Source organism: Microtus oregoni, unplaced genomic scaffold, assembly GCF_018167655.1.
Source record: "Microtus oregoni isolate MIOR12 unplaced genomic scaffold, Mior012 000038F_ref0000394, whole genome shotgun sequence".
Taxonomy (NCBI): domain Eukaryota; kingdom Metazoa; phylum Chordata; class Mammalia; order Rodentia; family Cricetidae; genus Microtus; species Microtus oregoni.
In genome coordinates this window covers 9087228-9148175 of record NW_024543097.1, presented here as the reverse complement: position 1 = coordinate 9148175, position 60948 = coordinate 9087228, and the positions used below count along the sequence as shown (strand labels likewise).

General features: G+C 41.0%; 1 pseudogene; it reads left to right on the top strand.

Annotated features, from left to right (window-relative positions):
- The first annotated feature begins 307 nt into the window (after positions 1 to 307).
- Positions 308 to 30270, top strand: LOC121433481 (annotated as a pseudogene).
- The last annotated feature ends 30678 nt before the right edge of the window (positions 30271 to 60948 follow it).

Sequence of the window (60948 nt, the reverse complement as noted above, 5' to 3'; positions counted from 1 at the left end):
GAGACTGGGTTTCTCTGTAGCTTTGGAGCTTTCCTGTAACTAGTTCTTGTAGACCAGGCTGGACTAGAAATCAAAGAGATTCACCTACCTCTGCCCCCCACGTGCTGGAATTAGAGGCCTGCACCTCCACTGTCACCACCCTGCTGAGCTGTGTCTTTAAGCAGAGTAGGACTCTATGGGAGGTGCTCTTGTCACTCAGGCCTCACTAGCCAATCAGGCCCTCCAGGTGACCTGCAAGTCAGAAGTTTTGCAAGATTCTTCCAGAGGCGGCCGTGGCAGCGGCAGCAGTGGCCTCAGCGGCGGCGGCGGCCTCAGCAGCCTTTTTCAAGCTTGACTTTGAGGACAAGTCCGCACCGGTGGTTTTGTGTGCTCTGCTGTGAGTGCAGGAAGCTGAGCAAGGAGCATGGGCAAGTTGGAAAACCATGATGTGGTGAGCTTGGGGCTATTCTCAGACCGGGAGAGGCGGCTAGTTGAGCCTTGGAGACAGTGTGCTGTGTCCTCCTCTAGCCATGTGGGAGCCATTGACCAGATGCAGAGTTCATCCTGTTTCTGCCTGGTCCTGCTGGTCCTGCATGCCCCAGCAGGGTCTGCGCGATTCCGCGTGATTCTGCATGTTCTTTGAAATTTCCGAGTGGCTGTCAGCCTCTGAGTAACTTCACTATCTTTACTGCGCCTGTTAGAGATTTGGGAATGGGACTGTGCTTTGAAATACCATTGCTGTGACTTCCCTGTGAAATGCGGGCTCCCTTGGTGCTTATCTTGTCGCAATGAAACATAGATTTGCCAAAGTCACAAAGAACTTCTGTTCCAGAAGTTCTGCACCTTGAACATTTACTATTTAGGTTTAGGATCCCTCTGGAGTTAATTCTGTGGAGCTTATAAACAGTATTTCCTGTATAAAGTAACAGTCCAATGCTAAACTGTTTTAAAAGATCACAACATTAGGAAGACTGAGAACAGCTGGTTTATATTAATATCTCCTGTAGCTCAGGCTTCCCTCACACTATGTAACTGAGAATTGCTTTGAACACCTAATCCTGCTTCTGCTACCCAGTGCTGGAAAGACAGTCCTACAACTCCTTCCAAGCTGGAGCTTGACTGGTCTGTGGGAAGGAGAAATAGATTAGTGAAAGAGTATCCTCCAACTTCTCCATATTTTATTGTGAATTTATAAGTGAAGTAGGACCTGTGTAAGAATTTATTTCACTGACCAACTGTAAAGCAAGCATAGTCACAAAAGAAAAGGATGGACAGTAAAGAGGGTGAAAGCTTTTCTGCTGTGACAGTAGTGGACATTAGCAAGAGTAGTGACACCCCACAGACCATGCCTTCAAGAATCGGTATAAAATTCAAACTTATTAAACGAAATTACTGTAGTTACAGTGAAAGGCCTGGATAACTCCAGGTATCCCCAAAGAAAGCCCTGGATAAATCCAGGTCCCCCCCCCCCCCCCCCCAGCAGGAAGAAAATAGCCAAAAATCTAACCAGGAAGAGAAGAATCAGGAATCTAGCATTAGCCAGTTTGGTGACTGTGTTTCAGGAACTAGCTGAAGTTAAAGTTAGGCTGTAATCTTGAGAATAATCTTGAGAAACAGGGAGTTTTCCCCCATTGTACTGTGTTTTAAGAACTTGCTGATTATGACCTTGGGAGTGGTCCTGGGAGGCAGGGAGTTGTCCCTTTGTGTTCTTCACTGGTATTTTCGGAATTTTCTGTGACACACACCCTGCCAATTCCAGTTAACTGGGCTGTGGTTTCTTCCCTTAAAAATCACTTCTCGCGGTCACTCGGGGTCGAACTCTTCCCCTGCTTGGGTTATGAGTCTTGGCACCAGTGCACTGGTTCTCGTTTCGATTAAAGCCTTGTGTGATTGCAGCAAGGATGTCTCTCTTGAGTTTTGGTGGGGGTCCTGTTATCCCGAGACTTGAGTGAGAGTCTCCCCTCACCGGGGGTCTTTCAACATTAGTTCAAGCAAACTAGAAGAACTGGATAAAATGGTGTGGTCCTGCCTTACATGACTATACCCCGAGAGCAATGACGTGAGATGTACTTGGTGTGCTCTTATACAGATCCCTAGTCTCTGGAGCACATGACCATGAAGCTTGTTTCAACTTTTTTTTTTTTATTGAGAAAAGGAGAGAAAAAAAAAAAAAACAAGTTTCCACCTCCTCCCAGCCTCCCATTTCCCTCCCCCTCCTCCCACCCTATGCCCCCTCCTCCCACCCTTCTCCCCCTCCCCCCACTCCTTTCCCCCTCCCTCTCCAGTCCAAAGAGCAGTCAGGGATTTCTGCCCTGTGGTAAGTAAGACCTAGGACCTCCCACCTCCGTCCATATCAAGGAAGGTGAACATCCAAACTGGCTGGGCTCCCACAAAGCCATCACATTACGTAGGATCAAACCCCCGTTCCATTGTCCTTTGCGTCTCATCAGCCCTCATTGTTCGCCATGTTCAGAGAGTCCAGTTTTATCCCATGCTTTTTTCAGTCACAGTCCAGCTGGTCTTGGTGAGCTCTCAATAGATCAGCTCCACTGTCTCAGTGCGTGGGTGCATCCCTCGTGGTCCCGACTTCTTTGCTCATGTTCTCCCTCCTTCTGCTCCTCATTGGGACTTTGGGAGTTCAGTCCAGTGCTCCAGTGTGGGTCTCTGTCTCTATCTCCATCCATCACCAGATGAAGGTTCTATGGTGATATGCAAGATATTCGTCAGTATTGCTCAAGGATAGGGTCATTTCAGGTTCCCTATTCTCAACTGCCCAAGGAACTAACTGGGGACCTCAGCTTGGGCACCTGGGAGCCCCTCTAGGGTCAGGTCTCTTGCCAACCCTAAAGTGGTTCCCTTAACTAAGAATTGTGGTTCCGTGCTCCCCTGTCCAACCTTCCTTTATCCCAATCCTCCTGCTTTCCCAAGGCCCGACCTCCTTCCCTTCTAACTTTTCTCTCCCCATCTCCCCTTACCCCCAACCCACCCCACCCCAAGATCCCAATTTTCTCCCCGGCAATTTTGTCTACTTCCCTTAGCCAAGAGGATAACTATATGTTTTTCCTTGGGTTCCCCTTCTTACTTAGCTTCTTTAGATTCACCTATTGTAGACTCCGTGACCCTTATTTATGGCTAGAAACCAATTATGAGTGAGTATATCCCATGTTCATCTTTTTGGGTCTGGGATACCTCACTCAGGATAGTGTTTTCTATTTCCATCCATTTGCATGCAAAATTCGAGAAGTCATTGTTTTTTACCGCTGAGTAGTACTCTAATGTGTAGATATTCCATACTTTCTTCATCCATTCTTCCATTGAAGGGCATCTAGGTTGTTTCCAGGTTCTGGCTATTACAAATAATACTGCTATGAACATAGTTGAACAAATGCTTTTGTCATATGATAGGGCATCTCTTGGGTATATTCCCAAGAGTGGTATTGCTGGGTCCAGGGGTAGGTTGATCCCGAATTTCCTAAGAAACCGAAACACTGACTTCCATAGTGGTTGCACAAGATTGCATTCCCACCAGCAATGGATGAGGGTACCCCTTCCTCCACAGCCTCTCCAGCAAAGGTTATCGTTGGTGTTTTTGACTTTAGCCATTCTCACAGGTGTAAGATGATATCTCAAAGTTGTTTTGATTTGCATTTCCCTGATCGCTAAGGAAGTTGAGCATGACCTTAAGTGTCTTTTGGCCATTTGAACTTCTTCTGTTGAGAATTCTCTGTTCAGATCAGTGCCCCATTTTTTAATTGGGTTAATTAGCATTTTAAAGTCTAGTTTCTTGAGTTCTCTATATATTTTGGAGATCAGACCTTTGTCTGTTGAGGGGTTGGTGAAGATCTTCTCCCAGTCAGTAGGTTGCCTTTGTGTCTTAGTGACAGTGTCCTTTGCTTTGCAGAAGCTTCTCAGTTTTAGTAGGTCCCATTTATTCAATGTTGCTCTTAATGTCTGTGCTTCTGGGGTTATACATAGGAAGCGATCTCCTGTGCCCATCTGTTGTAGGGTATTTCCCACTTTCTCTTCTATCCTTTTCAGTGTGTTCGGGCTGATATTGAGGTCTTTTTTTTTTTTTTTGGTTTTTCGAGACAGGGTTTCTCTGTAGCTTTGGAGCCTGTCCTGGAACTCCCTTGGTAGACCAGGCTGGCCTCGAACTCACAGAGATCCGCCTGTCTCTGCCTCCCAAATGCTGGGATTACAGGCGTGCGCCACCACCGCCCGGCCGATATTGAGGTCTTTAATCCATTTGGACTTGAGTTTTGTGCACGGTGAAAGATGTGGGTCTATTTTCATTCTTCTACAGGTTGACATCCAGTTGTGCCAGCACCATTTGTTGAAGATGCTTTCTTTCTTCCATTGTATACTTTTAGCACCTTTATCAAAAATGAGGTGTTCATAGGTTTGTGGGTTAAAATCCGGGTCTTCTGTACGATTCCATTGGTCGACTTCTCTGTTTTTATGCCAGTACCACACTGTTTTCATTACTGTAGCTCTGTAATAGAGTTTGAAGTCAGGGATGGTAATGCCTCCAGAAGATCCTTTATTGTATAGGATTGTTTTGGCTATCCTGGGTTTTTTGTTTTTCCATATAAAGTTGATTATTGTCCTCTCCAGATCTGTGAAGAATTTTGATGGGATCTTGATGGGGATTGCATTGAATCTATAAATTGCCTTAGGTAGAGTTGCCATTTTTACTATGTTGATCCTCCCAATCCAAGAGCAAGGTAGATCCATCCATTTTTTGGTATCCTCTTCAATTTCTTTCTTCAATGCCTTAAAGTTCTTGTCAAATAGATCTTTCACTTCCTTGGTTAGATTTACCCCAAGATATTTAATGCTGTTTGTGGCTATCGTGAATGGTGAAGCTTCTCTGATTTCCCTCTCTGCTTCCCTATCCTTTGTGTATAAGAGGGCGACTGATTTTTTGGAGTTGATCTTGTATCCTGCCACATTACTAAAGCTGTTTATCAGCTGTAAAAGTTCTTTGGTGGAGTTTTGGGGGTCACTTAAGTACACTATCATATCATCTGCGAATAACGAAAGTTTAACTTCTTCCTTTCCAATTCGAATCCCCTTGATCCCATTATGTTGTCTTATTGCTATTGCTAGAACTTCAAGTACTATATTGAAGAGGTATGGAGAGAGTGGACATCCTTGTCGTGTTCCTGAGTTAAGCGGGATGGCTTTGAGTTTCTCTCCATTTAATTTGATGTTAGCTGTCGGCTTGCTGTATATAGCTTTTATTATATTTAGGTATGACCCTTGTATCCCTAATCTCTCCAAGACTTTTAACATAAATGGATGTTGAATTTTGTCGAATGCTTTTTCAGCATCTAATGAGATGATCATATGGTTATTTTCTTTCAGTTTATTTATATGCTTGATTACATTGATAGATTTTCGTATGTTGAACCAGCCCTGCATCTCAGGAATGAAGCCTACTTGATCATAATGGATAATTTTCCTAATGTGTTCTTGGATTCGGTTTGCCAGTATTTTGTTGAGGATTTTTGCGTCAATGTTCATGAGTGAGATTGGCCTGTAATTCTCTTTCCTGGTTGAGTCTTTGTGTGGTTTTGGTATCAGAGTAACTGTAGCTTCATAAAAGGAATTAGGTAATGACCCTTCTGTTTCTATATTGTGGAATACATTAAGGAGTATGGGTATTAGCTCTTCTTGGAAGTTCTGGTAGAATTCCGCATTGAAACCATCTGGTCCTGGGCTTTTTTTGGTAGGGAGGTTTTTGATAACAGCTTCTAATTCTTTGCGACCAACAGGTCTGTTTAGATTGTTCACCTGGTCATGGTGTAACTTTGGTATATGGTATTTATCTAAAAAAGTGTCCATTTCTTTTACATTTTCCAGTTTTGTGTTATACAGGCTTTTGTAATAAGATCTGATGATTCTCTGAATTTCCTCTGTGTCTGTGGTTATGTCCCCCTTTTCATTTCTGATCTTATTAATTTGCGTATTCTCTCTCTGCCGTTTGATTAGTTTGGATAGGGGTTTATCAATCTTGTTGATTTTCTCCAGGAACCAGCTTTTTGTTTCATTGATTCTTTGGATTGTTTTCTGTGTTTCTATTTTGTTGATTTCAGCCCTCAGTTTGATTATTTCCAATCTTCTACTCCTCCTAGGTGAGTCTGCTTCTTTTTTTTTCTAGAGCTTTCAGGTGGGTTGTTTCAACTTTTTAACCATATTTTTTGATATCATAATTACATTATTTTCATTATTTCTCTCTTGCTTCCAACTGTTTCCATGGGCCCTTTATCATGTTCTAATCCATGGCCTCTTTTTGTTTAACAGTTACTGTTTGAATGTGTCCTTTGTTTGGTTGCAGGACCTCCCAGCTACGAAGTAAAAGGTTGGCTACTGTTGACATTGATTGTGTAATGGAATGTGTACAAGTAGGACCCTGTGCCTTGGAGGAGGAACAGACAGTGCTCTGGGGGAATGGGGGATTGTACTAAACTGCAAATTTCCAAGATTAGGGTCTTGTTTCGCCCTAGTGTGGAAGGACAAACCTGGAGGGTTTTTGCTCTCTTAGACATTTGATTTCTGTTCACACAGTATGGTAACTTCTAGTGTCTTGAAGCCCAGCTGGGTGGTTCTAGCTAATGAAGGACTCTACTTGGCAATCAGGAGCATCAGTAGTAGGTAGCTTACAGGTTCTTCCCAGGATTCTCTTGTTTTGCTGATGGGAGCTGTAAGGAGGACCACAAAGCCATGCCATGGTGAATGTAGGGGTTCACTGTCCCCAGACTAAGAAGAACAGGTTGGCTAGCTGTCAGAGCTGCTTGGAAAGGAGTGGACTATGAGCGAGACACGGTCTGTTAATTAGTATGGTGACCTGGGTAGTGGCCCTTGGCCTCTGAGCTTTGTTGAGTGTGGATTCCCTGGGGGAGGGAGAGGCTCTGCCATACTGGTGTGGGAGACTATGAGCTTATAATCCTGTTGCCTCATGCTATGTAACTGAAAATCGCTTCAAACACCTAATGCTGCCTCTGCTGCCCAGTGCTGGACAGACAGTCCTGCAACTTTTTCAGGACCAGGCCTTGACTGGTCTGTGAGAAGGAAGAATAGACCAGCTAATGAGTGACCTCCAGTATCTCTGTCTTTAAGTACTTCCTTATAAATAAAGAGGGATCTGTGCAAGAATTAAGTATATAGGTCAAGCTTGAAGCTGGTAGATTCACAGTGCAGAAAGGGAGAGACAGGACAGGGGTTGAGAACTTACCTACTTTAACAGTAGTAATTGTTATTACTACTATGTACTAATTACCTTATTAGGAAATAGGTAATCAATTTTAGATGCTCCATAAATGTCCCGGTGGCCAGGGCTTTCAAGACTCTGGATAAAGAACTGACCTTCTCATTAAACCAAATTGCTATAGTTGCAGTAGTTCAACCAAAATAGATTGAGTAAAACATGGCCCTGCCTAACAGGACTGTTATTTTACTGGTTTTAAATATAAAAAACCTGAGATCAAAGGTTTAAAAAAATCTTTGATGTGCTCTTATATAAATCCCTAGTTTCTGAAGCACATGGCCATAAAGCCTGTTTCAACTTTTTAAAATAATTTTTTGAGATTATATCATATCCACAGTCTCTTTCCTGTCCCCAAGCCTTACCATGACCCCTTATTACTTCAAATTCATGGCTCATTTTTCTTTAACAACAGTTGTGAATGTGACCTGTGTTTGGCTGCAGCATTTCCCAGGTGAGAGGCGATGGGTTGGCTGCACTGCACACTGAGTGTGTGATGGAATGTGCTTTGGATGAGGGTCAGGGTATGCTCTAGGAAAGTGGATGAATGTCTACTAAAATACAAACTTTGTGGTCTAGGGCCCTGCCTACTGGGCTGGAAAGGCAGAACGGGAAGTGTTGTGCTGTCTGAGTCATTTCATCTCTGCTCACCCATTAAGGGAGCTGATTATAGTCTGAGACCCAGCAGGGAGGCCTTAGCCAATGAGGGACTCTGGGAAGTCTTAGCAATCAGGAAGAATAGTGGCAGGTAGCTTGCAGGTTCTCTCCAGGATTCTTCTCTACTTTTGTTGTGATGAGTTGTAAGGAAGACCACACACAAGCTATGACATAGTGAGTGTAGTGTGTTCAGCGGAGGTCTGTTGAGCTGTCATTTCTGCTGAGGTTTGGATGGACCATGAGCCAGGCTGTGGTTCTGTTGCTCTATGTAATGACCTGGTCAGGGCTCTTTGTCTTCTGAGCCTCCCTGTGTATGGATTTCTTGGGAGAAGAAGACTCTGTAGCACTGGCCTGGTAGTCTATAGTGCTTGTAATATCATTATCCAACGTACACACAGGTACATGCTTTTGGTGTGCAGTGGGAAGACAGATTTGAAAACTGATAATCTGGCTTCTAGAACTTCTGAATATTGCAGTCTACTTTCAAGTTTGTCTTATAAATGTTTGAAATAGTTTAAAAGCTGGTAGAACTATGATGATGTTGATTGTCTTTTAGCAATACGTGATTAAAATGCTTCTAACTTTCTGCTACCACCAGCTGCAGTGGTGTGATTCAGTGATGTTTAGTTCCAGGGGACAAAGGGAGTTTCTGAGCTGCAGAGGTTTCTTAGGTGTGTATGGTATTGGGCAGGAAGACATAGCAGAATCTATACCTTGTGCTATAATCCATTTGACAGGAAGCAGAATTTATTCTATATTGTTTTGAGATTGGGCATCAATGGGGCTGGGTTTTCCTGAAACCACAAGGAGGTCTAAAGGCCTGCAGAACCATAGCAGGAGATTATCACTTTTGCAGAGAGAGCTCTAGAGCATGGGGCCTCTCTGGAAGAAATACCAGTAGCTAGAGTGTCAGAAACAACAGTTTAAGGGTCACTTTGAAATATTTTGTGAAAATTGTGAAGTCTTTATTTAATTTCTATACACAGAATCATAGGTAGCTGGGTATCATTGGTCAAGATCACACGTTTCCTGACGAGTTTCCTTTGGTCTTTTGGTTAATAGCTGATTGTATTTTCCTGCCTTTGTTCTTGGCTTTTCCTCCATCCTCTTTATTCTTTCCCAAAAACCATACACATTCTTGATCGATCAGCTTTGTTGTGGTGATTTTTTTTCCCCTGAGACATGGTTTCTCTGTAGCTATGGAGCCTGTCCTGGAACTTGCTCTGTAGACCAAGCTGGCTTCTAACTCACAGAGATCCTCCTGTCTATGACTCCTGAGTGCTGGGATTAAAGGTATGTACCACCACCACCCAGAAAGAAGTCATATTATGTCAATCTGTGCACTAATTTTTCATAATCCCATTGATTAGTATGAGTGCGTGAACATGAATGTAGTTTTGTAATCAGCTTTCTTGTTAAAAATTATTGGGAATTGCCATTGTACTGTATTTATGGTGCAAATTTACCATACATATCATCTTAATTTTGATGCATCATGTTTCTAAGGATCATTTATTTACATGTATTTATTTATTTATTTATTTATTTATTTATTTATGTTTTGTTTCTTTTGTTGTTAATCTGTGAGAGACTTTTGGTTTATTGGATAAAAGTTATTATGAATGTTGGCAGGTGGCTCAGCACATATTCATTTTGGAGGTGACCTGAATTCAGATACTTATATTCAAGTTGCGAGGCTCATATACCAGTTCAGATCCAGGGCATCTGAACCCATCTTTTTTCTTACTTGTGTACATATGGAAGACATTCTCACTCATGCACATATGCAAAAAATAGCTATAAACTTGTTTTCAAAAGTGCTTGTGATCTATAAAGCAATTAGAGTAAAACAAGTTGCTTTAGGTGTCCACTGATTCTTTTTTTTTCTTTTTTTTTTTGCGAAAAGAAGAAAAAAAAAACATAAACAAAAAACAAGTTTCCACCTCCTCCCAGCCTCCCATTTCCCTTCCCCTCCTCCCACCCTTCTCCCCCTCCTCCCACCCTTCTCCCCCTTCCCCCACTTCTCTCCCCCTCCCTCTCCAGTCCACAGAGCAGTCCGGGTTCCCTGCCCTGTGTTAAGTCCTAGGTCCTCCCCCCTCCGTCCATATCTAGGAAGGTGAACATCCAAACTGGCTAGGCTCCCACAAAGCCAGCACATTAAGTAGGATCAAAACCCCCAAGGATAACCTTTGCTGGAGAGGCTGTGGAGGAATGGGTATCCTCATCCATTGCTAGTGGGAATGCAATCTTGTGCAACCACTGTGGAAGTCAGTGTTTCGGCTTCTCAGGAAATTCGGGATCAACTTACCCCTGGACCCAGCAATACCACTCTTGGGAATATACCCAAGAGATGCTCTATCAAATGACAAAAGCAGGGCTGGAGAAATGGCTCAGTGGTTAAGAGCACTGCCTGCTCTTCCAAAGGTCCTGAGTTCAATTCCCGGCAACCACATGGTGGCCCACAACCATCTGTAATGAGATCTGATGCCCTCTTCTGGCCTGCAGGCATACATGCAGACAGAATATTGTATACATAATAAATAAAATAAACAAATATTTAAAAAAAATGACAAAAGCATTTGTTCAACTATGTTCATAGCAGTATTATTTGTAATAGCCAGAACCTGGAAACAACCTAGATGCCCTTCAATGGAAGAATGGATAAAGAAAGTATGGAATATATACACGCTAGAGTACTACGCTGCGGTAAAAAACAATGACTTCTCGAATTTTGCATGCAAATGGATGGAAATAGAAAACACTATCCTGAGTGAGGTATCCCAGACCCAAAAAGATGAATATGGGATGTACTCACTCATAATTGGTTTCTAGCCATAAATAAGGACCACGCAGTCTACAATCGGTGAACCTAAAGAAGCTAAGTAAGAAGGTGAATCCAAGGAAAAACATATTGTCCACTGATTCTTTAAAAATCTGCTATCTTACTTTTTGTTTTTAAATGTTTCCATTTCCTCACTCTGATTGCAGACTTACATGTAGTCATCAATCAGGGGGAGCAAATGGTGTCTAAGTGATCCTAATAGACTTTTATTACTATAAGATCAGGAAATTTTTTTAGTAGTCAAAACTATTTTCTACAAAGTTAAGATATGAGAAGGTTTTAAGTGAATCTTTCCAATTTTGGTGGAACAGCCCTCCTCACCCAAGCAATTTTCTATTATTGGTAAAGGATAAAGAACTGAAGTGTAGCCGGGCGGTGGTACAAAAAACAAAAAAACAAAACAAAAAAAAAAAGAACTGAAGTTTATCAGATGAATGCTGGTCAGTGATTTCTTAAGTTTGATTTAGTTTAGAATCTTTTAGTTTATATTTAAAGGAGCATAATATGTCTTTGTGTCTTTGCCAGTGCCACCCATCTATGTTGTTAATTTTACTCATTGTTGTTTAAGTATATTGTCTATTTTCTGGAAATAAGGTCTCACCAATTTTGTATTCAGATTTCTCATGTTTTGCACTTCTTGAGTTTTTGTTGGTTTGGGACATTTCTGTGGAGAGACAGTTTTAGTTTTCTCTTCTTTATCTTAGATGTTTGCCTCTTTCCATTTCCTGGCATATCTATCTTCCTGTGTTGTGTTTTGGCTACTGAAGTGATTGATATGATTAGTACATTGCCTTTGGGTCTTTAAAATCTTCTTGTATATTATTATCTCTTCTAATTAGCCTCAGCTGTCAGCATAACATAGCTTAGAGTGATCTGAGAAAATACCAATTGAGAGTATGCATAGATCAGAATATCTGACTAAGGTATCTGAGAGATTGTGTTGATTTTGATTGATGTAGGAAGGCTCTTCCACTGAGTTGGTGATATCTCTGACCAAGCAGCCCTGGGATAGATAGGAGAGCTAGCTCTAGAGCACAAGACCTTGACAAAGCAAGAGGAAACGCCAGAAAACAATGGTTCTACGTGCTTTGCCTTTAGTTATTAGCTTGAGTATCTATCCTAAGCTCTCATAAGGAGGAATTGTAAAATAGGGCTAACAACCAAGTAAACATGTTCATTACCTGAGTTGCTTTTGATTGCATAATTTAATAACAGCAACAGAGAAGAAAGGTGGAACAAAAATGGGGCTCAAAGGGGATTTTGTTGCTGCAAAGGACCTGGGAATGTTGACTCTTATAAGAATGCTGAAGATATCAGAAAACTGGACAAAGAGCTTAATCAGCTGTTCCTGTATGACCTAGAAGATGGGAATGTTGAGAGTAATGGCAGACAGTAGAAGTCAAGGTCATAGGATTTTAGTGGGCAGTAGGCTATTTAGGGAACCATGAAGTTGGCCTAACTTAACTGTCTTGAGAGACCTATGTCGTAGGTTTTTCAGATTAAAGTTCATGGTTCCTGGGTCACTATATACGTCTGAGTTCCTGACAGACTTTTAAATTTCCTCAGGCAGTGAAGCATTCAGGCTGATTTGTGCTTCTTTGTATAATCCCTTAGTAGTCAAGGAATCATGAATGCTTAATAGGACAATTAAATTTAGGCATTAATCTTGTGTATGTTATATAGTTTGCAAACTTCATTATATCCTGGTATAAACAGAGGTTGCTGAGGTGGTGGGGAGGAGGCAGAAATCTTTAATAAATAAATAAATAAATAAAAATAAATAAAAATACCCCAAAAAACAGAGAGGTTGCTTGGTCATTTCCTCACTGCCCAGACCTGTAGTTATTATACAGAAATTGTATTAATTTTAAGACTGCACATCCAATAGCTTAGGCTTCTTATCAAGTAACTTTTACATCTCAAATTAACCCATTTTTATTAATCTGTGTATCGCCACATGACTGTGGCCTACCAGTAAGGTTCCATCCAGCATTTGTTTCCTGCAGTGGCTAGGTGGCATCTCCCTGACTCTTCCTTCTTTACTCCTTTATCTCTGCTTGAAATTCACACCTTGTTCTATTCTGTGCTACCATAGGTTCAAGCTGTGTCTTTTTTTTTTTTTTGGCTCCCCGTCGGGGAATCGAACCCCGGTCTCCCGCGTGACAGGCAGGGCAAGCTGTGTCTTTATTAACCAACTGGAATAATACATATTCACTGCATACAGAGGGAAATCGCACATCGCTTCCCCTTTTCTGTAAAAAGTAAAAAAGAAGGTTTTAACTTTGATATAGCAAGATTACATGCAAGAAAACAATTATCAAGCAAGAATTATAGTTACAGTATTTAGTCCATTTACCTTTGGCAAACTGAGGAAAATACTATGTCATCTATTCTATCTTTGTGAGTCTAAAGTTTTATATCTAATCTAGCTTTTATAATTATAAAACTGTCTTTCTTCAACTCCATCAATGACTCCAGAAGGACATCTATTACCTAAGTAATAATAATAAGCACACCCAAAACTCTAGAATTGACAAAGACATCTTGCTGCCTGGACAGTCACCCAAAGTTCTTCCGTAATATTGGGGCATCCATCTTCAGTCTATAGGCCCATAGTATCTGCCATTCCTTTCCATGAAGCAGAAAATTTCAAAGACAGTTACCCCTATATTGCCAGTTTCTCAGTCACCTTTTTTCTGTGTCCTGCAAAATGTCTAGCAGACTCTTTCATGAAGCAGAAACTATCTCACCTTCTTTAGGCAACTTTAGCAGTCATTTTTTTAGGTCCTGCATGTCCAGTCTACACAACATTACCAGTTTCTTGCCCTAATGGCTAGCCTTGTCAGATTGAAGGCAAATTTCATAATGAGTTTTTTCAATACCCATCAACCTCTCTGAAATAATTGGTGCTACCAGAAGAAGATATGTCTTACTGTCATGAAAAGGTGTAAGTTTTTAAAACATTTAAAATGCCATATTATGTATGTCTTTGAAAGATTTGAAGAATACCAATCCATATGAAATATATCTCATTACATCTAGAACATCTAGAACCCTAACTAACATTACTACAATTTTAACTAATATAAATGGCTATCTATTAATTTGTATTTCTTAACTATACATTGCATCTTTAAATGAACTGAACAAATATAATACCTTAAACAAGAGCAGAGGTTCATTTAACAAAATTGACCTTAAATTTGTATCAATAGACCAAGGTCTATACAAATACAAAGGATTATCCCTATATGATATCCCCTTTAAATGTAAACACACATTTATAAACAATATTTGGGAATTTTGGAGGACTTCTCGCCAAACTGCTTTCTGCTTTTTGTTGGACAACGTCTTTTGAGGGTTCATGGAGTCCTATCAGGGGATCTTGGTCCATCAAACCACCTTATTCCAGAAGAAATCCACAGGTTCTCATCCTCTACAAAAACAAAAGCAGAACCTCTTTTCCAAAGCAACATATTCTTAGACCCAAATTTTGAAGTCAAGATACTTTTAAAGTATATATGTTGGTTTGCCGTAGAAGCCCATACAATGAAATGTCTCTCTGTGCTCATTCACAGTCAAAAAACTCAAAGAACACACAATAATGCACTTAATCTAGACTCTCTGTGTATTTCACATCTTTATATGGCTTATTTTTCTATACTCCTTTAATCTATGACTGTCTTTGTTCTCTGAAGCTTACATACATTTATACACTGTGACCCATTTGCAATTCTTTTTATCTGAATCTGGCCTTGTTTGCATATTCGTAATTATTTTCTGACCAGAAGTACTTTTTAAAAAAAAATACTGAACAGGCATGGCTAGGACCAATTCCTCAGCTCTGCCTGCTTGCTCTACTTAGTGCAACATGGCAGAGGTATGTTTACTGCCAGCTCTGTAAGCCATTCTCTCTGCCACAGCTCAAGAGACGTGGCATGTCTATGTCTCCATTAAGCAATTTGTAACATGCTGCACACAGATCCCAGGTGCAGTACCTCCCATGAGAGTCAGAGCTATTTGTGCCAGCACAAACCAGGAAGCCCTTCCCTATAAAAGCTGTGCATTTTTTGTGGCTGAGTCAGGATGACGTCTCTTATAGGAGCTGTGGCACCTTTGTTTGCTGCCAGCTAAGAAAGCCCATCTGGAATAATATGTGGCTACCAAGAAGTCGGCTTTACTCTGTTCTTTGTGTCTAGATTTTTTTTAACTCTCTCAGATATTGTGTTGATGTAGTTGCCTCATTTTGGCGCCATTTGGTTAGCGGAGGCTATTTGTTGGTTTCTGGATGCCCAGAAATAATTACACAGAGTCTATTGATTACAGCACTGCTTGGCCAATAGCTTTGACTTCTTATTAATAACACTTAATCTTAAATTAACTCATTTCTATAAATCTCTGTGTTTCCATATGGCTGTGGACTACTGGTAAGGTTCTATCTGGCATCTGTCTCCTTAGCAGCTACATGGTGTCTTCCTAACTCTCCTTTCTTTTCACCTCTCTCTCTGCTCAGAAATCCCACCTTGCTCTATTATGTGCTACCATAAGTCCAAAGTAGATTTTTATATTAACCAATGGGAATAAAACATAGTCATAGCTTACAAACGGGAATCCCACATCTTCCTGGAAGCTATAACTGTAGTGGTCCTAGAAATTGCCATTATCTTCTGTTTTTGATAAATGAAAAGTCTGATTGTCCTCAATAAACATTCACAACCTTGTCTTGCTGTAGCCTTTCCAGCCCAAGTCTGTATTTATTCCTTGTGGCCCCTTACGTATCAGGTGATCTTAGCTTGATACATAAGCAGAGGTACTTAGAAGACTTCATAAAAAATTTATCTAGAGATCATTTGTGTGATACCTTTGTCCTAATCTTTCCTATTCTCTCCATGTCTTGAGAAAGTGTGTAGGTAGAATTACAAAGGAATAAACTGATTTCCTGTACAAAATATTGCTTCTATTGGATTGTGATTACTGATGACTCATTCAGGTCTATAGTGAAAAAAATGAAGAAGAAAGAGACGACAAATATAGCTGCAAGTTTCTCTACCATCTGCCACCTCCAAAATCACCATTCAGGGGCTTATATTAATTATAAATATTTGGCCAATGACTCAGACTATTAATGGCTCGCTCTTACATTTAAATTAACCCATAACCCATAATTTGTGTATATCTGCTTTGCTACAGGATTCATGACTTATTACTTCACATCTTTTTCCTCCTGCGGCTCCTGGAGTCTTCTTGAATTCTTTCTCTCTGAGTCTGTTTGGATTTCCTAGCTAGCTATATTCTGTCCTGTCATTGGCCAAAACAGGTTCATTCATCAACCAATAAAAGCAGCACATATTCACAGCTTACATCAGAAAAAGTCTGTTTTTTTTTTTTAAGAAAAATAATACTAGGTACTTTCAGATGGCAGTCTAGTGGTGAAAAAAGGTACAGAGATTATCAAAAATTTTAGCACCATTAAAGGAAAGAGCCTGGCTGTGCATTTGAAGCCTAGGATGATGCTCCAAGTGTAAGACTGCATCTAACTAAGCCCTTAATTTTTGGAAGAAGTACACAAAGTAATTCCTTGTCCCAGGAGCATCATCATATAGAACTTGCAGCAAATTTGGTCCAAGCTTGGTAGAGTCTATCAAATCTTGGCAGGATCACCTATGTCATACTGATTCAGGAAACATGAAAGATGCAAAATATAAAGATCATGGATTCTTCTTTTGTGATCAGGTCATCACTATTTTGCCCATCTATGTTTGGCAGAGTCAGAGCTGCAGTGAAGAAGAGATTTTGAGGGTTCATTACATGAAGTGGTGGGTATGAAACTGGGTCACATTTCAGATTTCAGGATGTTGAGATACCCAAGCTATGGGACATGTTCCATGGAGAGCTGCATAGGAGTGTGGAAGTAGCAAGAGTGAGATATATAAGAGGTTGCAGGGTGTTGTGTGATATTTTTTTTCATATTCTGATTAAAAAAAAGCATGTTTGGAGTCAGAGAACAGAGCTAGCTATTTACTGACAATGATACTATAGAAGTGGGAGGACTGTGGATAGAAAGGAGACAAGTAATAAGGTTGGGCTGAGAGAGGATCTTGGCCTATTTTGGATAGAGAAATGGAACAGAGAGAGTCACTGGTGTCTTCTTCACTGCTTCTCTGATCTTTCAGGTTTTTACTCCTGATATCTGACTCCCAATTTTTATTGATAAAGATTAACTAGTTAATGTTTTATCTGGCCCCCTAAAACATATGCTTAATAAACAGAAAAAGGTAATTAATACCCCTAGATATCCATTGCACAGTAGTTTATTAATTTTAATGTTTTAATGCTAATGAGAAGGAAACAGCAGCTGTGGAGAACGTGAAAAGTTATAACCTTTCATTTTTTTATTTAGACAAAAGGGGAAATGTTGTGAAACATTACATCTATTTATGCTGTGGAACATTTATTTAGTAATGCAAGAGTGTGTTACATTCTTTTATGTTGCATTTTTCAACTCTGTGAAGCTGTGTTACTTTGCCTGCCTAAAACACCTGATTGGTCTAATAAAGACCTGAATGTCCAGTAGCTAGGCAGGAGAGGGATAGGTTGGGATGCCAGACAGAGAGAATAAATAAAAGGAGAAAAAGGGAGAAGGATTGAGGACCAAGAAAAGAAAGAGGAGAATGTTTGGGACCAACTTCACAGTTAGCCACAAGTAAGAAGTAAAGAAAGGTATATAGAATAAAGATAAAAGCCCAAAGGCAAAAGGTAGATAGAATAATTTAAATTAAGAAAAGCTGACTAGAACCAAGCTAAGACTGGGCATTCATAGGTAAAAATAATTTTCCATGTGATATAATTGGGAGTTGGATGGTGGGCTCCCAAAATAGCCAAAGAGTAAAAAAAAAAAAGTAACTACAGTAACTACAGGATGGATCATCTGTGGGTATATGCCCAAGACTGGTACAACAGCATCCTGGGGTAGATCTATTCCCAATTTTCTGAGGAGCTACCATCTTAATTTTCATTGTACTCTAATTTTGTAGAAGTTTTTCCCCAATAGATCACCAGAGTGATATAGCTAAAGTGTTGCTCAGCTCATGCCAGTCTATATTTTAAGAATTTTTCATTGACTTGAAATTATTAGGCCTGTTCCTATCCCAATATACAAGTGGGGAGGCTCAGAACCACCTGCTACTCCAGATTCAGGTGATCTGACATGACACCCTCTGTTCTTATACACATGGAAGACATTCTTTCTTACACATAAACATACACAAAATGTGGGGATAAACTTCTTTTCAAAAGTACTCTGCCTCTTAAAACAATTAGAGCAAAACAAATTGCTTTAGGTGTATAATACAAATTATACACTGGTTTTTCTATATTTTTACATTGCATGTGGTTTGAGAAAGGTTTTATTTCCTCACTCTGATGCAGACTTACAGGCAATCTTCAGTCATAAGAAACAAAATGGTTCCTAAGTGATCTTAATCAATATAATTTTCTTTTTATAACAGAATGAAATTGTTTTAGTAATCAAAACTATTGTATAAAATTAAAACATTTGAAAGTTTTATGCAGGGGAGGGGGAGGGAAATGGGAAGCGGTTGTGGGGATGAGGCAGAAATCCTTAATAAATAAATAAATTAAAAAAAAAAAGAAAGTTTTATGCAAATTTTCCAGTTTTGGGGGAACAGCACTCCTCACCCAATCCATTTTCTATTATCAGTCAAGGAGAGAACTAGAGTGCACAGGATGACTACTGGCCAGTGATTTCTTGTTATTTACTTTTTGTTAGTATCTTGTCTTTCTTGTTTAAGGAACCCTGATATGTATTTGTAGGCCTGTCTTTGTGTCTTGTTTTGCCTATGATACCGTATATACTTTTATTTTATGAATTATGATCTAAATTTATTGTTGTTTTTCTAGGAAAATGATAGATCTTCATGATTCTTTTTCAGAAAATATACTATATTATGAGGTCCCTGAGCATTTCTTAGTTTAGGAAGTTTCTTTGCAGAGACAGTTTTAGTTTTCTCTTCTTGATCTTAGAGGTTCTCTTTTCCCCATTTCTTGACCAATCTGTGTTTTTGGAAACACATGTTTGTTATGAAAACTTGATGTTTGTTATGGTTAATATACTGATTTTGTGTTTAAAAGAATCTTCTTATATATTTTCATCTCTTCCTTCATTAGCTTCAGCTGTCAACATGATTTAGATTACAGTCATGTGAGAGAACATCAGTTGAGGCTTTGCTCAGTTCAAAATTGCTACTTACTATTTGGGGAAAATTGTGGTGATTGATGATTAATTTGGGAATGCTCTTCTCTTTCCCTGATGGTGGAGGTCATCACACACTAAGCAAGTGTGACTGAGTGGGATAAGAAAGATAGCTGGATCTGAGAGAATGACTAAGCAAGAAAGAAAGCCAGTAAACATTTTTTCCTTGTGTCTCTGGCATTTAGTTCCTAACTTGGCTTTCTATCCTAACCTTCCACAGTTGTGGCTTGTGATCTGGAAATATCAGTCAAACAAGCCTGTTTATTACCTCATATGCTTTTATTTAGAGAATTTAATCACAGCAAGAAACAAACATAATTAGGTCATAATGTGGTACACCCAAAGTGATTTTGTTGCTGGGTAGAATGTGGGAACATTGTATTTTGATTTATTTATTTAGGTCTACAGCAGAAAAAAATATGAGTGGTGTAGAAAGAAATGAAAAGTCAGTTTTGTGGAGAAAAACAACACTCCCATTTATTCTCTCTGCCTTCCAGCCCTTCTTAATCTTTCCTACCAAGCCATTGACTGTTCATTAGGCCAAACATGCATTTTAGACAAGCCCAGTATCATATCTTTACAGAATTAAACAAATGCAACATAAAAGAATGCATTACATATTTGCATCATTGAAACAATTGTTTCACAACATAAACAAATATAACACATCTTAATAATAATATTCCACAACAGCCAGAGTTTTATTTTGGTACAGCCTAGGTTGCAGTTTGGTACCACAATATATAGAGATGCCTAAACTATTAGACATCTTCTATGGAGAGCTAGCTGAATATAGGGAGTAGAAGTAACCAAAGAGAGAGATGTATGAGAAGATGCAGGGATAGGGCCATCTAAGCCCTTTGAAACTGAAGCCCTGTGCATCTGAGACAGAGCTATGAGATTTGATGTTTGTCCTGCTATGCTTCAGTCCTGCCTTGGTTCAATCTTCCCTCACTATGTCTCCATTTCTCTACTTTGGAGTGTGAATGGTATTCTGTACCATTGTATGTTGGAAAGATGTACTTTGTTTTCTGATTTCTACAAGATGTTACTTACTGTGGGACAATGGTCTTGTACCTTGTAAAGATTTGTCACATATTGGTTGAATAAAATGCTGACTGGTCAGTAACCAGGCAGGAAGGATAGGTGGGGGGATCAGAACAGGAGAATTCTGGTAAGAGGAAAGGCTCAGTCTGCAGTCATCACCCACATGAAGAGGATACAAGATGAGAATGCCTCACTGATAAAAGGTACCAAACCATGTGGTTAACACAGATAAGAATTATGTACTAATGTAAGATGTAAGAATTAGTTAATAAGAAGCCTGTCCTAATAGGCTAACCAGTTTATAATTAATGTAGACCTTTGTGTGTTTCTTTGGGACTGAATGACTGTGGGACAAGTCACTGTCACATGATCGTCATGAGCATCAGAAGAGACTTTGAACATTTGAACAGTGTAAGGGCTATTGTGGGCTATGAGTGACTAAATTAATTTTCCTCATAAATAACCAGGAGCCTATAGTGACCCAGGTCAGAATGTAATTTATTGAATGAAAAACCTCCCAGATAGGAAGATGTATTTTAATATATGCCTCTTTTTGGTAACTTTCATTTGATTGCTTGTGAAACCATTAGTAGGAGGAGCCTTTCTGGATGAAATTTCTCATTGGGGATGTGATATGATATAGTAAGGATAGCTGCTTGTTTTTTCCCAGCTGCTTGCCCCAAAATAATCACACAGAAACTGTATTAATTAAATCTTGCTTGGTCCATTATCTCTAGCTTCTTATTGGCTAACTATTACATTTTAATTTAACCCATTGTTATTAATCTGTGTATTGCTAGATGGCTGTTTCTTACCAGATAATCACAGCATGCATAAGGGAATCGTTTATCACCTCCCCTTTTCAGTTTAAATGAAAAGGAAGTTTGTAATTTTAACATAGTAAAATTACACATAACAAAACAGGTATCATGCAAGAATTACAGTTACAATACTTATTATCTATTTTATCTTTTATCGTAACTAAGGAAAACTAACTACAACTATAAATTCTTCAACTCCATCAAAGACCCCAGAAGGACATAATATTACCTAAATAAACAGGAAGTATATTGTAAGCAACTTCCAAATCTCTATAAATGACAGATATCTTGTTGCCCGGACAATTACCAGAAATTCTTCTGTGTTGTTGGGGCATCCAGTCCTCTGCCCACAGGCCCATAGAATCCAGCAGACATTTCCAGGAAGCAGAAAACTTGAAAACCTGTTCTGCCTTGCAATGGAAAAGTGCATCAGTTTCTTCTGTGTCCTGCAGAATGTCTGGCAGAGTCTTTCATGAATCAGGAACCCAGAAGAATCATCTCACCTTTAGGCAAGTTCAGCAGTCATTTCTCTGTGGGTCCTACATATCCAGTTCATCAAGCAGTCCAGTTTCTTGCTCAAATGGCTAACAAACTTCATAAGGAGCTTCTTCAGTGCCCATCATCCTCTTGCAGTAGATTGGTGCTGCCAGGAGCAGATATGTCTCATTGTCATGAAACTCTTAAACTCTTAAAACATTTTAAATGTCATATTCTGCCAGTTTCTGAAAGATTTGAAGAATCCCTGTCTTTCTAAAATACATCTCTGTACATCTAGAAAATCTAACTAACATGACTACAAACTTGACTATTACTATTATAGATGACTTTCTATTTACCTATATTATAATTATACATTACATTTTAAAATGAGCTGCACAAATACAATACCTTAATCAAGAGCAGAAATGCATATAATAAAATTGACCTTAAATTTGTATCAATAAGCCTGGCGGTGGTGGCACATGCCTTTAATCTCAGCACTCGGGAGGCAGAGGCAGGCAGATCTCTGTGAGTTCGAGGCCAGCCTGGTCTACAAGAGCTAGTTCCAGGACAGGAACCAAAAAAGCTACGGAGAAACCCTGTCTCAAAATCAAAAAAAAAAAAAATTGTATCAATAAACCAAGATCCATACCAATGCAAATTTCTATAGCATATACCCCTTTAATTGTAAAAAAAATTATGAATAGTATTTGGGAATATGGACAAAGTTCTCTCTAAATGGCTTCCTGCTTTTTATTTGGTGAAGTGATTTTTTTAGGGGTGTTCACAGCGACCTTTTGGGCAGTCTTGATTCATCAAACCACATTAGTCTGGAAGTATTCCACAGGTTCTCATCCTCTGTGGACACAAAAGAACAACTTCTTTTCCAAAGCAATAAATCCTTAGACCCAAATTGTGAAGACATCATATCTTTAAAGCATATATGTTGGTTACTTAACTCCTTTACTGTCAAAAAATTCAAAGAAAATTCAATAATATACATAATCTAGACACTCTGCATATAATCCATCTTTATGTGCCTTATTTGTCTTTATTCTAGTACTTTGTGATATTTATTTTATTCTATTTACTCCTTTAATTTATGACTGCCTGTACTGTCTCTTTAAAGACTTCATTTCACTTTTTATAAACCATTTACTTGTATTTATAGCTATATTTTTTCATTCTCTCTACTAAGCCTATGTACATTTTTTAAACACACTATGTCTCATTTAGAGGTCTTTTATGTATGAATCTGTCCTATTGTGCATCTGTAATTCTTCACTGTTCAGGAGTGCTTCTTAAAATGCTAAGGACTTCTTATGAACTTAGGCTGTGCCATATGGCCCGCCAGCTTGCTCCACCCAGTCCAACATAGTAGCAGCATGTTTGCTGCCTCTGAGAGCCATTTACCTTGTCCCATTTTCAGGAACACAAGGAATCTAAGTTGCAATTAGCCATCTGCTCACAGACCCCATAGCTGGTCTTCCAGAAAGAGTAAGAGTTTGTGCTGGCAATATGGCCCAGAATGCTGGCATTTCAAAATGGCGCAGCTTTTTTATTATTGATTTTGTTTTGATTTCTACCTCTAAATCAGGAAAACCTCTCTTAAAGAGCCACAGCATGTCATCAGTAAGCAAAGCCCATCTGGGGAAATAAATGCAGCTAAGCTTCATTTTTTGTGTCTAGAATTCCTTTCCAAGCTCTCTGAGATCTCTAAGATCCTATAGCTCTGCTACAGGCCAAAAGTATTTCCTTTATTAACCAGTGATAATCACAGCATACAGAGGGGAATTCCACAATATGAGTTTCTATAGCCTCAACCTATTTCCTGTTCTTTGTGCCTATTGTGTTGTGGTTGAAACTAAACAGTCAGCTTTTTTTCTTTTGCTGTCATAACTTCCCCACCATTATGAACTCTATCACTAAATCACATAAGATTCAGTAGAATTAACTGCTGTCTAGGGCTAAGGTGGTTTGGTAGCATACTCTTTTCAGTTTTGTTTGTTTATTTTTGAAGACAAGGTTTCTCTGTGTATCCCTAGCTATCTTGAAAATAGCGCTCTCTCTCTCTCTCTCTCTCTCTCTCTCTCTCTCTCTCTCTCTCTATATATATATATATATATATATATATATATATATATATATATATATATACATACACCATGATGGCTCCAAACTCAGAGATCCTCTAATTCTGAATTCCAAGTGCTACGATTAACCGTGGGCCAGCATTCCTGGCTTTTTTGTTTTTATATTGTTGTATGATGGTTTTGTTCCTATCAAGCATATGCTGTTGTACTGAGCTTCACCCATGTCTTGAATTTTAAAATTTTACAGAGTGTGTATCATTATGTTTCTCAGGATGGCATGTATTCATGACATTAATACTGCCTTCTAAGTCATTGGATTGCAGGTGCATACCCTTTTTCCTGCCTGTTTTTGTTTGTCTTGAATTTTTATTTTAAAAAGAGTGTTTTACCTATATGCATGGATATGCACCATGTGAATACCTGGTTCTTATATTGATCAAAACATGGTACTAGAAACCCTGAACTTGGAATAATGGATAGTTATGATCCCCCATGAGCCCACCTATATGCAAGACCAGGAGGACTCTGTACTGTTGAACCATCTTTACTGCTCTGTGTTGATTATTTGTCATCAGCATATTAATTGCTATTGTTTTCATTTGTCCATTTGTAACTTTTTAAACATACCGGGCCTTTTAGTAAAACCTTATTTATGTTGCAGTTTAAATTGGGGCACTTCATGTTTCTGGTTGATGAATAAAGAGTTGAAGTAAATGCATAACTCTTTGTTGAAACTTCAGCAAAAATCTATGAGTTATTTCTATCTTTAATGTTTGTTTTATCAGTTTTTATGTGAAACAGGTATTTAATATGTATTTCTGGATTTCCTAGAAGTGGTTGCATGGACTAGGCTTGTATTCAACTCAAATGCAGATAGAGAAATACATGCCTCTGCCTTCTGAGTATAAGGATTAGAGGCATGATTCAATGCATCCAGCTTTTTTCATCTTATTTTTTTTTCTAGTTAGGACATAATCATTCATACAATTTCTATTATCTGTACTCTGTACTGTTGATCTGTTTACATATCTTTTATTGTTGGTTAGTAGCCATTTCTCTTGCAAGGTGAACCATTCAAAGGGTTCAGATATGACAGAGGTGAACCTCCTATTCAGTTTGCTTCTAAAGTGACTCATTGATTAAATTATGATGTCTATGTCATGGAATAAGTATGGAGAGCACCAGAATTATATGACTATACTGTCAACGAAGTATATATTAAAAGTGTTGTCAAACTCATGCTTTCTGTTGTACACATGTATGGGATATTTTAGAATGCAGTGACCTATGATGACGTGCATATCAACTTCACTTTGGAAGAATGGGCTTTGCTGGATCCTTCCCAGAAGAATCTCTACAAAGATGTGATGGGGGAGATCTACAGGAACCTCACTAGTATAGGTAAGACTTAATTATCTTTCATGTTTCAAATAAGGAGACAACTATTCATTGGTTAGTGATACTCTTTTGTAATATTATTGAGATAAAAGAATGGGGTAAATAAATCAGGCATGGTTGTAAGGTTTGCTTCAAATGCGAACTAAATTTTTTTACAATTTTTAATATAACATACATTTTTTCTGGCACCATATTTTTAGGATACAGTTGGAAAGATCATAATATTGAAGAACATTGTCAAAGTTCTAGAAGACATGAAAGGTAATTTTCATGTATAACCTGATACAAATGTATCTCTGAAGAATTTGTACTATATCCTATCTGTTATGAAGTAAAGCAACAGTGTAAATAATAAAGTGCATCAATGATTATTAAATACTTACAAAATCATATACCTTGATTTCAGATAGGTGAACTGCACTTGCAATTCATTCTTTTTTTTTTCACTAAAAAATTTCCACCTTCTCCCTGTCTCTTTTTTTCCCTCCCCCTCCCTTCACTCCCCTCCTCCCACTCCCCTCCCCCTTCCTCTCCAATCCGAAGAGCAGTCAGTGTTCCCTTCCCTGTGGGAAGTTCAATGTCCTTCCCCCTCCATTTAGGTCTAGGAAGGTGAGCATCCGAACAGGCTAGGCTCCCACAAAATCAGTACATGCGGTAGGATCAAAACCCAGTGCCATTGTCCTTGGCTTCTCAGCAGCCCTCATTGTCCATCATGTTTGGAGAGTCCGGTTTTGTCTCATGCTTTTTCAGTCCTAATCCAGCTGGCCTTGGAGAGCTCCCGTTATATCAGCCCCACCATCTCAGTGGGTATGTGCACCCTTCGCGGTCCTGACTTCCTTGCTCATGTTCTCCCTCCTTCTGCTCCTCATTTGGACTTTGGGAGCTTAGTCCAGTGCTCTAATGTGGGTCTCTATCTCTATCTCCATCCATTGCCAGATGAAAGTTCTATGGTGATAAAGAAGATATTCATTAGTATGGCTGTAGGATCAGGCCATTTCAGGCTTTCTCTCCTCAGCTGCTCAAGGACCTAGCTAAGGACATCTCTCTGGACTCCTAGGAACCCCTCTAGAGTTAAGACTCTTGCCAACCCTGAAATGGCTCCCGGAATTAAGATATATACTTCCTTGCTCCCATATCCACCCTTCCTTTATCCCAACCATCCCATTCCCCCAAGCTCTCTGCATCCTCCCCTTCTAACTTTTCTATCCCATCTCCCCTCTCCCCCATCCCACACCACCCCCATTTCCCAAAAAGATGAACATCGGATGTCCTCACTCATAATTAATTTCTAGCCATAAATAAAGGACATTGAGCCTATAATTCATAATCCTAGAGAAACTACATAAGTAGGTGAAACCAAATGAAAACATATAGTTATCCTCCTGCATTTTGGAAGTAGACAAGATTACTGGGCAAGTCATTCTTTTAAGAAAGAAGTCGCCGGGCGGTGGTGGCGCACGCCTTTAATCCCAGCACTCGGGAGGCAGAGGCAGGCGGATCTCTGTGAGTTCGAGGCCAGCCTGGTCTACAAGAGCTAGTTCCAGGACAGGCTCCAAAACCACAGAGAAACCCTGTCTCGAAAAAGCAAAAAAAAAAAAAAAAAAAAAGAAGTCAAGGAAACAATGTCTTAACCTATATTACCATTTGATTCATAGTACAGAGAGCTATACTGAAAAATTGCCAATCCATTTATTTCATATTATTCATATCATAAAAGATATACATGTTGAAAATGTGATAAGTATATCTGCAAAACTCTCTATTACACTAATAGTCCATAGAGAGAGTAGTTTAACCCATATACTTGTTAAGTTTAATGAGGGGGCAGTTAGAGTCAGGAATCAAGGGGTAGCTGTTGTGGAGAGGCCTTAATCCAGATACCACAAGTCTATGAGGACATAAAGTCAAACTGTGAACTCAATGTGAAAACCTTATATTTGTTATTTTACCTTTACTAGGTATATCATATGTTACTCTGGACACAAACCATGTGAGCATAGGGATCTGAAAAGGTATAACATACCTCTCTCTCTCTCCGAATAGACAGAAGAAATATAGCCAACACCATGCTGAGTATACTTGTTGAATTTGATGTACAAGTATACAAGTAATTGATTTTCTACTCTTATTGTTAATCTATCAATTAGATTAACACATTTAATCTAAAAGTACCATGAGTACTAGGACTGTGTAAATACTTCTGTTTGTCCTAGTTCATTAGAAAATATAGTATCACACACAGTATTGAAAACTTTATTAATACAATAAGAGTGGGGAAGCTCTGAGTTTTTCAGTTCTCTTCAAATACATGATAATTCTCATACAGAAAAAAAAAAGATTCTGTAAATGTGAACCATGTAATAAAGGCTGTTATCAGTTATCTTTAAAGATGAAAAGCAAGCTTTAATGAAGGGGGAAAACAAGATTGTTAACATGGTGATAAAACCTTAACATAATTCCTCTTTAAAATAGGACTAAATTGTAAAATTAATTTATACAGATAAAAAAATTAAACAATGTATTAAATGTAGTAATGCTTTCACATGTACCATTATCATTGTAGGCATGAAAGAATTCAAAGTAGAGAGAAATCTTCTGCATATACTCAATGTGTTAAAGCCTTCGCAGGTGACAGTCATCTTCACAGGCATGAGAAAACACATACTAGATTGAAACCCTATGAAGAAAATGAGTGTGGTAAAGCCTTTTCACATCACAGTCCTCTTCAAATGCATAAAAGAACATACACTGGAGAGAAACGATATGAATGTAATCAATGTGGTAAAACATTTGCATATCACAGTCATTGTCAAACACATAAAAGAACACATACTGGAGAGAAGCCCTATGAATGTAATCACTGTGGTAAAGCCTTTGCACAACGCGGTCATCTACAAATTCATGAAAGAATCCATACTGGAGAGAAGCCCTATGAATGTAATCAGTGTGGCAAATCCTTTGTTCATCAAACTCATCTAAAAATTCATGAAAGAAGCCATACTGGAGAGAAACCCTATAAATGTAATCAGTGTGGTAGAGCCTTTGCATGCCACAGTTATCTACAAAGTCATGAAAGAAGCCATACTGGAGAGAAACCCTATGAATGTAATCACTGTGGTAAATCCTTTGCACAGCACAGTTCTCTAAAAGGCCATGAAAGAACCCATACTGGAGAAAAACCCTATGAGTGTAATCAGTGTGGTAAAGCCTTTGCTCGTCACAGTAATCTCCTAACTCATAAAAGAAGTCATACTGGAGAGAAACCTTATAAATGTAATCAGTGTGGTAGAGCCTTTGCATGCCACAGTTATTTACAAAGTCATGAAAGAAGCCATACTGGAGAGAAACCCTATGAATGTAATCAGTGTGGTAAAGCCTTTGCTCGTCACAGTAATCTCCTAACTCATAAAAGAAGTCATACTGGAGAGAAACCCTATGAATGTAATCAGTGTGGTAGAGCCTTTGCATGCCACAGTTATCTACAAGTTCATGAAAGAAGCCATACTGGAGAGAAGCCCTATGAATGTAATCACTGTGGTAAAACCTTTGCAAAACACAGTCGTCTACAAGTTCATGAAAGAAGCCATACTGGAGAGAAACCCTATGAATGCAATCACTGTGGTAAAGCCTTTGCACGCCGCAGTTGTCTACAAGTTCATGAAAGGAGCCATACTGGAGAGAAACCCTATGAATGTAATCAGTGTGGTAAAGCCTTTGCACAATACAGTCATCTACAAAGGCATGAAAGAAGCCATACTGGAGAGAAACCCTATGAATGTAATCAGTGTGGTAAAGCCTTTGCACAACACAGAAATCTACAAGTTCATGAAAGAAGCCATACTGGAGAGAAACCCTATGAATGTAATCAGTGTGGTAGAGCCTTTGCACAACACGGTCATCTACAAATTCATGAAAGAATCCATACTGGAGAGAAACCTTATGAATGTAATCACTGTGGTAAAGCCTTTGCTCGTCACAGTAATCTCCTAACTCATAAAGGAAGTCATACTGGAGAGAAACCCTATGAATGTAATCACTGTGGTAAAGCCTTTGCACTTAACAGTCATTTACAAAGACATAAAAGAAGCCATGCTGGAGAGAAACCCTATGAATGTAATCAGTGTGGCAAAGCCTTTGCATGCCACAGTTACCTACAAAGACATGAAAGAAGCCATACTGGAGAGAAACCCTATGAATGTAATCAGTGTGACAAAGCCTTTGCATGCCACAGTTACCTACAAATTCATGAAAAAACCCATACTGGAGAGAAACCCTATGAATGTAATCAGTGTGGTAGAGCCTTTGTACAACAGAGTCATCTACAAGTTCATGAAAGAAGCCATACTGGAGAGAAACCCTATGAATGTAATCAGTGTGGTAGAGCCTTTGCACAACACAGTCTTCTTCAAAGGCATAAAAGAAGCCATGCTAGAGAGAAACCCTACGGATGTAATAAGTGTGGTAGAGCCTTTGTACGACAGAGTAATCTACAATTTCATGAAAGGAGCCATACTGGAGAGAAACTCTATGAATGTAATCACTGTGGTAAAGCCTTTACACGTCACAGTAATCTACGAAGACATAAAAGAATCCATACTGGAGAGAAACCCTATCAATGTAATCACTGTGGTAAAGCCTTTGCACATAACAGTGATCTACAAAGACTTAAAAGCACCCATACTGGAGAGAAACCCTATGAATGTAATCACTGTGGTAAAGCCTTTGCATGCCACAGATCATCAAAGGCATAAAAGAAGCCATACTGGAGTGAAGCCCTATGAATGTAACCAGAGTGGTAGAGCCTTTGCTCATCACAGTAGTCCCCAAAGACATAAAAAAAAACCCATACTGGAGAGAAACCCTTTGCATGTAATCAATGTTGTAAAGCCTTTACATGTCAAGGTAGTCTCCGAAAACATAAAAGAAACCCATACCGTAGAGAAACATTATGACTGTAATCAGTGTGGTAAGGCTTTGTTTATCACAGTCATCTTCAAAGACATGAACTCTAACACATTCTGGAGAGAAACCCTATGAATGTAATGAGTGTGGTAAAGCCTTTTCACTTCACAGTACTCTAAATGCATGAAAGATCACACACTGGACATAAACTCTATGAATGTAATCAGTGTGGTAAAGCATTTGCATGTATGAATAATCTAAATCATGAGAAAATTCACATTGCAGAGTAATCCTATAAATGTTTTCAGTGTGATCAAATTTTGTACTTTATATAAGAGTAAAACTTTTGTATGCAACAATCTGTTAAAATCTTTGTATATTATAATAGATATTGAGTACCTGAAAAAGATACTGAGGACTTCTTATTATAAAGTATTTGTTAAGATCTTTAGCCAAAACACTTATAATCAGCTACACAGTGATTTGGGATTCCCCTCTGTATGCTGTGAATGTATTTTGTTAACATTGTTTAATAAAGAAGCTGCTTTGTGTCTGTTATGGTTTTGGTCCCTTTAAGAGACAAGCCACACCCACTCCCCTCTGCATCCACTGATGCAGGCTGATCTTCAGCTTCAGGCCTGAGCTTGTTCTCTTTTCCATCTTGCTCTCGGAGAGGCAGCTTTGCTTCTGCCTCTCTCCCCACTTCTCTGCTTCCCCCTTCTCTGTCTCTTTCTCCTCTTCTCTCTCTCTCTCTCTCTCTCTCTCTCTCTCTCTCCCTCTCCCTCTCCCTCTCTCCCTCTCTCTCTGTCCCCCCTTCACCCTTCCTCCTCCATAACCCCCTGAATAAACATTCTACCTCACCCTGCATGTCTTGTCTATCCATGTTTCTGTCTTCTGCCTGCCCGCCCGCCATGTATCTCCCTGCCTAGAACCAGCCATTGCTCAGGGACCAGCAGCCTTCTCTGCCTGGGGCCTACTGCCTGCTGCCATATGGCCAGCCACCACTGCTCTGAGACCAGCAGCCGTCTCTGCCTGGGACTGGCTGCTCCAGGGCCCACTGCCTGCTGCCACATGACCCACCACCACCGCTCAGGCTACCACTCTGGGACCGGCAGCCATTTCTGCCTGGGACTGGCTGCTCCCAGAGCCCGCTGCCTGCCACCACATGGCCCGCTACCACCATTTGGGACCTATAGCATTTCTGCTGTCTACTGCCGCGGGGATCTTGCAGCATTTTTTTAAAAAAAAAAACAGTGTCTATGGCAGGGCAGAATAGAGCAAGGCAGAAATTTCACGCAGAGACAGAGGAGAAAAGAAAGTGTAGTCAGACTCCATGTATCTGCTGAAGAAGACAGATGCCCTGGAAACTTACTGAAAAATCACAAGTCTTGTGGTAAAATACAAAATAATAAGAATGGGTTAATTAAAGATGTCAGAGTTAGTTAAGAATCCTGAGCTATCTGGGCCGTGGTGGCGTACACCTTTAATCCTTGCACTTGGGAGGCAGAGGCAGGTGGATATCTGTGAGTTCGAGTCCAGCCTGGTCTACAAGAGGTAGTTCTAGTACAGGCTCCAAAGCCACAGAGAAACCCTGTCTCAAAAAACCAAAAAATTCTGAGCTAATAGGCCAAGCAGTGTTTTAATTAATAGATATTCTATGTGATTATTACAGTCTAGGCAGCCAGGTATGAACAAGAATCCTCTATAACACAAGACTATTTCTTCTATAGAAATAAATTTGCAGTGTTAACAATCGTTTCAAGCATTATGCCATTTTTATACGGTTTTTATTTAGAAACTCATGGTAAAAATGAATATATGAAGCTCTTTGTATAGGGTAAATGGGCCAGTCAAAGAAACACATCCTGACCCTGAAACTAGAGCCAGTGAAGTACATAATTTTGACTCTGAAACTGAATTCAAAGAAATATATCCTGTCTCCAAAATCAAGACAAAGAAACATACTTTGTTCCTGAATCCAGAGCCAATGAAAGAAACACCTGACCCTAAAACCAGTCTCAAAAGGTTTTTAAGGGGTAAGCGAAATAACACACTTTGACTCTGAAACAAAAGCCAAAGATACACACTCTAGTCTTGATCAACTGAGCACAAAACCAGCTAATCCCTAAGCTGGAGATCTACCAACCCCCGAGCATGCAATTCAGCCAATCTCTGCATTGTTCAAGATTAGAGATGAACATCGAACCAATTCCCACCCTGAGAATCTTCTCCCTGGGAAAACTCTGTCCCTACGAGTCCTATATAAGTTCTGTACCCGTTCAGTTGGCATCTGCCCATTTCTGTCCTAGCAGAGGCAGCACCTCTCCTGGATTCTTCCCTTCCAAATAAATTTCTTGAATGAGTTTTGGGTGAAGAACTTTCACTGGAGTGATAAGAAACTGTGGTGGATTAGAACAGAGAGGCTTTGATCACCTCTGCTGGCAAACTCTCTTAAAGAAACAGGGCAGAAGTAGCAATGCTTCACCAGAGACTGGAACATTTCAGCAACAGTTTTTCATTAACTCCAGTGAAGCAGAGAAGTAACAATTTGGGCTGAAGCTGAGAAATTCACCTCTGTATTAGGAAACTCCCTAGTGTGTTGGAACAGAGAAGCATTGGAAACCTCTGCTAGGAAACTCCCTTAGAAAAGTGGATCTGAACAGCAATAGACATCTCTGCTTTGAAGCTCTCTTAGCAGAATGAAACAGCGCCCATATGTGATGCCTTTCTTGGAGAGGAGCAGTATTACTATATCCTGCATGAAGAACCTCTACCACTGGACCACAGCCTCGGGTATAGCTGGACTTTACAATAGTCAGTATGTATCAGGGACCGTCTTTGACAAGTATACCACATACCAGGGTAGGGGCATTGGGAATCGAAAAATAAGTTAAGAGAATGAAGACACAAGTGAAAGGAATAAAACAGAAGCATAGGATAGGGAGGGAGTTGCAGTGAATACTGTAAGTCGGCCTGCATTTAATTTTCCATATACTTTTATACCCCGATACAACAGGGGGAAGAAGACAAAAGTCTGCTTTAACGTGATGCATAGGACAAATAAATCAGTTCCTTGCTTCAATACTTTGAGCCATCAAGTCCATAATTATTGAGAAAAACATTCTGTTATTCAAGCAGTGAATCCACCCTAGACTAAGTATCCTAAAGGCAGTCATTCCCTAGGTCAACCTCTTAATTCAAAAGGAGAAGTATGTTTGAATTCTCTTACTTCCCTCAAGGGGGAATAGATTTACCTGTGTGGGCCCTCTTATAGTCCAAAACACGAGACAGCCACACCTTAGGTCAGGGTGTGTAACCACACCTGTTAACAACTTTAGCAACCTCAAACTCTGACCTTCAGGTGGATTTGGACCTCCACAAGGATACCTTGTCTCCTCTTAGCTGTAGGTATCCATTGCACTTTCCCTTCACAGCTGTAGGCAAGGCCTGACTCTCACAGTCAGGGTACCTTTTTTTCAGAGCTCTAGGTATCAGCAGACCTTGCTTCTACACCTTCAGTTATAGCCAGACTTCTCACCAGTCAGTTAGGGTTAGGAGTTAGGGTTAGGGGGGTTAGGGTTTAGGGTTAGCAGTTAGGCTTAGGCAATTGGATATTTTTCTATGTATGTATAGTGGTATAGACTGGCATCTGGTCTCTTAGAGTGTTAAGCGCATCTGTTCAGGCCGTTCTGACTTTTAGAGTCTCCCTTGAGGACTCACATATGATTCTAGTATGTCTGCCTTCCTATGTTACTCGTTTTTTTCCTTTGCATCTTTTAATATTCATTTTTTTCTTTATTATTATTAGTGTCAAGGATAATTTTTTTTTCTGGCCCAATCTATTTGTTGTTTTGTATGCTTCTTGTTCCTTTATCGGCTTCTCCTTTAAGTTATGGACATTTTCTTCTAGAATTTTGTTAAAAATAATTTCTTAGCCTTTGAGCTGGAATTTTCATCCTTCCTCTATCCCTATTATTCATAGGTTTTATCTTTTCATAGAGTCTGATTTCCTGGATTTTTTTGAGGAAACATTGAGGTTTAATATTTAAAATAAGCATTTCTTCTTTTGTGTCTGAAACACTTGAGATTCTTCTATCTCTTGTGATCTGTTTGTGAAGCTTGACTCTGTACTTCTTATCTGAATTCTTTTTTTTTGTTTTGTTTTGTTTTTCGAGACAGGGTTTCTCTGTGGTTTTGGAGCCTGTCCTCGAACTAGCCCTTGTAGACCAGGCTGGTCTCGAACTCACAGAAATCCGCCTGCCTCTGCCTCCTGAGTGCTGGGTTTAAAGGCGTGCACCACCACCACCTGAATTCTTTAATTTTTCATTTCTAGTATATCCTCAATTTGGGGCATCTCTATTGATCCTATTTCCCTTTTCAGGGCTTTAACAGTTTTTTACATTTGCTTTCCACTATCTCTTTGCATTTTACTGGATTTCTTTAAGGGATATGTTAGTTTTTTCTTTAAGGACCTCTGTCTTCATCTGGATGGTTTTCAGGTCATTGTCTTGTGCTTGAAGTATATTGGAATATTCAGGGCCTGCTGTTTTGGAGGATAGCTGGACTCTTATGGAGTCATATTCCTCTGAGTGTTATTGTGTTTTTATACTGGAATAAAAGAATCCGCGATTAGGATGACAGGAGATATAGATGCTGATTTATGGGTTTGACTTTGTTTGCTGGGTGTTTCTTTCCCTGGTTTTTATTTTCTTTATGGATTTTTGGAACGTATGATACCTGTATGTTGCCTGTTAGGAAATTTCCGTTGAAGCTGATAGCTGTAGTCACTAGGGATTTTAGGTAAAATGTGTTTCTGTATATTTGGAGCTTACACTTAGAAATAGAGATAGACTAGGGTCTGAAGGCATTCACAGGAGGAAGAAGAACAGAGCGAAACATGGTCTGCTTATTTCACCTCCTTTGACTGGGGGGAGGCAGTGAAAAGAGATAAGCCCAGAAGTTCTGTTATAGCAGTGGGTATGGGACTTGAGGGTTAGATCTAAGGAACAAAGTAAAGGGAAAATTTACAGCCTTCCGACTTTCTTAGCCAAAGTGAACTGTGGCTTATTGGGGGGGTGCTTCCTAGTTGTAGGCTCATATGAAGCACCAAATGGAGAGACAGAGTTTAAGAGGGGAAGGTCTATAGGACCTACAGATGTCAGCACGCAGAAAAGGAAGACTGAAGCCCATTATCTGCTGCATAGATAGGGATGAGACTAGGAAAGTGGGTTTGAAGGAGAGGAAGGAGTTTGAAGTTCTTCAGTTAGCTAATCTGGTCTTTTTGTTTCTGCAGCTGGAACTAAACAGGTAGAAATGAATAGCCCTAAGAAACTAGACAGTATGTCAGATTGAGCATGCCAGTCAAACAGTAGTATAAGCAAGAACCCTCAGTGGAATCTCTGCTAGCAGGACACTGGGTAAAATCCGTCCACAAAAGTGGTGGTGCATAGCAGTAGACCAGCAGGATGCGGGTTCTCCAAGCACCGCCACTGCTCCTGGTCACTGCTTCTGTAGTGTTACAGATATAAGGTAATGCTGTCAGAAAGGGAATATGGATTTTGGGGCAAAGATCAGGGTGGGATAAACCCATGGTGACCCCACCATGTCAAGGCCCACATAAATGTTGCTACTTGGTTTTTGAGCTAGGGTATGGCCTATAACAGAGGTTTGCCTAAATCTCACAGTGATTCTTCTGCCTGACTCTACTCTTTGCGGGGGACTGCAACTGTCTGCCATACCTGACTTAAAAATATGCAGAATGAGTAGAAGTCAGGTGTGGTAGTGCTGATCTTTAATACTAGCACCCTGGAGGTAGAGGCAAACTGATTTCTGTGAATTCAAGGCTAGCCTGGTCTACACAGTGAATTCCACTTCAGTCATTGCTTCAAAGATAGATGCTGACAGAGGGGCCAAAAAAATAAAATAAAATAAAATATACTTGTTTTTAATTTAGCTTACTTACTTTCCCTAATCATGAAACATTGAGAGAAAAATAATTCAGTAGCTTTATATGTAAACTCTCATAAATAAGATATTTCCTGTTTGGCTAGTGTAAATATTAATACCTTCCGGTATCCCTAAGGAGGATATAATCAATTAAGAAGTAATATATGCTTTATGGATTCATCAGACTATTAAGAGCCTTGATACTAAATGATTTCTATTTAATGTATTAAGTGATTAAATACAAATCTGCTTTGTTTCCAAAAGACTTAACTGACTAAAATGCTGTATTTACAATGTTTGGCCTTTAATACAGTTTTTTGGTGCATAGTATTATTTATTTATTTTGTTTTTTTTTAAGACAGAGTTTCTCTGTGTAGCTTTGGAGCCTGTCCAGGAACTAGCTCTGTAGACTAGGCTGGTCTTGAGCTCACAGAGATCCACCTGTCTCTGCCTCCAGAGTGCTGGGATTAAAGGCGTGTGCCACCACTGCCCAATTTTTTTTGTTTGTTTGTTTGTGTGTGTGTGTTTTGTTTCGTTGTCATACTACTTTTAAATCAAACTTTCTTTTTGCAAAAATGAAAATCAGAACCTGTTGCCCAGAGCTGGCCTGTGGTATCACTAGCTCAAAACACCCAAACTGGCAGAATTCCGTTTCCCTTTGTTGATTTCAAAGCAAAACCAGGATAGTATCTCAGAAATCAGCTCTCAGCACCCAGAAGTAAGTCAAAGTTGAGGTTTGGTCTGTTTTTAGGTGGGATGGTTTGAGGCCCTCACCTCATCCTGTAGGCTGCCTTAGGAAAACAAAGGGCCTGGAGACAGCATTGGCCTTGACAGACCGGACTTCCCTCCTACGAGATCAGTTCAGGAAAGCCTCTGTCACCACTTCTCCAGCTTCCTGTAGTCAGGGCTTCAGGTGCAAGTTCGATTTACTGAAATTTAAAACTCTGCAGGGGCGGGACAGATGGGTTGCCTTGTGCATGCAGTCATTAGGGAGAGTCTCCTGCCACTCAGGACGCACCACCCAATCAGGGCCTCAGGTGTACCAACCACTCAGAATGGGCGGAGGGCTCTTCCGTCCGCCATGCTTGGCTTGGCTCTGTGGCTGAACGCATGTCAGCTGGCGGGTGTGCAGCGCTGTGAGTGGGCGAATGGAAGCAGCATCATGGTGAGCGGGGTCCACCGTCCACAGGCGGGGATGAGCGGCCGGCTGCCCAGGGGGAGCAGATGTGGTGGGTCCTCTCCCTGCTTGGATGACAATGTGCCCCATGTGGTCCTTGCAACTCCTGGTGCCAGGACTGCACCGTCCGAATCCATTGGCTCTGCATCTGCTCAGAGCACTGGCTGCAGTGGATTGTGTGTTGATAAATTTTTGTGGTTTAGCTGACCTTGCTATTGCGCCTGTGGTGCCTTTGCTCTCTCTGTGTAATGCAAGTTTCTAAACCACGAGAGCCCTAGATTGTCTACTGTCTTCTAGAAAGTTTTCACTTCGGATTTAACACTTACTGTACATTGGGAGTTAATGTTCTGGAGGTTGTAATGTCTGTGTGTAATTAATTTATTTATAGTAATATATTTGCATATAGATACCAGCCACATTTGTTAGTAACTGCATACTGAGTGTTCTTGGCTCATTTGACTGTGTTTTTATTTCTACATTTGCTATTATAGGCAGCTGATCTTTTTATTCTTTCCCAAATTGTACCGTCTTTATTGTAGTTGTATGAGAAGTTTTGAAGTTGGGGTCACTATATTTACTATTTATTCACTAACTAGTTGACCTTATTTTTCTGTCCATATTACCTTTTGATTTTAGTTTTCTGTTATTGATAAAATAAATTGTTAGAATTTTATAGTTCAAATTATTTTTTTCCCTGTTTTTGTTTGTTTTTTGAATGAGGGTTTCTCTGTGTAGCCCTGGCTTTCCTGGAACTCACTCTGTAGTCCAGGCTGGCCTCAAACTTAGATCTGCCTGCCTATGCCCCCTGAGTGCTGAGATTAAAAAATGTGTAGCATCATGCCCAGTTTTATAGTCCAGATTCTTAAATGACATAATATTGAGGCTTCCTATCTACAGCCATAGAATTTCCATCTTTTTATGGTATTTCTTAATTTTTTAAATTATAAATTTATAGTTCTGGTCTATTGATATTTTTATATATTTCTGGCCATTTTATCCATGGTGACATGTAAGAGGCACTCTATTTATGTGTGGGGGTGTTTTGCTTGCATGTATGTATGTTCACACATGTTGGGTACCTCATAAGCCTCATGGCCTGCAGGAAAATGATCTGCCAGGCAAAGAATGAAACTAAGTCAACAACTTTTGCAGGTACTCGGGTAATAACTTCTTTCATCTATCCCCAGGGTTTATTTTCCCTACACATTGAAACAAAGTAGGACTTTAGAAAAAGGCTTCTACATGACAATTATCCCAACAAAGCTTCAGGTATAGCTATGTGGGAACTCTCTAGCAATGTAGCAAAGCACCTGTGGCCTTTAAAGTAAGAATGGGTTCTATTGGGTGGTAAACCAAGCTCAGGGCAAGAATCTAAGGAAGAAGGATTTGTAATAAGCATAAGTATTCTTCTATTGATGAAGAATGCAAAGTACATGGGACCTCTTCCATAAGGATGGGTTCTATTCACTGTAAGATTGAGCTCAGGATAAGCACCTAAAAAATGTTCTGGATGTTGTGGGATTCAGGAAGGCTGGCTCTGTAGAACAGATCACCAAGAGCTAATTCCAGGACAACTAGGATTGTTAAGCAGAAAAACCTTGTCTTGAAAAAAAAAACAATTTTTTCATTGGTTTTATTTTTCTTCTCACTACTGTTGATCTGTTTGGCTGACTCTCTATATTTCTGTTAATAGGCAGTCCTTTTTCAATGGCATAGTCAGTAGCCTAGACATGAGAAGGTGATCCTCCATTTCAGTTTCCTTCTAAAATGAATTGGTGGTTACATCACAGACTCTCTGTCATGAAATAAATGCGTGAAGCTCACTGTATTATGTAGATGCAATGTCAATGAAATACACATTTGTAATTCTGCCGATCTCACCCATCTGTTACACACGTGTATGGGACATTTTAGGACTCAGTGACCTTTCAGGATGTGCTTGTGAACTTCACTCAGGAAGAGTGGGCTTTGCTGGACAATTCCCAGAAGAGTCTATACAAAGATGTGATGCTGGAGACCTGCAGGAACCTCACTGCTATAGGTAAGAATGTGAGTTTTCATCTGCTTTCTAAATTAGGGGGCAAGTGTTTCTTGGTTACCAGTGCTCTACTGTAAATTATGCTGTGTAAAAGGAAGTACATGGGGAGGAATTCAGGAATGGTTACAAGGTTCACTGAAGTTTGAAACTTAAATTTTTCAAAATTACCAACAATATGTCATAAATTTTCTGGTATATATTTTAGGCTACCAATGGGAAGACTACAATAGTGAAGAACCTTGTCAAAGTTCTAGAAGAAATGGAAGGTAATTCTCATGTGAAAGCTGGTACCAAGGTCCCTTTGAAGAAATTTTAACATCCCCTGGTAATTTCAGGACAATCAACAGAAAAAAATAAGCACAGCTTTAAATGTATTGGTGATTATTATATTTTCACAAAGCTTTATTGTTCAGTGTAAAGTAGCTGTTTGGTGTTTCTAATACATTTCACTAAGATACAACACTAGGACCCTGGTATTAAAATATCACTTTTTTAGCTATGAAGGATTTATCATCCTTCAATAGGCATATCATATATCTCTCTAGATACAAGCCACGTGAGCATACAGAATATGGAAATATGCAATGTACCTCTTTTTCTCTAAGAACAGTTCAAAGACTTATAAGGGCCCCAACTATGAATAGACCTGGTGAATGTGATGCATGTTTACAGTTAATTGGTTTTCAACCTTCATTGTAAATATATCAGGAAAGTAACACTGGAAAAAAGCCCTATGAATACAAGCAGTGTGGAAAGCCTCCAGTTTGTCCTGGTTCATTTGGTACAGGCAGAGTGGCTCACACTATAGGATAATGTTATACATGTGATCAGTGTGGTAAATCTCTGTGTTCTTCCAGTTCTCTTCAAAGGCATGAAAAAAGTCATATTAGAAAGAAACTCCATGAATCTAATCGATGTGGTAAAGCCTTTGCATCTCAGAGTCAACTTCAAAGGCATAAAAGCATTCATCCTGGCAAGAAACCCTATGAATGTAATCAATGTGGTAAAGCCTTTGTGAGTAACAGTCACCTTCAAAGGCATGGAAGAGTTCATACTGGTGAGAAACCTTATGAGTGTACTCAATGTGGTAAAGCCTTTACATGTCCCAGCAGTCTTGCAAATCATGAAAGCCGTCATACTGGAGAGAAACCATATAAATGCAATCATTGTGGTAAAGCTTTTGCAAGCCGTGCTGATCTCCGAGGGCATGAAAGATTTCATACTTTAGAAAAGCCCTATAGATGCAATTATTGTGGTAAAGCTTTTGCATATCCTAGTAATCTTCAATATCATGAAAGAATTCATACAGGAGAGAAACCATATGATTGCAATCATTGTAGTAAAGCTTTTGCATGTCGCAGTGATCTCCTAAGGCACAAAAGAATTCATACTGGAGAGAAACCCTATGAATGTGATCAGTGTGGTAAAGCCTTTGCAAATCACAGTCATCTTCAAAGACATAAAAACACTCATACTGGAAAAATACCCTATGAATGTAATCATTGTGGTAAAGCTTTTCTGTATCGTAGTCAACTTCAAATTCATAAAAGAAGTCATACTGGAAAAGAACCTTACAAGTGTAATCACTGTGGTAAATCCTTTCTATCTCCCAATATTCTTCAAAGGCATGCAAGAATTCATACTGGAGAGAAAAAATCCCTATCAGTGTGAGCCTATGTGGTGAACACTCTGTATGTCACAATAATTTTTAAATACCACGAATTATGTCATACTGGAAAGTAACTCTGTAACTGTAATTAGTGTGCTGAAATTTTTTATGTCACAGTGGCCTTGGAGAGCATGGAAGATGCCATACTGGAGCAAAAGTTGAAATGTGAACAATGAAGTAAGGCTTTCACAAGTCACAGTCATTTTCAATGACGGAGTGCAACCATATGAACGTAAATGGTGTGCATAGCAAACTCCATTTCAGATACTCATACAGCAGAAGAACTTAAGGATGTGTATAGTTCCATTTCTGTTGCTGAGATTTAAAAAATGCATTCCTAAGGTAACTTATTGAAGACTTTATTTGGGTTATGGTTCCATAATCCATCATGACAGGGAGGCATGGTAGCTGAAGGAGGAAGCTGAGAACTCACATTCTCAACCTGAAGCATGAAGCAAAGAGTGGGAACTGGAAATGATGCAGGGCATTAAACTCTCAAAACTCACCCCCCAGTGACATATTTCCTCCATCAAAGTGACATTTCCTAAATTATGCCACCAATTAGGGACACAATGTTCAAAATACCCAAAAGTTTGGAGGATGTTTCTCATTCAAATCAACATAGAGTGGTAATGCCTTTTTAAGTTACTGTCATGTCTAAATACACAAATGAAATACTGCACAGAAACTCTGTGTGTAAAAAGTCTTTAGCCAGCATGCCTGCTTTCGGTTATGTGAAGAAATAGATGATGGAGAAAACTTTGTAGGTGTGACTGTAGGTGCCGCAACAACTGGCTTAGAGGAATGAACACAGCAGAGAAACAGAAGTGGAAATGTTTATTTAAAGATGCGTGATGTTGGTGTGTTTGCATGTGAGTGTGCGTAAAGCAGCCAGAGGTATTGTATCTCCTATTGCAATAAATAGTAGGAAGTTGCCAGCCATCTGCCCTTGGTCCTGAGACTTAACTACTGGGCCTTCTTGCTAGCTGTGGAAGTAATATTTTAAGCAATATTTAAGTATATTTACCTTTTGTCAGGAAACAGGAAAGAACTCATACACTAGAAAAACCTTATTCATGTAAACAATTTGATACAGACATTAGGCATCACACTTATCTTCAGTGTTAATAAAAATGTTTGCTTCATCATTTCACCATAGTTTTGAAATAAATATAATTTTCCATGTTCACTGAAGTACATATCACTCCAATGTTGTTTGTGGTTTGAAACTTTGGGGGGTAGCCATTGATGTGTGCAGTAGATGTGGCAAATCTCTCTACTGAAGTTTATTTGGAAGTTTTTATTTTCCTTCTATGATTTCTGTTTCTCTCCTATTGTACTTTTCCTTGGTAATAGTATTTTTCTGCTACAGTATATAGACTTGGATGCCCATCATTCAAGTGGTTCACTTTTTATGTAAATACCAAGCAGTATGTGATCATATTATTCAAGGAATAGTATCTTTGAACTTAGGATGCAGAATGGTGCCTCCAATATTTCATGTTTGATCAACTGGTTTTCATAATGTAAATGTTCAGGTGATTGATAGCAGGGTACCAGGATGACCTTGTGTATCTGAAGCAGCATTTCCACCTGTGTCATAGGTAATAAAGTGGGATGTCCATCACTCCTGTGTCTCATAACACTCCAGGTGTTATTTCTATTTTATCAGACACTTCTGTAGTGTTTGTGTGGGATCTGGTCATGGGCACGTAGGATGCACCAATCTAGAGAGGAGCCCTCAGGTGTCCTGTCAGATAAAACTTAAGCAGCCAGGACAGTGTGACACTGAAAGAGCCAGCCTGCCTACAATAGAAACGTCCAAGTAAAAGGAGCCCCTCGATGCTCCTGAGGACTGTTTCTCTGTCTGCACTCTCTGTGGGTGTACCGTAGTGTACGTCATTCTCTTCCTACTTTTGTTTAGTGTTTTCTTTTTAAAACTAATTTTTCTTAAGTGCATAAACACATCTCTGAGTGCATGAGTATACAAGTATGTTTCATGGAAAAATCTTTTAAAAATAAATTTAAATTAAAAACCATGATTTCTACAGTGATATATCATCTGTGAGACAGACAGCAGCCTGGGTTCATTAAATGAACTCTTTCTGGTCTTTTAGATTTGTGAGTGTTTTGGCATTGATTCTTCTGCCTTTTCGATCATACATTGTGATTAACAGATAGCATTGGCTCCTAAGCAATCCTTTTTTGCTATTAGATGCCATGCTGCATTTGATTCCTAGGTGAGATGTGTCTTTCTCAGGAATTGCATTCCTGCATCGCATCCTATACATTTAAAATGGAGCTGGATGGATGGCTCAGCGGTTAACAGCCCTGGTTGCTTTTCCAGAGGGATCAGGTTCAATTCCCAGCACCCACATGGTGGTTCACCACCACTTGTAACTCTAGTTCCAGGGAATCTGATGGTGTCTTCTGGCCTCCATGGGCACCAGGCACCCACATGGTGCATGCACATACATGCAGGCAAAGCACTCATACATATAAAACAAAACAACAATTTAATTGGAATCTAGGAAGAACACTTGAGGGTACAGAATGAAAGCTGAGATCTGAGATTGCACTAGGGATTTGGTCAAAAGGGACATCAGTGAATAATGTAGTTCCCCTCCCCCACCCAGCACTCTGGATGGCATTAGGAACACGTGCTATCTCCACGGGCTCAGGTGCTGAGCTCCAGACAGTTATTGCCATGCAGAGAATGTGGGCCCTAAAATATTAGAACTTTTGCTTTTTACAGTGAAGCTGAAAAATCTACATTTTCATTATAAAAGAGCCAGATTTTTAAAAAAAAAACAAAACCCTCATACTAGGAAACTTGCCAGCTAACCCAAATGTTAACAGATTGCTGATAAATGAGGACATTTAGAATGGAGTCCACTGTACTGTAATTATCCCTTTGTCCAGCCTGATGGCACAATGGACTCACCATTGTGTCTTAAGATGAGCTAGAAAGCTGGTAAGCTGGTATTTTAAGTCAAGTTCTGTACTATGCTATTTCCTCTCTCAAGAAGGATAGTTTTGGTACAGATGTTAATAAAACAGATGATTTGAGCTTTAAAAATAAAATTCCACCTAATAAAAGGAATGCTAGATAATTTTTAAATGTATTGTTTGGAGATTCAAACAGTATGTTAAGGGAGCTGAACAGGGTCTCTCCTTGAGTAACATCAGTACCGAAGACCCGGGAGCATTCATATTTAGCATCCTCTGAATAATGAAAAATAATTCCAGGACAGTGTGTGTGCTAGCTGCAGTCTCTGCACCGAGCCTGAGCTACTGTAGGAGAACTGCATATAGTTAAGACTAACTTACTCCACATGGAAAGGCGTGAAGAAGAGAAGATAAGCAATGAAGAAAAGGCTCCCAACTTAACTGGCAGAGCCAAAAAATATGAAAAGTAACATCATTTGAATCTCACAGACAGAATTCACTTGCTTTTCTGCAAGCCCTCAAGCGTTGATGGAAACCAGACTCTGAGCAGAAGAAACGACACACTGACAGCCCTGCAGGGAGTGAAAAAGCGGTTCCTTGAAGGATGCTGAGAAGTGCTTGCTTTCTGTCTGACTGAGAATGAGCAAACGGTCGCATCCTTATGTCAGGCAATCGTTGCCCTTATAAGTTCATTGAACTGCTTCTGCTTCATATAGTGCTCGGTTCTAAGGAGCTTCATGATTGTTTGTGATTATTATTGAAGCAATTGATTTATTCATTTATAAAAAGTAAAATCAGTAAGTATACTGATTTGTCCAAGATAACAATAATGAACAGTGTTTAGCACTAGTTGTCTCAATTTTGTATCTCAGGATGCCCTGGTAAGAACTCAATGAAGCAAGCAATTGTTCTTGTTTCTACTTGAAACAACTTACCCAAGGCCACATACCTGTTAAGTTTAAAGTCAGGATTTGAATCTGAGCTTTATGAATCCCAAGACATAATAAATAATGTGGAAGGAACACACAGCACTGGCGATGAATCTAGATCCGTTTTCAGAGAGCGTTGATGAAGTCTGCCCACAGCCTGCGTATGGTTTGGTGAAGCCAATGGGTAAGAAAGGCATTTTCTGGTGGTGGCACACGCCTTTAATCCCAGCACTCGGGAGGCAGAGGCAGGCGGATCTCTGTGAGTTTGAGACCAGCCTGGTCTACAGAGCTAGTTCCGGGCTCCAAAGCTACAGAGAAACCCTGTCTTGAAAACCAAAAAAAAAAAAAAAAAAAAAAAAAAAAAGGCATTTTTATGAGTGGGTGGAGCACCATGCCAGTTGAGGGGCCCTGACCACATTTCAGGACTATTTCTCAGTTTTTGATTTTCCGTGATGATTGATGCTACTCCCCATTTGCCAAGTTCCACCAGCAGCTCTCTGGGGACTTGCTACTTAATTCTTCGGTGCTGGGAAGAATCCCAGGATCTGGAACTTGTGAGGCACGTGTTCTGCCACTGAGCTGTGTCCCCAGTTCAGATTTGACACTTTGGGTTAAGAAAATACATGCTAAATGTCAGATCTTTCTCATCAACACTTTTAAGTACTTTTTTTATTTTAAAAAACCCTATTTTTTCTTATATTACTTGCCAAATCCATTTCCTACTCCCTTCCCTTCCTCCTGCTCCCTCCACCTTCCTTTCCCTCCCACTCCCCATCTCACCTGCCGCATCCACTCCTCAGAGTGGGTCAGGCTTCCCATGGCGAGTCAACAAAGTCTAGCACATTGTTTTGAGGAGGACCAAGGCCCTCCCCGCTAAATCTAGGCTGAGCGAGGTATTCTTCCAAATGGGTTCCAAAAAGCCAGAACAAGAAATGGGAATAAATCCTGGTCTACTCCAGCATACAGCTGTCACCAACATTCAGAGGGACTAGTGTGGTCCTATGCTGGTTCTCTTGCTGGCAGGCCGGAGTTGGAAGACTCCCATTAGTTCAGGTAAGCTGTTTCAGTGAGTGTCCCCATCACGGTCTTGACCTCTGTGTTCGTATCCTCACTCCTCCCTCTCTTGGACTGGACATTGGGAGCTCAGCCTAATGCTCCACTGTGGTTCTCTGCATCTGCTTCCCTCAATTGCTGGATGTAGGTTCTATGGTGACATTTAAGAGAGTCATCAATCTGACCATAGGGCATTTCAGACACTCTCTCCACTATTGCTTAGGGTCTTAGCTGGGGACATCCTTGTGGATTTCTGGGAACCTCTCTAGTGCCAGGTTTCTTGCAAGCCCTTAATGGTTCCCTCAGTCAAAGTATCTCTTTCCTTGCTGTCCGTCTCTGTCCTTCCTCCATTTCGACCATCCCATTCCTTCTAGTTCTTTTCCTCTCTCCCCTTCTCCTGTCTTCCTCCCCTTCTACCTTTCCTGATCCCCCCCTCAATGCTCCCAATTTTCTCAAGAGATCCTTTTAAGTACTTTTTAAGGTTTAATGAATTTTTGTTATTCTGCGCTTACTTTCAAGTAATTCATGACCAAAAATATATGCAGTTGTCATTACAGGAACCTGCCACCTTGTCACTCAGGCAATATTTACACGTTAACAGGTGCCACACAGTCACCAGATGCTTGTGTGGATGGCTTAATCCTGCAGAAACCACAGCAGGCCAAAACCCCAGGGGAACAGCTAAGTATTATCAGTATTTTTTTAAATTACAACAACAAAATTATCTTATCAGGACTAGATTCTGCTATTGTGTTACCAGGCATAACACATAGGCTTCGTAATGTTTAAAATAGTATCTGGCCTTTCTTGGAGCTATTTCTAGTGCTGGATTATGCACTCCGGATATCATGTCCTTAATCTGAAAAGAAACTGCAGAGTAAAGTCGATTGGATATTTGCAGGGAGAAAGAAATGATGGGCTGAACTGGTCACCGACCACCCACATGGGGATCGTTGAAGCACCTGGAGACTTGGATGTTCTAGCGTGTTCTTCCTTACTGCCCTCGCAGGTCTCCAGAGTTGGGCAAGCCTCACCCTTTTGCGGCTACCTGATTGCCTACAAAGGGGCCAACCTTGACTAGTGTTGGAGATAGGGCTGCAAGCTCACGGCAACCCAGAAGGAGCAAAATAACAGTGAAAGTTTAAGCAGTTCTCCAGATAACTCTGGCTTCTCCCAGATACCTTTTGTTTGGAGATCCAAATAATCGAATCATGGAATTCTTTTGTTTGTTTGTTTGTTTGTCTGAAGTGCTGGGGCTCAACCTGGGACCTTGTCAACTTCTCCGCAGTTCTGAGCAGATCTTGTCTGCTGGACTGGGGATTTGAGGACCTGAAAGAATGGGGTGGACTACAGTCTACTGCTGTAGGCAGCCTTACTCCAGTTTCAGTGTGCTCTTATACACAAAGGTAGCAAAGAAGGCAATGATTCAAGGAAGGTTGTTTGAGTTCAGAAAAACATATAATTTAAAAAAAGAATGCCAGTAAGCACATACTAAACATCGACAGAGTAGCCCTTTCCCAGAACTTTCTCAGGACAGACCAATCTTTTTTTTTTTTTTTTTTTTTTTTTTTTTTTTTTTTTTTTTTTTTTTGGTTTTTCGAGACAGGGTTTCTCTGTAGTTTTGGAGCCTGTCCTGGAACTAGCTCTTGTAGACTAGGCTGGCCTTGAACTCACAGAGATCCACCTGCCTCTGCCTCCCGAGTGCTGGGATTAAAGGCATGCGCCACCACTGCCCGGCCGGACAGACCAGTCTTAACACAATTGCCTAGCAAGTGCTATAGATTATATCATGGCAAGCACGAAAGCAAGGCAGAAGGCCATATATTGTCTCAGGGTGCACTGACCAGATTGGGTTCTATAGCTATGTTCTGACATTCAACATGAATAAACATGTCTTACAAATTGAACACAGGAGACACGAAATCATGTCCAAGAACAAAATGCACCTGAGGTCAAAGGTCCTCTGCCTTTCTTCCTGGAGCCTCTCTCATGGTTCCTTAAGGCATTCTTCACCATGCGTCATCCTTCCGTCCGACAGGCCTTGTGCAACTGCTCCAAAATTGAGCCCCGCCTCGATCCCAAATGCACCTGCTCTTTAGTTTACTTTGCTAGGAACCATTTGGGTTTAGGTGACTTAGAGGGGAGTTCAAGAAGCATAGGATCTGAGAAGCCAGGGGTCTTGCCCTGTGTTCTAGGTATGTGTTGGTGAAGTACTGTACCATGTGCTAAGCGCTGTATGTGCGGCATGCTGCCCTGATGAGTAATGAGTTCTCGGGAGCTTAGGGAGGAGGAGTTTCAACCGGTATGCCTAGGAAGCTGAGTCACCTCAAGGGGTTGGAGGAAATGAGTGGAGTTACTGGGGTCCCAGCTCAGGTCTGTGACCCACAAACCTGTCTGACTATACACACTCTTCTGGGCTGGGTGTGGTGGCACATGCCTTTAATCCCAGCACTTGGGAGGCAGAGGCAGGTGGATCTCTGAATTTGAAGCCAGTTCTGTCTACAGAGTGAGTCACAGGACAGCTAGGGCTACACAGAGAAACCCTGTCTCGAAAGAAACAAAACAAACACTCTTCTGGGCTCTCCAATAAGTTGGGAAAACCTCTTTGGCTGCTTTTTCGTTAAAGCCAATGTTGCCTGAGAAAATTAACATTCACTGTCTCGTTCTGTTTTCTGTTGCCAAACAGAATATCTGGTAATAAGCGAAGAATTTTATTTGGGCTCATGGCTTGGCAGAGGAGGAACTCTGAGAAGATGGCACTAGCAGGAGCCTGTGCCAATGAGCTCATGGCACTTTCAGAAGAAACAGCACATGAGGGACTCCCTCACTTTATAGTAGTCCTCTCTGAGGTAACTAATTGTGGTGATTTGACCAAAATGCCCTCCACAGGATTGGTTCCCATTTGGCGGTGCTGTTTGGGGAGGGTTAGGTGATCCCTGGGGGAAGTTTTGAGAGTATATGACCTATGGCCTCAGCTTACTTCCGTTTCCCTCTCTTTCTGCTTTGAACTTGCCATTGAGGGTATGACCTCTCGGCTTTAAGCTCCCGCCGCCATACCTCCCCGCTGTGATGGGCTCCTGGCATCCCTTGCGTGTGTTGCCTTGGTGATGGCATTTTATCACAGTAACAGAAAAATGATTAAATACTCGAATTCAGTCCTTTGAGATCCCTATTTATCCTTTCATGAGAGTGGAGCTCCTACGACATAATCACTTCCTGAAGGCCCCATCCCATTCAGAACTGTTGTTCTACTAGCAATTAAAGTTCAGCGTGGCTTTCGGTGGGACAAAACATATTGAGAACCATAGCACGGGCAGCATGCTTCTCACAGGATGCTTTCGCTTCTATACTGAGCTTTACAAGGCTGGTGGTTTTGATTTTATAATGAACGAATAGAAGGCACCAAGAATATATGGTTTGCTAGTAAAGGATGGGGAGTGGCTCAGATCCAGAGCCCGTATCTAACCTTTGCAGTATTGTTCTGCATCAAAGGCCGTGATGCTCAGTAAGAAACTTGCTGCAGAGGCCTGGTTTTTAAGGTAGGAAGCTCATACTACACAGATGGATTTGAGACACTTAGTGATTTCAGTGACTACATTAGCTCGCTGTGGCTGCTGTTCAAAGTTTCTTGAACTGGGTCTTTTTTTGTTTTTGTTTTTTGAGACAGAGTTCTGGGCTGTCCTGGAACTCACTTTGTAGACCAGGCTGGCCTTGAACTCACAGAGATTCTTCTGCCTCTTCGTCTTGGGTGCTGGGGTTAAAGGCATGTACCAACACCACCCAGCCAAACTGGGTGAAATGTATTCTCCCGGAGTTCTGTAGACCCCACGTCTGAGATCAAAGGCTGCTTTCTTCTGAGGGCTCCTAGAGAGAATCTGCCCCAAGATCCTCTCCTCAGACATGTTACACGTCATCCTGCCCTGTGTCTTCCTTCCTCTGTGTGCAGCTCTGTGTCCTTACTTTTTTTTCTATATGGATATAATCTCATTGGAATAGGACCCTCCTGTATACTTTGTTCCTATTAGTTACTTCTGTAAGACATTGTCTTCAAATGAGGTAAGGTACTGGGAGTTGAGATATCAGCATATGAATGTTGAGGAGACACAATTCAACCCATGAGCTGGGTGCTGGCGGCGCACGCCTTGAATCCCAGCACTCGGGAGGCAGAGGCAGGCAGATCTCTGTGAGTTCGAGACCAGCCTGTCTACAATGCTAGTTTCAGGACAGGCTCCAAAGCTACAGAGAAACCCTGTCTCGAAAACTCAAAAAAAAAAACCAAACCAACAAAAAAAACCCAACAACCCCTCCTCAGAAAAAACAAACAAACAAACAAAAAAACCAATTCAACCCACGATGGTGAGCATGCCAGTAAAATTTAACAGTCAGGCACAGACAGGGTCTGCTTTCAGGATCTTATACAGGGCGTCACAGTCATTTTGAAGTCAGGAAGGGAGTAGAGTGACTGTGGCTGGGGAGTGGATCTGACCGAGGGGAGGCAAAGGGCTTTGTGCAGGGCCATCCTGACTGAGGGATCAGCCTGTCCAGAGGCTCCAAGGCACTGGAATGAGTGCTAGGAAGGGAAGGCCAGCCTGTGCGGCCACAGCAAGGGAGCAAAGTATGACACAGTCAGGGTGAGGATTTTTAACTTTGTTCTTTGCAAATATTTGTTCTTTCTCACTAATTCAGGACGCACTGGATCTGGGAACCTCACATTCCGTGGGAGTAATGTGAGAGCTTAGCTTGTCCATTTTGGCATGTGACACAAGTCTTAGCCATCCCATAGGCAGCAGCACTGTCGGTCCTTTGTTTCCCGGGATCCTGGGCTGTGTTTTTTAGGACTGTGTTTTCTAACTTTGGGAGGTGGAGGTAGGGCCTGCCTCTGGGACAAAAGGTAGCCAGGCTTAATGCACATTGTAAAAAATCGTGAGTCCCCTAAATGTGGTACCTTGTTGCTCAACTTTCCCAGTGCTGTGGCCCTTTAATACAATTCCTCATGTATGGAGACCCCCCAACTAAATTATTTTTGTTGCTACTTCATAACTAATTTTGCTACTGGTATAAGTTGTAATGTAAATACGTGTGTTTTCTGATGGTCTTAGGCAACCCCTGTGAAAGGGTCATTCGACCCCCCCAAAGGGGTCATGACCTATAGGTTGAAAACCTGTTGTAAAGCAATACGCTACATGTCCAGGTGTCTTGTCCCTTTATGCCATTGTGTAGACATGGAGGCTTACTGAGATGGTGTAAACATACTTATACAGGGCTGGTGAAATGCCCTGCATCTAACATGCTTACTGCTTACTGGTTTCAGTTCCCAGCACCTACATGATGGCTTTTAATTGCCTGTAACTCCAGTTCCAGGGTATCTGATGTTCTCTGCTGACCTCTGTGGGCTCCTGCACTAGCACAGTGCGCGCGCGCACACACACAGACACACCACACGCACATGCACGTTTACATATAATGAAAAAATACATTTAAAAAATGAATACAGGAGCTGGAGAGATGGCTCAGAGGTTAAGAGCACTGGCTGCTCTTCCTGAGGTCCTGGGTTCAATTCCCAGCAACCACATGGTGGCTCACAACCATCTGTAATGAGATCTGGTGCCCTCTTCTCGCCTGCAGGCATACATGGAGGCTGAACACTGTGTACATAATAAATAAATTAAAAAAATGGATACAGGAAGCTTGTACTTTATTTTTGTACTGACACCCCGAGACTGAGAGCAGAACATCAACTTGTGAGCGGGAACACTCTGAGGGGCGTCACGTCACAGCTCTTTGTTTTTTTCTTTTGAGTTGGGGTTTAATAAAAATATAAAGATATTTTAATATATAGTGAAGCATGAAGGTCAAGAGAAAGAGGCACACAGATGTAGGATATACCCGAGAGTATGGGTGTAGGTTTCTGGAAGAGTCAAAGAAAGTGAGTCGCATCTGAGAAAGTCACTTTCTTCTCTATACCTGACTCCCTTCAAGCGTCTTTCACGCTGTCTTTGAGATTGTGGCCACCGGCCAGTGCTTTGGTTTATATTTGTGATTTGTGATTTCTAGGCTATGTTTTGGTATTATCTCTGCAGCTTTTCACCCCCAAATGAAACCTACCCCGAAACTGATAAAATGACAGCAGCTGTGGTTGAAATGGGGTCACAGCCTAGATTTTGCTGTGTTAGACAGCTTTCTAGAGATCATTGTGGAACCTGTCCCACTCGGTTCTGAAAACAGTGGTGTTGAGCCGCTAAGGGTCCCTTTAAAATTCAGGTCTGATACTCTTAGGAAAGAGTGTTGGGGGCTGTGGACCCCCAGACCTTGAATTTCTCATAAACAACTTGTTATGCTTATAGCTTCCCTGAGCAAAACAACTTGTTTTTCTGTGTTTGCAGCTGCTCCGAGCACGAGATCCTGATGGCAGGGAGTGGGTTCTGAAGGGTCTGCAGCTGAAAGATCCTGAGAGCTGGGGCGTGGCCAGAGCCCTAGATAAGCTGCCCCTGAGCACAATAAAGTGGGCATTCTTGTTTCAAGGATGACCCGTATCCCCCTCTGTGTGTGTGTGTATGGTTTTTTTTATTTATTTTTATTTATTTATTAAAGATTTCTGTCTCTTCCCCACCACCGCCTCCCATTTCCCTCCACCTCCCCCAATTAAGTGTGTCCCCCCCCCCCCCCCCCCCCCCGCTCAGCCCGAAAAGCAATCAGGGTTCCCTGTCCTGTGGGAAGTCCAAGGAACCCCCACCTCCATCCAGGTCTAGTAAGTTGAGCATCCAAACTGCCTAGGCTCCCACAAAGCCAGTGTGTGCAGTAGGATCAAAACCCAGTGCCATTGTTCTTGAGTTCTCAGTAGTTCTCATTGTCCACTATGTTCAGAGAGTCCGGTTTTATCCCAGGCTTTTCCAGACCCAGGCCAGCTGGTCTTGGTGAGTTCCCAGTAGAACATCCCCACTGTCTCAGTGTGTGGGTGCACCCGTGTGTGTATGTTTTTAAATCTCCAGCCTAGTTCCTGGCTCACATACTGTCCCGTAGTGCAGGCACTACAGAAGAGAGATTATGTTTTAGGGGAAAAAAATAACTTACTCCTTATATTAATAGGCCAAGTACAAATTGGCATGGTACATGCCTTGTGCTTGGAGTGGAAGTTGGCCAACTTTTTGAATTAAAATTCTTATTTGTATGTGTGTGTAGGTCAGAATTGGTTCTCCTTCCACCATTGGGAGCTGGGGGTTGAACACAGATCATCAAGTTTGTAAGTGCTTTTATTTGCTGAGCCATCTGGTCTACCCAGTTGGGGGCATCTTTTAGAGTAAACAGTAGCTCTGAGCACTGCCTGCTGTGTCTCCCTTCCAGTTTGCCAGCTGTTTTTGCAAACAGTCTTATTGAAACCCAGTCCCACCTGTTTGTTTCCGTAACTCTCTGTGGCTGCTTTTAGTAGTGACAGTAGAGTTCCTGTGACTGGGAGCTGGAGCATTTGGTATCTGGCTCTGGCATAAGCAGAGCCAGCTGCAGTGCTCTACTCGAGGCCGCTTAGGCTTGGTGTTTTGTTTGGTGTGGGGCAGACTTGCCTGAATGATCATGTGATTTAATTTTCATATGAAAAGGTAATTTGGAGGGAATTTAGAATGAAAATCTTGGGATTTTTTTTTTCATTTATAGTATGAAATATTTTTCATTTACTGATTTTTTTTCCTTTTGAATAAACCCATGATACAATGATCCAGTATATAATATTAGTCCAAATTGAAAAACTAATACTTAAAAAACATTTAGCCAGGTAGTGGTGGTGCATGACTTTAACCCCAACACTTGGGATGTAGAGGCAGGTAGATCTTTGTGAGTTTGAGGCCACCCTGGTCTACAGAGCGAGTTCCAAGACAGGCTCAAGCTACAGAGAAACCCTGTCCCAGGAAAAAAATTACACACACACACATGCACGCGCACATTCGTGTTTTGTCTGCATGTATATCTGTGTGAAGGTGTTGGATCCTGGAGTTACTGATGGCTGTGAGCCGCCATGTTGGTGCTCGGAATTGAACTCAGGTGCTGTTATTCCACTGAGCCATCTCTCCAGCCCTCTAAAAAAGAAAAACTACTTTTAATTGTAAAAGCCAGAGGTGGTGGATGACTCCAAGGAAGCCTCATCTTTCAGACACAACAGGACCGACACATATAAACTCACAGAGATGATGACAGCCTGCCTGTACAGGACCTGCACAGGTTCAAGCCAGACCCCAAATCCCAGTTTTTTAGAAGGTGAAGTAACAAACCTCATTCCTAACCAAGAAGCTATTTGCAATTGGTCCTGCTGAATAAGGGAAAATCAGTTTTCCCTGGTGGAGCATCATGGGAGTATCAACTACACTCCAGGACAAGGCCCAGTCCTGGGAGTGGTAGGGCAACACAAAATGGACTCCTTATTTTTTGGTTTTTGAGACTTGGTTTCTCATAGCTGTCCTGGATTTCACTCTGTATACCGGGCTGGCCTCAGACTCACAGAGATTCACCTGCCTCTGCTTCCTGGGTGTTGGAATTAAAGATGTTTGCCACCCCTGCGTGGCTGGGACTCCGTGTGTGTGTGTGTACTTTTTGTTTTGTGTTGATTTTTTTGTCTTACTGATTTTTGATTGTTAGTCTGTTTTCAATTTTGGGGTTTTTTTTTTTGTTATTATTTTTTTCCAGAGAAAGAGGGGGCATTGAGGGAGGAAGGAAGAAAGAAAGGAAGAAAGAAGATGAAGTTGGGTCGGTAGGGAGGTCAAGGGGGGTCTGCTGAAGGGAAAGAATATAATCAAAATATTGTATGAAAAAATTTAAAAGTCAGTAATCTTTAATTCCCAAGTATATTAAAATGCACTGCATCTTAGGTTACTATGATTCCTACCCTTGTCCCTCATATCTCTGGGATCTTAAATCCACAGGAATTGTCTTATGGGCTTTGAGTTAATGAGAACCGACCGTGTTGACAGGAAAGCAGATAACTGACAAGGCAAAGGTCTCCTGGACTAGACGTGGCTGCGGCTGCGTCTCCAGGATCGGGTTGATAAGGAGCCCACACGTGTCTGTGTCAGGAACTACTCGGGTAATGATCAACAGGTGTTATAGCAGAGAATTCCCAGGGGAAACCAGTTCTGTCACTGCTTATGTGGTTCTTTTACTTTCGAGCTGGTAGTGTTACATCCGTCTTCAGCTTGGTAAGGGGATGCCCTAAGTACCCGAGGTCATATGCAAATGCCACACCCATCATATATGAGGGACATGAACATCTTCAGATGCTGACATCTGTCAACACTATACAATTTGAATACATCTTCCAGTATACTTTACATTGCCCTGATCTTTAGCTCCGAGTGGAATCTAAGTGCTAAGTAGCCTCCCACAGTATGTAGCTTCGAGTGGAATCTAAGTGCTATGGAAGTAGCCTCCCACAGTCTGTAGCTCTGAGTATGATCTAAGTGCTATGGAAGTAGCCTCCCACAGTCCAGCATACATTGAAAGTCTTTGAAGTGGCCTTTAGCATGGTCCATTCTTTTTTTTTATCTTTTTTAATGTACTCTTTTATCTTTATTTACTTTTAAGATTTATTTTATTTTTATATGCATCATTGGTGTCCCGCCTGCATTTGTGTCTATGTAAGGGTGTCGGATCCCCTGGAACTGGAGTTACAGACTACTATGAACTTCCCTATGGGTGCTGGGAATTGAACTCTGGGTCCCCTGAGTCCCAAGAGTTCCGAGATTCCAGTGACTGCTGCGGTCACCAAAGGCAAAGAATAAGGCTAAATTCCTGCTCACCGCGAGGAGAGGAAGACTCAATATTTCCAGCAAGGTAGCTGGGAATAAGCCACTTCACAGTTTCCTGAAGAATGTGTCATGAGGGGCTGCAGAGATGGCTCGGCAGTTAAGAGCATGGTCTGCGCCAGGCGGTGGTAGCACTGTAATCCCAGCACTCTTGGGATGGTTCCGAGTAGCTGCCCAGTATTCATGACTCCTGGAAAACACTGCTTCCCCTGGCAGCATCAGCTAAATCACATTCTGGGATGGAGCCCTGAAGCCGGCCTGAAACCCCACCTATTAGACAAAACGAGCTAGCCTTGTACTGCTTAGGGTTTCCTTTCCTTGGCTTTGATGGCATACCTGGGGCAGCAGTAAGAGCTATGAGCTATCCTTTGGCTTAATCTGATTAAAGCCAGATAAGGCATTAGGTCTGAGGCCTTGGACCACAATGTGTGTTTCCAGAGGAGGTACACGGAGTAAAAATAAACAAAGGGAGTGGGAAAAGCCCTGCTCAGCATTTGTCTTTGACCTTTCCTAGGTGGAAGCTAACAGATACAGGTGGTGTGTGACTGAGCGACTAGGGCAGGGTGTGCCATTGCATGGTGTTCCAAAGCAGTAACCCCGAGCCTCTGAATGGCATGAGTACATCCTGCTTTTTTTTCTTTATTAATTTTTGAAGGGTGACATTATTTTGGGTGGACCTCAGGGCCTTGCTGGTACAGCAGCGTGCAAGACCTAGAGGCCTTCAGTGCTGAATTCTAGTAAACTATGGTGCTGTGTGATTTTCCCCCCCCCTGAGGAGATGTAAGTAAATGTTTGTTTATTCACCCTAGATAGAGAGGGCACCAATGGACCAATGAAGGGATTCCGTCCAAGTCCTGGTTGCTGGACTGATGTGTTTATCGGGGTTAATTACAGGAGATTGTAACTCCGGTAGGCACACCACTAGGAAAACATACCCCAGACAATTGTTTTCTTCTGACATAGTCACAGCTGGAATGTAAGGGAGAAGAGCCTTATGAGTTTTACAAGGGGACTCTTAAGCCTGTCCCGTCCACTAGGAGAAATGTCACAGGCCTGATGTCATGTAGGCACTCAGCTGCAAGGTGGTGGAAGGGGTCAGGTTCGACCTGGAAGAAATAGCTGTATTCCACCAATTTTCCCTTTTTATTCCTAAATTATTTATTCATTGGTTAATTGTTGTGTGTGTGTGTGTGTGTGTGTGCGCGCGCGCATGCCATGGTTCATACCTGCGTGGAGATCAGAGGACAGCTTCTAGGAGTTGGTACTGTCCTTCTGCTCTGTACCTTCCAGGGATTGAACTCAGATCATCAGGCACAGTGGCAAATACCCTTACCCACTCAACTGTCCCTCCCAGGGAGCTAGTTCTGGAAGATCAGTAGCGAGGACCCAAGTGTTACCAAACTGGTTCGTTTTGCTTGCCATATAGCATGTCAGTCATGGAAATAATGAGGGCTTTGTTTGTATGTTTTTCTGACAGGTTCATGCAATTAGTCCCAGTGCCTGGCAGACCTCATACATAGAAGCAATCATGCTGCCTCTTCTTTTAGTGCTGGGATTATAGGCATTCAACGCTATGCCTGGATTAAAATGATGACCTTTTCTTCCTTCCTTCTTTCCTTTTTTTTTTTTATTTGTTTGTTTTTCTAGACAGGGTTTCTCTGAGTAGTCCTGGCTGTCCTGTGATTTGCTGTGTAGATCAGGCTAGCCTCAAACTCGGAGATCTGCCAGCCTCTGCCTCCCATGTGCTGGGATTAGAGGTGTGCACCACTACCGCTCATCAAAATGAGTTTTTCAAAACAGAAAAGGTTTATTCATGAGGAAGCCAAGTGTGTGGAGTCAGGAGAGCAGCCCTTAGCCATTTTTGTTCAAGGATATGGTTTAGTATTTATGATTAACAAAGCTGGGTGGTCTGGGGTATGGGAAAGAGTGGCTAGACGTAGGAAAATTGAAAAAAAAATGGCGTTCTGTATATGCATAATCAAATTTTATGGCTCTTCCCATTCAGAACATGGTGATGTTAGCGTGCTTTGGGTCCTCTGACTCTGACAGGTGCCTACCAGGCACTTGTAAAAGCCCGCATGAAGGGTTAGCAGTATCAACCATTTTGAGCAACTCAAATTCCTAAAAAAACAATGCAGGCATTTGTGCTGCTATGGAGAGGTTTTAACTGTAAGCTCATGAGAATGCATCCCTTAGCTACCCAACATCTTCAGGTGGGTGTGAAACTGGCCACCTGGAAGACAGCCAGGCTAGAAGGCTTGTCTCCTGGGGGCATTGTTAATTAGGTCTTTCATGGTATAACCTATGTGCTAGTTTCATCTCAGTTGGCAGTTGAGCAAAGCAATTTTCTAAAGGTGTTCAAAGCAATTCTTTAGGAGGGCGTGGTCCATCATACCACATTGGGATAGAAGTGATCCACAGACTCTTACCCTCTGTGAAAACAAAATAAGAAACTCCTTTTCAAAGCATCATATCCTTAGATCCAAATTCTAAAGTCAAGGTATTTTCATAATCTCTACGTTGGATTAGTTCAGCAGCATTTATAAACAAATATCTTTTAGCAGCTGTTGCTCCTTCCTCAGCATTTAAACAATTTAAAGAGAGCATAATAGCATACAGTATCAAGGTTCTCTGTGTATTTTTTATCTTTGTGCGCTTTATTTTAACCTCTATTTTGTTTATTTTTACTTTTATTTTTTGCCTTTTATGACAGGTTCTCTGTATCTTTGACCTGGAATAACTCTGTAGACCAGGCTGTCCTTGAACTCTCAGAGATCCCCCCCCCTCTCTCTGCCTCCTAGGCATTGGGATTAAAGGTGTACACTACTACACCTTGAACTCACAGAGATCTGTTTGTTCCTGCCTTCTAGGCACTGGGATTAAAGGCGTGTGCTACCACACCTTGAGGTCACAGAGGTCAATCTTCCTCTGCCTCCCAAGTGTTGGGATTAAAGGTGTGTACTACCACACACAACTACTCTCTTTCTTCCTTATTTTTGTTTTTTACTTTAAGAACTTTAACTTTTAGTCTGCATATATTTTTAACACTGTAAATCATTAAAAAATTTTATTTGTCTTCGACGCTCTCTTTACTGTATCTCTCTCTGTTTTTTTTGACCACATGAGTCTTTAATTTACCAAGCAATCTCAGTAGGTCTAAAGCCGTGGCTTTGCCGGCTAGATGTAGCCCATTCCTTAGCTTTCTGCCATTCCAACCTTGTGGCTGAGGTACCGGCCAGAGCCGCATTCAGTGCCACAAGTCTACAGTGTTTGAAGGTCCTTGCCATCAAACAAGCTGCAACAGACAACATTCAAGTCCTCTCTCTGTAGCTGGCCCTCCTGCCTCAAACAGTCAGAGTTTGCCCTGGCAGGATGGCCCAGAAAGCCAGCATTTTAAAACAATACAGGTTTTTTCCTGCTACTGCTGAAAACAAACAAGCATTCAGTCGGCTTTTATCAATACCATTTAAATGTTTAGTGGCAGGACCTCTTAAGAGCTGCAGGGTTTTGCAGCTGAAGCTGAGTCAGGAAGCCTCTCTTAGATGAGAGCGCTTTCTTGCTTCTAGCATGCAGAGCAGACACAAGAAATCGCTGCTACCAAGAAAACATGCTTTACTCTTTCCCAAGCTTTCTCAGGCTTTCAGTGGATACAGTTGTCCACACGTCTGGGTGTCATTCTGTAGTAATAGGAGTGGTGGGGCTGCATCGCCAGCACCCTGGCTGCCTGACTAGCTTATGCCCCAAAATAACAACACACAAATTGTATTCATTTAAACACTGCTTGGCCCATTAGCTCTAGCCCTTACTGGCTAATTCTGATATCCCGATCAACCCATCTCTAATAAACTGTGTAGCACCAGTCTTATGGGAAAGATTCAGCATGTCTGACCTGGCGGCTTGCTCCATCGTGTCTGCTTCAGAGAGCAGAGCTATCGCGTCTGCCCGGGAGAGGGGAGCATGGCGTCTCTGAGCTCATTTCCTTTTCCTCCCAGCATTCTGTTCTGTTTACTCCACCCACCTATGTTCTAACCAATAAAATGAGCCAAGGCAGTTTCTTATTTTTTAACCAATGACCTTCCTCCATCACCAGGCTGGCCTCAAACTCACAGAGATCCGCCTGCCTCTGCCTCCCGAGTGCTGGGATTAAAGGCGTGCGCCACCACCGCCCGGCTATTATTTTAAATTCTTCTCACGTATATTGCATCCTGACTGTCATTTCGCTCCCCCCCCCAATCTCCATCCCCAGACTCTTACTCCCCGCCCCCAATAGAGGAGGGCCACACATCTGCTTTCTTTTCCCAGGTGACCAGACCAGAGAACATCTTTGGGAAGTTTTACATTCTATCTAATTGACTTCTCATTTCCATTCCACATTGGTGATGGAGGAACAATAGTGCGGGCTAAGTTTGGGTCTGATTGAGTGGCAGCTGTTTGAGAAATAAGGAATCTGGGAAGCAAGTAGTCTTGGACTTTTTGTGGGTTTCCTACTTAATCAGCTGAGTTGTTTTCTTCATAGACTCTCACCTACCAGGTTTCTGCTTCAAATCCTTTTGGGTTTTCTTTTGAATGTGATGCGGGCCAGTCAGGGCCCGCCTGTCACACAGTGTGTCCTTGATAGTTCCAGTTCTGAAAGTAGCCTTTAAATCTCAAATGCCTGATTAGGCACATAGTAGAAAGGTTAATGGATTATTTGGTTTTATTTCATCTTCATTGAATTCATTGCTTCTCAAATATCTTGAGTCAAAATGCCTTCTTATATAAATCTGCCTCGTTCAAAATAGGAGAAGAGTATATAGTACACACTATTTTTTTTTTTACTTTTACTTATTGCACAATGTATGTGCACGCACACTCGTGCTACCAGTGCACAAGGACAGTTTGTGCGAGATGGCACTCTTCCTCCAACCACTGAGTCATCTGGCTCGCCCATGCGTAGCTTTCTTTAGAGGATGTAGTGCTATGTTCTAGATTTAAAAGAGACTCCATCACCTTCAAAACTTGGCTTCCTCATGCGTCTTATGTGCAGTTGAACTCAGCACCGTGTACAGAGTGCTACATAGGATATGGATGAACCCAGGTTCTAGTGTCCAAGGCAGTGGAAGAGACCCTGCACAGACTAGTGTAGCAATGCATAGACAGTAAAACTACAGCACTGTTCATAAAGTTGCCGAGGGCGTTCTAGGGGAGAAGCCAATACTTTCAGTGAAGCTGAAAGAGGTGGTGGCGTTTGAGTTGAATTTTGAAGGATAAGTAAGATTTAAATGTAGAACAGTAGTTCTTAACCTTCCTAATGCTGAAATAGTTCCTCATATTGTGGTGACCCCCAACCATAAAATTATTTTCATTGCTGTTTCATAACTGTGACTTTGCTTCTGTTATGAATTGTAATGTAAATATCTATATTTTCTGTTGGCCTTAGGTGGTCCCCATGAAAGGGTCATTCGATCCCCAAGGGGTCATGACCCATAGGTTGAAAAACAGTGATGTATACAAATGAGGATGCTCATTCTTGGTTAGAGGCCCAAAAGCAGTAGAGAACAGTGTGTCTCAGCTCTAATTTCAGCACTCAGGAACTCGGGAGGAGGAAACAAGAGGATTGTTAGTTTCAAGACAGCCTGGGCTACATAGTAAGAGTGTGTCAAAA